At 43.4% G+C, this 71339-nt stretch overlaps 2 protein-coding genes across 7 annotated transcripts in view; both read left to right on the top strand.

Moving 5' to 3' along the window:
• Positions 1 to 15856: 15856 nt before the first annotated feature.
• Positions 15857 to 53375, top strand: TRABD (TraB domain containing). Of its 6 annotated transcripts, none has more exons than XM_065048923.1 (10): positions 15857 to 15889; positions 16700 to 16774; positions 30023 to 30101; positions 32854 to 33020; positions 33945 to 34085; positions 39067 to 39177; positions 40637 to 40776; positions 43070 to 43242; positions 45879 to 45990; positions 48881 to 53375. In XM_065048923.1, exons 1-10 carry the CDS (start codon positions 15872 to 15874, stop codon positions 49056 to 49058), a joined length of 1194 nt encoding a protein of 397 aa, XP_064904995.1. In that variant the 5' UTR covers positions 15857 to 15871; the 3' UTR covers positions 49059 to 53375. The 6 variants fall into 6 exon arrangements, with proteins under 6 accessions (XP_064904995.1, XP_064904996.1, XP_064904999.1 ...); XM_065048924.1 differs by lacking the exon at positions 15857 to 15889 and adding an exon at positions 27794 to 27856 and having other exon boundaries at positions 16625 to 16774; XM_065048926.1 differs by lacking the exons at positions 15857 to 15889; positions 16700 to 16774 and adding exons at positions 17231 to 17254; positions 27794 to 27856.
• A 6628-nt stretch (positions 53376 to 60003) lies between these two features.
• The window catches only part of SELENOO (selenoprotein O), a 15158-nt gene continuing 3822 nt past the window's right edge, over positions 60004 to 71339 (top strand). The window contains exons 1-8 of the mRNA XM_021298382.2: positions 60004 to 60671; positions 62089 to 62292; positions 63204 to 63384; positions 66023 to 66153; positions 66552 to 66832; positions 67182 to 67332; positions 69003 to 69188; positions 70273 to 70429. Coding sequence (XP_021154057.2) covers positions 60088 to 60671; positions 62089 to 62292; positions 63204 to 63384; positions 66023 to 66153; positions 66552 to 66832; positions 67182 to 67332; positions 69003 to 69188; positions 70273 to 70429 — 1875 coding nt within the window. The 5' untranslated portion in view covers positions 60004 to 60087. The remainder of the gene's footprint in view (positions 60672 to 62088; positions 62293 to 63203; positions 63385 to 66022; positions 66154 to 66551; positions 66833 to 67181; positions 67333 to 69002; positions 69189 to 70272; positions 70430 to 71339) is intronic.

The following is a 71339-nucleotide window of genomic DNA, read 5'->3' as shown; positions in this document are numbered from 1 at the left end:
TTTTAAAATGTTTAAATAAAATATTAATTATTACAGTTTCTTTAGTTGGTGGAAGATCTTTAACGTGTGCAGTTTAATGGATCACTGTGCACTGTCAGTCTTTCCCCCCCCACCCCCCACCCTGTAATTCCACATCCTGGAACAACGGTAGTCTCATTCCAATTTCCCCTGATATAACTTGGAGTGAAATTTGGGGGTTTAGTTTGTATATGCAACAGTCACACCAAAAAATCAGGTCAGAGTCCCCTGTTGTTCACATCTTTATTAAACTCCTTTGGGACTGAATTCTAAGGTTTAACTATGTTCCAATGCTAATTTTTGTGTGGAAGTTTGAAAATAACATTTTCTTGGTTTATTTCTGTTACAGAAACATAGAAAGGAGGTGCTTTACTTATCACATTTTAACATAATTGTAAAAGCATGAATATAGCATAATCATCATTGAAACATCATCTGTTCTTTATTAGAGGCCTTAATAATTTCATTAGCTGGAGACTATCATCATTCCCATATTTTACAGTTTACGCATTTTACATTCTCTTCGCTTTTTACAAGTTTAAGCTCTTCATTAGTTACTTAACAGATGAAGTCTGAGCTACTTCCTTTGATTCTCTGATCTTCTCAGAAGATTCCCAGCTCTTCATGTCAAGATGATTTAGGAATTATTATTTCCTTGCTCTAGTACAGTATATTGCATCATATTACCCATTTTAGCACTAAATTGTATGACTGATATCTACAGTGAAGAATTTAAAAAGCTCCTGGCAAAGACAAACTAGAGGTCTGCAGGCATGGAGCTTCCTAACCAATGGCTAAAAGGTGACGGTTTTCACAGCTAACACCTAAGTGGACACTGTTGGGAGGCTCCGAAGGGGCTGTTCCTGAAGCTGTGTCTCCTCTGAATTTGCAAGTCTCTGCTGGCCCGGCAGCTGTCAGTCATGCAGGGGAAAGTCCTTGTGGTCCCTGTAATGGGCTGATCATTGCTGTGTCACCAGCTTCCAACCACCTGTTTCTTCTCTAAGGATTTTACACCTTTTCCTAGAAGTGTTTTTTTTCATTTTGAATCCTTGAACCACCCACATCTCAAAACTACCCACTGCTGTTTTGCCCTTCTCATCTCGCATGACTCTCTGTACTTTCTCAGGACAGAGCAATTTTTTCAGAGGTTTCTCAGAGCTGGTGCTATCAGAACTAGGTGTTGGATGGCAGACAGCTGGAACGTGCAGAAGGACTAGGTCGGCTTCATTGGGCAGTGCTAATGGGAGGCTACAGCCCCTCTTCACCAGTCAAACCTGTGAATACCCCATCTGGATACTGTCTCAGATCTGAAGCCACATTTGGCTTCAACACCAATAAAGAACATTAATAAGAAGTGTTTTCTGCTGCCCTTTCCCTTCCTTACAGAGAAAGCAGGCAAAATAGCTTTAGAACAGGATTGTACAGGTGTCTGGGGATGCACTATGCCAGGTAGGAGCGGTCAAAATATAGGGTATATGGGCAGATCTGTGGCCACCCAGGTTCCTCTAGCATGCGTCAAAGATGAAGGATGGTGCAAAGTGTAGAGAAATCTAAAAGTATATTCATAAAGATGTTTTATGATCTATCATTGCTGTTGTGAAGTATTTGGCGCATAATAACTATTCGTTTCACTGGCAGTTAGGTGCTGAACTTCCTCCAAAAATCATGCTAAGCATTCAGTGTTAGGAGATGTCAGATGATTTCAACATTTGTGCTTTTTTTAACTAGGGTGAAATGAGTATACAGGGCCAAATTCTGCCCATTCTCATAAGCTGTGTCACTGGAACAGTTTGGTTAAGTAAAGGAGGTAGGATTGGGTCCCTTGGGTGCACATGAAGCCATAAAGGATGAAACAGCTTCAGCGTCTGAATCTTCCTAGAATAGCTTAGACTTTATAGATTTTTCAGACATTATAGATTATAGATTTTTCAGACATTAGCAGAATCATAAAATACATCTACATCTTAGTAAGAAAACTGTCACAGAATCTCCTGAAATCCTACTAGTGAACAAATGTTCATGATCCTGTATGTGATATGTGAACCAACAGTTTGATGAAAGAGAAGTGATATTCCTTTACAAAATGTAATGGAAAGACCATAAGAAATGAGGGTTCAGAAGTGCCTAACCCAGTAGTGAGAGCAGCAATACCCGTTATCAAAGAGTGGTTTCAAACATGGGCAGCAAATACAGTGAGATTGACCTTGGAAAATGCAAACTAATATATCTCAGACAAAACTGGTACGTAGTGCCAGGAAGAAATCTGCCAAACAATGTATCTGAAGGATATGTGGGTGATAGCAAATAGGTAATTAGGCAGCACTCTGCAGTACTATTTGGCAAAGAAAAGCAATCTGTTTGAAGCACGAATTTCCCTCTTTCCTTACTGTTTTGGTAGGGACATGTCTTCAGTGTTACATCTCTTCCCTGGTACAGTCAGGATGATTTTAATACAGTTTTCCCTCTCTCTTTTCTGTCATTTTTTTCACCTGAATTTACACATGCAATTCTGAAGAGACTGTTTGCAATCAGTCCATAACAGAGAGAAAAACAATGCAGGGATTCTTCATGGCTTCTCAGGAAAACCAAATCCTTTTGTGGTCCCCAGGCTGTGGCTATTTAAGGTAGCTCTGCCTACAAGACCAAGTGGCAGCACTGGCACAGAGAGCAAGATTGTGTACTTAGGAGCTTTACTGTAAAAATATGGGTAGCAAGAACAGCTTCAAAAAAGCAGTATTCATTTAGGGTTCACAAGTCTGCTTTCCTTAGACACCTGAATGAGATTCTCATGTCATGACTCACAGAGTTACTATAGCTGCCAAAGTACCTGCATTTATTTACCCTGGGGAAAACTAGAACTCCTGTGATGCCACCATAGCATCCTACTGGTGTTACATCAGTGTATTTTTGGTGTTGTAACTATTTACTATTGGTATTTTCTTTTCTGGTGATATACTTAAGAACTTATGCTTTTCTGATATACTTAAGAGTTCTTCCGATGGACAAGATGCCTACTGGGTGGGATTCTTGTTAAGACAAACCAGAAACATTTCTTATGTTGAAGTCTGATTTTGTGGTGCTTTGTCATGTTGAGTGATGTCTTACACCATAAATTCAATTCCATTCAATTCAATAGAACTGTTAATAGGAAAAGCAGTTATTCAGTGTGAGGACATCTATCAAAATCCAATTGAAATTATTTTTATGTAAAGCTGAATGATATTTTTATTCTAAATTGGATCAAATGGAACAGAAGTCATAGTTTTACAGTCTTCCAGTGCTGTGGAGCATGAATCTGATGCAACTCCAGACTGGATGGGAAAAGAAGACGGACATGGAGGAACAGAGAATTTCCTCTTGATCTTCCCATTCACTCTGGAAAGGGAATATGTTAATGTTTCATAACACAACTCCCTCCCAGCTGTAAGTTCCTTCAGGGAAGATGAATAGATTATGAAATACCACGTACCCTTGGCCCTTCACAAACCCTTGATCCGAGAGGAAACGTCGGATAAGCTGCTGCTGCTCCACCAGCGAGGCCGAGGGATTCCTGCAGGACCCAGCCCCCTGCTCCCTGGAACGTACTCCACCAACACTAACAGCACAAGCACTATTTTTTCACACTGAGTTTATTTTAGGAACTCAGGTATACAATCTCTCACATAGATCAGCTACTTTACTATTAATAGCAACAATCAGGGCTCCTTTGGATTAACGATTTACTTCTAATGTGTTTTTTAACCTTAAAATAAGCACAGAGTTTAATTTTAGCTGTAGCTTCCCCATAGCTACTGAGGATAATATGATTCATGCCTTAAGCAAATTTCTCAATGAAAATTCAAGGCACTTTCCAGTAACCCTGCAGAAAAAATACTGTGTGCTGAACATCAGATATGTTTCAACACTAGTATATCCAAATAGCAGGCAGGCTAGATGGGTGGTAAAGATTGCCAAAATCCTATGTCAGAGGAATTAAAGAAGAAGCATGTGTTAAGGCTTTTCATTTTAGGGACAAATGGGAAGACAAGACCAGGTTAAACATCGCCAAATTTTATGTTTTATCTTATAAAAATCTGAGTATATCATTACTAATTCTCAATTTCCACTTGTATTAGAAGCTGAGGGCATTAAGTATTTCACATATTGGAACCTATGTAATGTGTATGCTGACAGCAGTTAAGTGTACTTGGCAGATCATAATTCATATAATATTTGCCTATACTTATCAATATGAATTTCCATATATGAGGGGCATTTCCAAGATCTGCAGTTGCAAAAATCTATTCTGTTTTTCACTTGATTGGTATAATTTTGTATAATATTTGCTGGTTTTGAAAATTAAAGACCTTTTTTCTTTAAAATCTTTCCCCCTCTCATTTTATCTGAAGCAAATATCATTATACTAATCATGTATTAGTTGATCCAAAACAAAATAAATTAGGGTATGCTAGAGAGTCGTGCAACATAGCACAACCACCCCTGTGTCTCCTTGTATCAAAACACTGGAGGCTTCCAGTTCATGGATGCTAATGCAGGATAGTGGTGGGAGAAGACTATTCCTCTATAGATGCGTACAATAGCCCACAATACACCATGTAATCATATTTTGATATATTAACCAATGAATAGTAGACTATTTAGTAATATTGTAAGCATGGCTTTATAGAACAAACATCTATCATTGCTGATTACGTTAAAATTATTATGTACATAGCCTGATAAATAAAAGTGATCAATATGTTGGCTGTAACATGTAAATATCAACATATATCTACCAGCAGTTGTCCTTTGCTTCCAAATGGTGCTTGGCACTAGGTTAGTAGGGAGAAGGAGTATTTGGTTACAAGCCAGCTTTGTGCTTTCTGGGTCCCTAGGTCAGGAATTGGGAAATGTCATAGATAATTGCCACAGCTGAAGCATCTGGGAGAAAAATTGAAAGGAACATATTCCACATGCACCATCTGATTCACATCTGCACATGAATCTTCTTTATCTCTGCCATGTTTCCAGATTTTGACAGATATTGCCATCACAGGTAGAGGACAAGGTGACCATGCACACTCTGTGGACTGGTCAAAGAACACCATGGGGCACAGACTGTTATCCTGGGGTCACAGAAGCCTGTGTCCTTGCTGAGGTGAATGGTTAGGGCATTTCTACAATACAACAACATTATTAGAGCACCTGAGGATTTTCCAGGCCTTGGGGTCCGGATCCGCAGACTTCATGTACTTTAAGGTTACTGGTCTTCAGCTATCTGAGCTGAAATTTTGCAGGGCAGATATTTATCTGAGCCTGAAATACTTTTTTTTTTTTAACTTCCAGCAACAATGGTTCCACAAAAACTGTTCAAAAACAGTTTAGGGTAAAAGACACTATTTTTGTCCTTGAAAAAATGGCATTTCAATCATCCTATAGCACGTCTAGGCTTTGGACTACAGACTTGAAAGCTGGCAAAGGACTAGGAATTATTTTTTCCTCTGATTTTCACATGAAACTGGTTAAATTTGGTAAACTATAAATCTCTGTAACCTTATTTCACACCTCCTCAGACAAGAGTCTGTCTCGAACTGCTGAGTATGGTCCAGGCCAGGTTTTCAGTTTTTTCCCTGAAACCTGTGCTCTCAGTTACTCTCATTCCCTTTGATCAAGTACTGGAACTCTAATTTTCCTGTGCTCTCCATGTTCCTGCTGATGGTACCCAAGCAGGCAAGAAGAAGAAATAGGTGCAAATGCAATGACAGAAGTTTGTCCATAGGACGAAGTTTGGCTTGGTAAAAGGGATGACATGGCAGTAAGTCAAGAGAAAGACCTGGAAAATGGAATTACAAGCCATTTGAACATATTAATCAAAATAAATTGGGTAGGGGCAGGAAATCAGAGGAGATTTGGAAATCAGAGAGGAAGAGAAATTAGATGTGGAGACAGCCACAGCCTCTATGTTCAGAATAGCCTGTCTTCTTCAGGAGATAGTGAGCAGAAACTCAGTTGTGAATAAGTTTATTTTTAATTTATAGTATCAATTTTAAATACTCTGACCAAAAAAAATAATAAAACCTTCAATGTCTCAGTTGGATTACCCCAAATCAGTGCACAGTTCCTCATTGTAAAATTTTATGTCACCTACTTCAACAGGGTATAATGTAGATAGATTAATCCAGATCTGTAAAACAAACCAAAACTAATAAAAGTCACACAAAAATTCTAATATTTAACACTGGAGAAAAGGAGAGTTCTTGGTTTGCGTAAGAAATTAATTCAAAATTTGCAGTGAATCTTAACTCAGTTCTTCCTTTACTCTTGATGAGAGACAAGGACTGTTGCAGTCAACTCAGGGATGACTAATTCTTCTATAAAGTAAAGAATACAGTAATCTATCCTCACAGAATCTTACAGAATCAAAAGACACTTTTTATCTTTGAGCTAAAGAAGGATTTCTGCTATAGAACAATATTTGAATTCTTCCTAAGCAAGCAGATACAGTAGAACACACCCCTAGGCATATAACACTTGATTCTTTACTGTGTGGAAAGGTCACCTATTAAAAGCAAGCCCGAATTTGAGTACAGCAGGGTTGGGCTGATGCAAAGCCAGAGTAAACACAGCAATCAAGACTTGTGAACTTTGATGGGAACTTTATCTTACCTTTCATAATATTTCAAAATACCTAGATGCTATAGTCACTTGCAACATCTCTAATTTGCCCCCTTCACCTGTTCTCTGACAGCTCTGTAGACAACTATTAATACCTCATACAGAATCACAGAATCACAGAATCAACAGGGTTGGAAAAGACCTCAGAGATCATCAAGTCCAACCCTTGATCCAACTCCAGTCCATTTACTAGATCATGGCACTAAGTGCCATGTCCAATCTCAGTTTAAAAACCTCCAGGGACAGCGAGTCCACTACCTCCCTGGGCAGGCCATTCCAATGCCTGACCACTCTCTCTGTAAAGAATTTCTTTCTAATATCCAGCCTAAATTTCCCCTGGCAGAGTTTAAGCCCATGCTCCCTTGTCCTATTGCTAACTGCCTGGGAGAAGAGACCAATCCCCACCTGGCTATAACTTCCCTTCAGGTAGTTATAGAGAGTGATGAGGTCACCTCTAAGCCTCCTCTTCTCTAGACTAAACAACCCCAGCTCCCTCAGCCTCTCCTCATAGGTCTTATGTTCAAGTCCCTTCACCAGTCGTGTTGCTCTTCTCTGGACCCGCTCCAGCACTTCAATGTCTTTCCTGAACTGAGGGGCCCAGAACTGAACACAATACTCCAGGTGTGGCCTCACCAATGCAGAGTACAGGGGAAGGATCACTTCCCTTGTCCTGCTGACCACGCTATTTTTGATACAGGACAGGATACCGTTGGCCTTCTTGGCCACCTGGGCACACTGTTGGCTCATGTTGAGCTTCCTGTCAATTAGTACCCCCAGGTCCCTTTCTGTCTGACTGCTCTCCAGCCACTCTGCACCCAGCCTGTAGCGCTGCAGGGGGTTGTTGTGACCAAAGTGCAGCACCCGGCACTTGGCCTTATTGAACTTCAGCCCACTGGAATCAGCCCATTTTTCCAGTCTATCCAGATCCCTCTGCAGAGCCCTCCTGCCTTCCAGCAGGTCGACACTCCCTCCCAACTTGGTGTCATCAGCAAATTTGCTGATGATGGTCTCAATCCCCTCATCTAAATCGTCAATAAAGATGTTAAACAGGACTGGACCCAACACTGACCCCTGGGGTCACCACTAGTGACTGGCCGCCAACTGGATGCAGCCCCATTCACCAGCACTCTCTGGGCCCGGCCCTCCAGCCAGTTCTTAACCCAGAGTAGAGTACACTTGTCCAAGCCATGGGCTACCAGCTTTTGCAAGAGTGTATTATGGGAGACAGTGTCAAAGGCCTTGCTGAAGTCCAGATAGACCACATCCACGGCTTTCCCCTCATCCACCAGCTGGGTCACCTGATTATAAAAGGAGATCAGGTTGGTCAGACAGGACCTGCCCCTCCTAAACCCATGCTGGCTGGGTCTGATCCCTTGTCCATCCTGAAGGTGCTGTGTGATTCCATTCAGGATGATCTGCTCCATAACCCTGCCAGGCACCGAGGTCAGGCTGACAGGCCTGTAGTTGCCAGGGTCCTTAAGAGAAAAAGACAGTCAGAGTACCCACACGCCACATCTTCCTGCTCAATTATTTTAAAGTACTTAGGAATCAGATTTAGCTAGCAGATCACAGTGCTGTAACACAAATCTGGTCATCGTCACCATCCCCAAGGTGAAGAACTTGACTTTTGATGTGGAATCTCCACATGCATGAAAATAAACTCACAGTTTAAATTGGGTTAAGTTACATTTACAATTCTTTGTAACTATTGTGCCACAAACAGTTCTGATTTGTAATGAGATATGTCAGCAGGATGTTTATCATGCTCTTGGCACCAATATTTACCATCTATGGGCCTGCAAAATCCTCTACCTTGTGTGTCTCGTCTACTTCTTTCACAGCTAACTAGTATTATTTCACAGTCTTCTGCTGATTGCAAGGTTTACTACAAAAGAAAAGGAGGCCAAGGTCAATATGTTTATTAGAACACTTGGAAGACATGGTTGTTAACTCTGCTGTAGCATCTGTGAACATTGCTTTAAAACAGGTTCTTTTGTATGATGCCCAAGACATAGGGATCATACACTTTTATACTGTTGTAGCTTTGTTTTGTTATCCTGAAAAGAGCAGCAAAATTAGGCAGTAACCTGGCTGGGGACAGTTCAGTTTTTCAGATGGAATAATTTTGTTGTAGGGCACAGGTAGCCCTTAAGCAAGTGGTTTAGGAAGTTATTGCTGTCAGTTCAAAGATTCTCATCAGAGACGGAGGGGCAGATTACAAGAGTGCATCTAGGCCACTGTCATGCCAGGTAGGATGGATTTACATAAATCCTCCTAAGTTCATTAGGGGCACTAAATTCTGATTGAGGGGTGGTAACTCTTTAAACCACTCTACCAGGACCACAAGCCCTGGTGCAGGTGGAAGGAAGCTGTCCATCGTGGTCATATGGTAGTTTCCACCTCTTTGTTTTTTCCTAACAGAGTCCTTTTCAAACTTGCTGCCCTTGTCTCCCTAGCAAATTCTCCACTTTCTCAGAAAACATTTGGCTTATGGTGAAATTGCTGTGTCCAGATCACAAGCATGTTTAAGACTACCCTGTTCCACACTTCCAGCTTAAGCTCAAAAAAGCAAACAAGGACCATTTCCCTTTCTCATTGATGTCTCCCTCCTTCTCATCACTCTTACCCTTAGGTGTATGCCCCAGGATTTTCTGCAGAAAATTTGAAGAACAGACACCTCCTCATGTCAAGGTCTATTAGAGGACACAGGCATGCAAACTGACATTCTGACTCAAATCCATGGGAGATAATCGAATACTCCGATATGCAATAAGTGTAACTCTGGATTTTAGGTTCTGATTCTGCTTTGTACAGCTATTCCCTACTATTGAAACACAAACACAAGGTAACAATAAGGCAGGCTACTGGTTTTATTAGCAACATTTTTTTTCAGGAGAAAGGCATTGTGCAGGGACCTTTTAGGTCAAGAACTTTTTCCATCTAATCTATGAAGGCAAAAGCAGCTGGAATTTGTGAATGACAGTATTTCTAGATATTAGTAATAAAGGGATTGTAATATGTGTCAGGCTTGATTTTTTTAAATCAAATGACACTATCAAAGGAAATATGATGTTAACAATACTTATGCTCTTCAGCCTTAGCCCACTTGCAGCAAGGTCCTGGAGCCAGGTCCTATAAACACTGAAGTGTGACAAGAATTTGCCAGACTCTGGTTGTGCAAGCCCTGTCCTTAGGTGAATGTATGTACACATAAGGAGTCTTAGAGCTCATGCAAATCAAGGAGTTGATGAACAGGCAAGTTGATTACAGCACTTTGATTAATTCCCCATATGGACACTGCATGTGGGGAAGCCACTGCACCACCTATACCAGATTAATCTGCTCTTTGCTTTGAACAATCCCCTGGAGATTCTGTGGAGAGCAGGCAGCACCCCTGTCTTTCAATATCCAGCTCAATTTCTTGTAGGACAAGCTGATAGACTTTATATATGCCCCAAGGCTTGTGAGAAGGAAGGAATTTAACAGAAAAGTGTCATTGCTAAACCGGGCTTTTCAATACAACTTTAAACCAAACTTCTGGACCCATCCTTTTGTTCCTTGTGTCCACATGTCACATTGACATCAGAGTGATTTTCAGTACTTCATAATCCAGCCTTTATCTTCAGCTCATTTGTTTATTTGTTTACAGGGATTACACACAAAGTCGCCCATAAAACCATACAGCTTTCAAATCCAAGGCAGACTAATGTGCATTAAGGATTGCAAATTGGCTTTAGCCTCGACTTTTCTGCTCTGAAGTGCTAATCCAGATTGCTATTAGTTGAAGACAGCACTGTGTGATTTAATTGTTCCTGTGTAGGAACAAGACCATATATAATAGCTCCATTTTCTCTCCTTTGTCTTCCAAAGTCTACCAGCATTAGGTTCTGTTGCAGGACTTCTAGTTTCCTCCAGTGAAGAGAAAGATTAATTTGTGCAATCCTAGGCTCCCTCACAGGGGCACATCCCTGGTTTGCCTTCTTTTCCAGCCTTTCCTGTAGAGGAGCACAAGCTCTGATTTGCCTCCTGGGTGATCCTTCTCCCTGGATGAGGAAAGCCCGGAGTGTGCGTCTCATATCTGTCTCACTGTCGCAGCAATGCCATGTTGCTCACTTTGCGTGTCTCCCATGCAAACAATCCCAAAACCAGCCCTGGGCTGACAGAGCTAACAGCTTCTGCTACCCCAGCTGTGTTACAGTGTTGGAGTGCCTGAACATCGCAGAGCACTGTGCTGTGCAGGTCAGCTGCAATCTCCATGGGAGTGTTAGCAATCAAGGACACATAACCACAGGTGTAGTTATATGCGGTGCTTTATTTCAGCGCTGGGAAACCAGGGGTTCGCACCCAAAGCTGGCTTCACAGGTCAGTTTAAGGTACACAGTATTTATACAGTCCATTCACATACATATTCATATATTCATTAAGATACATAACGGTTACTCAGTATTGATTACAGCATCGATTGCAACATCTTGGAACTATTTTGATCATGTGCAATGTCCTCACTCTATGCGTATTTAGGCTAAGATAAAAGCTAGGCTGTTAAGATAAGAGTATACTCGAACACGATATGCTTGAACATCCTCTCAGGGACAGTTTACAAAACTGATTCATCCTTTTAGGAACATTTTGTAAAACTGGTTCGGTTACTAACAGGAGGGGGGAGAGGAAAAGGAAGATACAAAGGAAGAAAAAGGGGGCTGTAGCTCTTTGACCCCCTCTGCCATCAGCACCATCCCCTTCCACACACACGCTACAGGCTGCATGCCTGCCTGGACCCATGCCATGGCCAGCACAGCAGCTGGGGCTGGACCTGGCGTGGCCACCAACACATCACTCATGGCAATCAGCTTCCCACAGAGTTTACCTTCAGCCATTTGTGATGGACTGACTGGAAGCATCATGCAAATATTAAGGGTAAATTGCAAAATTCAGAGGCAGCCAGGTCAGTCTAGTGTGTGGTTTGATTCTTCCGATTTACCAAATCAGCGTTGCTGGAGCCAGTTCTAGCTACGTACAGCATCTCGCAGCCATCAAAGGAGTGCTGAAGGAACAACTCCGAAATCTTCTCGGCACTGCTGTGGGTTGTAGCCTTCAGGAGTAGAAACACTGATGCCATGCAGGGCATTGGGTCTGGCTGGCAACCTTTTGAGATGGCAACCTCCAACCTCTGCCCTGCCTTGGCTGTCTCTGTGTGAATAAGTCCATATCGCTTAGCTTCTGGTCGCAGCACAACTGCGCCACATTGCCTGCAGTTTAGATGATGCTATTTTGGAGCAACGTAAATATACTCCATAATCTTAACCTTAGGGAATAAAGTATATTGGAGCTGGCCCGCAGATGCTTTTCCTGACTGACAACAAAAATGCAGTGAGATTGCAATGCCATAAATCTGTCTCTCTTCCAGGGAAGTCGGTCAAATAAACTCTGCGGGGCTAAGGACTCATTCCCTCTATCTTTCTTCTTCTCATCCGCAGCCTGAAATAGCTGGTGTCCCCGAAAACCACGTAAGGAAAAGAGCGATGAAGCGCTGCGGGGGGTGCTGGGGGAGGGGAGTGCTCCCCGGTGCTGAGCGCAGGACCCCGGCGGCGCTGGCGGCGAGAGGCCGCCAGGGGGCGCCAGAGCTCCGCGGCAGCGCTCCCTTCCGCCGCTGAGGCGGCTCCTCCGCGGGCGCTTCCGGCGCCGCTCCCGCCGCCCCGCACACCGGCGGGCTCCGGCCTGCGCGGCCTCTGCCCGGCTTGCAGCGGTGCCGGTGCTTCCCGCGCCGGCTGCCCCAGCCCGGCGGCACCCAGAGCCGCTCTCCTGGGCGGGGACGCGCGGCCTGTGGGACGCTCCCTCCAGAACCTCGTCTGTGTCAGTGTGACTGGCAGGGTGGCTGCCAGGGAAACCCCTCAGTCACCAGAGGCGACAGCAGCGGCGAGAGAGCGACAGAATCACTTTCATTATCAAAGAAGCATTTTTAAGTTCTTGTTCTTAATAATTCACAGAGAAATCTCTAAAATGAGCCTGGCGGTGGGAACGCAGATGTGGCACGTAGGTCAGGATCAGTCAGTAACCATGACCGAAGGCTGACAGGTTCGTTTCCCGGCCTGTGTTTTCCCCTCCCGGCCCAGCTCGCCCCTGAAACGCTCCGGCCTGTGTCCCCGCGGTCTGTGAGCTCCGGCAGCGCGGCCAGCAGCGGTCACAGCGACACCAGACGTGTGCCGAGGGGTCCCGTGGAACCGGGGAGGCCTCCACCCTGTACAAGCGCGTTTTCCAGGCAATTTGCAGTACTGGCTCCAGCCCGGGGCCTGGCACCCGCCTCCATGGCCCAGAGGCTGGGACTCAGAGAGGAAATCTTAAAACTCACTAGTCTAGAGAAGGCAAAAGGAGATGTGACAGTGTTTTGACAGCTGAAGGCTGCTACAAAGACATGAGAAACTTGTCCTCCAGACCCACAGTGAGGAAGGGAAGAGCTACTGGGCTTGAATGCAAGTGAACAGCAGTTTAGGTTGGACGCTCGAACAACTTTCCTAAAACTCAAGGTTTTTAATGGTAGGGTTGTTTTGGGTGGCATTGGTGAATCCTTTGTTACTGCAAGTTCTTAAGAACCTATTGTGACAGGGACAGGCAAATGCCCATCCAAGAAGCAGCTTGGTGACTTCCCCGGCAATTTGTTCAGGGACTGATTCAAATGTTGCACTAAGTCTCTATTTTCTATGAACACTGAAGACAATTGTGTGACTCTATCTAATTCACCATCATTACTATCAGTTCCTAAAAAGTGTTATGTAAAAAATAAGAAAAAGATAAAGAAAATAGAAGAAGGGATAAAAAGAGGAGGGCAGAAGAGATGGCAGAAAAGAAGGAAGAAGAGCAGGCAGAAGTACACTTAGCTCCCCTCCTTGCTCCTACCCCATCCTGGAAACACCTATACCTAAGAGCAGTGCTGTGTGCATAAGGAACATTTCTAACTGTCTACACAATAAAATGACCTCAGATATTCTATGCAGTGGCTGGCCACTATTCATTGAGGCTCGGTTTAATTAAAAGAAATGTAATGCATTTTAAATCTAGTTGAAGCACTGAAGAAATCCATGAATCAGCTGCCAAGCCCTCTCTTCACTATCAGTGTCTGCCATTCACCTCAAAACAATCCCACATCAATGGTGACATTTAAAGAAAACATACAAAGTATTTAAAAAAATCTGTTAAGAACTGGATTTATGTTGCACTAGGCTACTTAGCAGACACCAGTGACCCATCTTGCAATTGCTAATTAGCAGGGCATTCAATTACTGCAACCCTCTGCAGATATGGATCAGAGCACAATTTGCAGTCGTGCACCCTCCCACAGTAACACCACGGCTGTCAGTGGGAACACTGGCACAGTCCTGGCAAGAGGGTGCCTGCAACGATACCAGCACGTCTGCTGCTGCCAGAGCTGTCAGCCTGGCCCCTTTGGCACCACTGGCCACAGCAATGCCGGTGGCTTGATAAACTTCCTCCTGTTTCAGAGCTCCCTCTCCACTTTTGGAAATGTTGTGTGCCACAGACCAGGCTGAAACAACACAGGCAGAATCTCCGGCTGTGCTGTCTCACATCAGGAGAGACCTGCATCTTACCTTGGTCCTTGTAAAGGCATGTTCAACCACCTCAGCTCTTGCTGAGCTAGCAAACACTACCTGAAGAAACCGTACGCAAAAGCACCAACACTGTTGACATAATCAGGGTGCAGCAGCATGAACTAAAGGGAAAACAGGTGAGCAAACTGCACAGTATTCCCACAAGCAGAGGGCTTGCCAAACAGATCAGATCAGTTAAGCTCTTTCCTGCAGACTAAGGCAGTGCTCCCCAGCTCTGACCAAATTTCATTGAGCCTTTGCAGCTGGAAGCTTGGGAACAGGCTTGTAGTCTATTAAGGGGCTTTTGAGTTTGCAGAAGGCTCCAACAGTCATGTAGCATGGGGAGCTACAGCTCAAAAAATGCTGATCTGTGACTTGAGATGTACCACTTGAATCAAACACATTACACTGCAAATAACCAGGGCTCAAGTGTAGGCCTGGCGCACACTGACAGTTGAGCAAATCAGAATAATAGAGGATAAAATGAATTATTTGCTGCATAAGGGACACTAATGTGATGTAAGATCCAGGCTGCTGAGCAGCGGCACCTCTGTCACATGCTGCTTAGCAAACGCTACACAATGTTATACCTGCTATGCTACAGTCTGGGGTGGATCCAGTGCCATGGAAAGCCTGCAGCTTGGCAAGGCCAATGCCACCCAGAAGATGGGATCAAAAACAGGCTCAGAAGCAGGCAGCAGCTGCATCAAAAAACAGTGACACTTGTACAGGGGTGACATCGGATGCGAAAAAAGCCAGTACCCAAAAGCAGCAACCAACTTGCTCTTGTCCAGTGCACTGTCCCATCTTTCTCAGTGTCCTTCACCCACCAGTTGTGACCAAAATAAAGGTATTTGAAATCAGTGCACAGCACTAGATTAAAATGCCCAAAGTTAACATTTCATCCTAATGTGTCAGACACTGGATGGCTTTCTTTTCCAGAAGTGCAGGTCTGCGTAGCTTATACCTTTACAAGATTATGCGTATTTTGAACATCCATGCAGGAAATGCCTGCTCTGTGCTTTTTCAGCAAGTTGAAACTATTGTTACACCAAATGGGAAGTGAAATTCCCAACTGTCTCAACATGTCTGTACTTGATTTCTACACACCATGTACTTCGAAAGCTCAGCCCAATCCTAAAATAACCCTGGCTAGAATATGTCCATGAAGTAAAATATTTAATAAAATATCTGAAAATGTACCCTCAAATCTGTTCTAGTGAAACTGTATTTAAATAATAAATACATGCCCAGACTAAGCGGGTGTCTTAGCCATACTGTCACTGAACTAAGACCTATCAGAAACAGAACAGTGGAGCAGGAAAAGGGATAGACACAATTTCAGAATATAGTCACTAACTATAATCAACTCGACACCTTTCTTGAAAATAAGTTTTCTCAAGTAATAAAATATTTCTATGTCAGCCTAATAATTTGAAATATCATCAAATGCTGCTTGTGCTTAAACGGGTGGTGCAACATGTATTTTTCAGATTTTGTGGGTGAAACATTAACCATTCTCCAGCAGAAGAGGAAAGGCCCACTGGAAGAGAGGAAGCAAATGTAGGAAAAGCAGCGGTAAGACGCAGGACTGCATGGAGGGGAAGTCACAGGTAAGTTCAGAGATCGACGTAGTTTGGAGTTTGATTTCACCACGACCACGGCGGGTTTTCACACGGAGACCCCGCGCAGTCCCACGTGTCAGAGTGCTGTATTTCCCCTTAAGCCTACACGCATTTCCAAACCGCTTGCAACGGCACCCAGGCGATGGGCACCATGCCAGAGCAAAAGCCTTCCCCTCAGCAGCCACCACAGGCACGGCCGCCTGGAAAGCGCTGCTGGGTTAAAGTCCAGTCCAGTAAAATCCAGACCAACCCAGACCTCCCGCGCCCCCCTGCGCCGAGCTCGGCAGGGCTGGCTCGGGTGGGAGGGAGGTGGCAGCGGCCCCAGCGCTGCTCCAGCTGCCTGGGGAGAAACAGCCGCACAGAGGATGCGACTCGCTCCCCTGCCAGATGGCCCCTGCTCCCGCCGGCATCCCCGCACGCTCCCCATCCCGCCCCGCCGAGCCGCTCCCTGCCCCGGGGCTCCCACAGAGACACCACTGTGCCCCGGGAGGCCCCGTCCCTGGCGCAGACTGAAACGGGCTCTACGAGCCGGCACGGAAACCGGGCCGCACAGCTCCCAGCCCGGGGCGCGGAGCAGCCGCCGGCGGAAGGCAGCCGCGCCGGGGCGGGAAGCAGGCGGACAGCCGCGGCTGCCGGGTCCCGCGGCCCATGCGCCTTCCCGAGCCCCTGGGATCTGTAGTCCGCTGCCCCTCGCCGCCGCGGGGCCCGGAGCGGCGGGGAACTACAAGGCCCAGGCTGCCCAGCGGCGCCGGCCCCGCCCCCGGTATGAATGACTAATGCAGCATGTTGTCCGGCTAGCGTGTCCTGGCGCCTCGGCTCTGCCGCCTCCTCCCGCGGCTCTCCGGACAGCGGTGGGACCTGCCGCCGAGCACGGTAAGTGAGCCAGGCCGTGGGGGGTGGCCGCTTCGTGCCGGGCCGGCGGCGGTGGTGGTGTCGCCGTGTTGGGGCCAAGCCCCGGCGCGGGTGTGTGTGACGGGGGGCGCCGCGTTTCTGCCGGTGCCCCGCGGGTGGGAGGCTGGCTGTGAGCGGCGCTCGCTCCTGCTCCCTCACAGGCCCCCGGCCCTGCCCTTCCAGGTGACAGGCGCGGAGGTCCCCTTGGGCGGGTGGGTGGCCGGGGCGCGGGGCTGGGCGGCCCGCTCCCGCCCTGGAAGCGCTCCTCGGGCCCTGCGCCCGCGGCGGGCGGGCCGAGAGCGCTGCGGACGGCGCCTCAGCCCCGGGGAGGGGCTGTCGGGGCCGGTTCGGCGCTACCCCGCCGGTGACCCCGCGGTGGCCGAGGGGCCCTCTCCGGGCGGGGGCGGGCTCCTCCTCGGCCTCCCAGTGCGGGGGCTGAAGCGTAAATCGCCGCTCCGGACGGTAAGGGGAGGTAGGGAGGCCGCTGCCCGTCCCCTCCACATCGGAATCCTGCGAGGAGGCTGGTCCTGCGGGCCAGCGAACTAGAAGAAAGCACGAAACTTGGGGAAACGCGTCCCTCTGGGGCCGTTTTTGAGGTCCCGGGGCTGTGCGTGGCAGCACCAGCGGCTGCACCTTTCTGTTCACTTGGTTTCTGGCTGATCCTGGCTTGGGGGGTTCATGGAGATGGCAGCGTGGTTTGGGCAGAGCGTTCTGGGCTATCATATATTTTCTCGGTGTTTCGTGATAGGAACTGGGATTTGCCTGAGGGTTTGGTTTGGTCGTGACGGTGAGCTGGAGAGAAGCTAAGACTCTCCGTTTCTTTTTTGTTTTGTTTCTAAACTGCTGTGACTTTTTCAGGTTGTCACCATTGTGCATCACATACGGTAAATTTTGAAATCGGGATTTTGAATTCACCTTTGAAAGCAGTACTAATTAACCTGGGTCTCATGTCCAAGGCATAGCACATGCTTTTCAATTGAGGAAAATAACACATACTGATGATCCTGTACACTGATATCTGTGCAACAAAGGCATTTACTTTTGTAGCTTTCAGAAAAAAAGAGAAAATTTTTGTTTGGCTTAACTTTGCAGAAAGGTGCAACTGTTGAGTAGTTGCTGCTGAGTTGGAAAACTGAGAGGATGGCCTTTAAAAGTTGAGTGCTACTTTGCATGCGTGATGATGTCAGTAGTAATCCCCAGAAATATCAGTGGTGCCTGGAATGGCCTCACTTCTCCCTTTTGTAGGGATGCGTGTCAGTGCACCTACTCTGCTCAGCTTGTTAATGCACATACTTCTTGGAAAGCTAACAGTAAAGCAAAAAAAAAAAAGATAATTAACCCAAAACACAGTTCAGAGCTTTTCCTGCTGTATTTTAGCAGGAAATAGACTTTACACAGTAGGGAAAAAAACACATGTACATGTAATTATCCTAAGCTGAATGAATTTATTAATTGAAAATACTGGGTTATAGCTGTGTCATTGGTTTGTGCCTTGCTCCTTGTGGCTTTCAGTAGACTTTCAAGTTTCAGTAACTTGAGTTGCTGACTGTAAATTTGCGAGCCGTTGCAGTGTCTGGCATTCTTTGTGTCTTAACTGTAGACTCAGCTATTGTTTAATTCAGTGCTAGCAGACTTGTATGTATTTTTTCAGTGCATTCTTTCTTCCATATGGTAAATATGAGGAAATGTTGAAGCTGCTGCCACCACAGCTGTGAATAAGCACAGTGGTATTGGCATCTTATTTGTGTGAGAGTCATCCAATTACTTTTGAAATAGTACTTTTCAGAAATTATCTTTTTCCTTATTTGCTACTCAGGAAAAGTGGAGAAAGAGATTTGGGGCAGTCTTAGATAATGCAAAAATGAGAGCAGGCCGGAGATAAGTGTTTTCCAGCATAACGGGAGGGGTGTGTAACTACAGCTGTCTGAAGGATATCATGGCACGTGCTTTGCCAGCCAGTGCTCCTAGAAAGGAGGGATTCTGCAGCCCTCCTTTTCTTGCGGGGGAAAGTCCACACTGGTTAGCAGCACCAGCTGTCTGTCATAGACAATTTAGTGTCACACTAAATCTTGAGAAGAAATTCTTTTCGTAATGGTTGTTACTAGATAGGTATTTGCAAATAGGTTTCCAGTGTGAATTGTTTCTGAGGTCAGACCTTCAGTTATTGAAGATTTTTGTAAATGGCCGCTAAAATTCGAGATGCCGTGAAGATGTAAGTATGTGGTTCTGCATTTGAATTTAGAGACTGTATAAGTAGGAGTGATTTCCCCACCACACCCTCCCTGCGCAAGATGACTTGGGGGCATAAAACTTTAATATTAACCACAATGTATAGATTTGTATGAAAACGTGCATGTACCCAGTGACAGGTTCTCTTCCTTTCAACTTTTCTTTTTTTTTTCTCCTAAAAAAAAATGTTAGAGGGGCTGTTTTCTGCTGCTGCTTTCCTCCTCCTTAGTTGACATGCTCTGCGATTTGATTGAAAACATGGAAGGATGCAGGGACTTAGCAGCTCCACATAGAAGAATTTAAATGTCCTGATGGCACCACATGTCAAGCTGCAGGAGAGACTGGAGCTCCAGGGGTTGCTGTTTTCCAGTGGCTAAGCCCTGCAGGCTGTCTGCAGAATAACCTTGTCTGTCTGGGTAGTGCAGCATTGCACACATGTATTCAGAGGTCTGTGTCTCTGCAGGAAGGGTGTGCATGCTTGTGAGAGGGAATAAGAGCCTGCACCACAGCTGAACAGCAACAGGAACGCTGCTGAAGTTGAAAAAAAGGTTTCCAGTCACCTGTGCAGTGCATCTGGAGATCCTGATCTTACCTTGGTAGGACATGCATCTCGTGTTGCACAGGTGGGAGCCGTCCTTCAGAGGGATGATCAGAGAGGATAACAAGTAGCAAAGGTGTGTGTGCGAGGAACCAGGATCAACAATTGCTGAGGGGGGTTTTCTCATTTCTTTGGAGAGTAGCAGATAGGAATGGCAATAACTTTTTGAGGGAAGATCTTTTTTTTAACTACTGAGCTTGTCAGGTGCAAGATGCTTCACACATTAAATGAGTGGTGTAACAGCTGGAAGGATGACTTTCCTGGTTAGTGTGTGTCTGCAGTACTGACTGGTTAGTGCTAATGTGGGGTGGGCTCCTCTTGTCTGCAGGCCAGCAGGCTGGAATTAACTTGTTTTCCTGAGCATTTGTCTGTCTTGAAACCTGACCCTTTTTGTCCAGTTCCCTGCCACAGTACGGCTGTGTGTCTTTGGTTGTTACCAGCATGTGGGCCTGTGTCACATAACAGTGGTGTTGGCTTTTGTGATCACCTAATAATTATGAAAAAGAGTAGATCACCTTGTTCCTGGTTACTGTTTGGAGATAAAGATGGAAGGGGCAGGCAGAAGAGCACTGAAAAATAATGTATTTGGCAGTTGGGGAAAATTATTTTGTTATATAAAATGCCAGTTTACTGTTGTAAGGTTTACATTTAGAAGCGTTCATAACAAAATGAATGAATGTGTCTGCCAGTACTCTCAGGACCCGACTTCTGCATATCCCAGCAGGCAGCCATTGACGTGGAATAAATGTGTCTATGCAGTTTAAGAAGACTTCTCCAGCAGTTTTGTGGACCACAGTCAGGTATCTTCCAAGCCACTAGTTAGTTGTCCATGGCAGAACTTCTCCAGCTATCTCCTTTGCTGGCTGCTTGTAGGTAATAAACAGAGAATGGAAAATATGCTTCTTGTAGAACTCCAGAGAAACTGTGCATGCAGCTGATGTGCTCTTTTCCTGTTGCTTTGCTTGGGAGTGTTTTGTAGAGGGTTTCCCAGAATCAGAAGTATCACTTGGTTCGTAGTTTTGAATGACCTGGAGGAAAGGAGATGTGCTCAGTGGATATCTTACCCAAATCTGCTGATCACAGGAGAATCTAATAAAATTATTTTGGTTCCAGATCTTTCCTGAAATCAGATTATTCATATTGGAATAAAATAGAAAAGTGACTTTGGTAGGTGTGTAGGTTCTAAGACGTTTTGAGTTTGAGTGACTGACTAGACTTGGGCTGTATCACTTTGGTCTGTCTGTTCCATATTTCTAAATTTATTTTATTGATTTTATTTCTAAATTTAGTAACCTCTTTACAGCCTCTTAAAACAAAGGATTTTGGCCTGTTCTCAGTTCTACTCTGCATTAGCATCCTCATTCATTGGCCTAGTAGCCCCAGTCAATGTAATAGCAATAATTTCTAAAAGCACAAAACATGTATGGGAATGCTTTCTTGTCTTTTGCTGGTAAAGATTTTCAGTGCATCAGTGTCCCAGGCCAGATACTCTCATGTTCCAACACCTCCTTTCAAACAAAATTAATTTAGTTGTCTGTGACTTTTAGGTTTCAAAGTATGCAAATGCATGTTGGCTCCAGCGTGCAGTTTTAGGCTGCATACATGAGCAAAGTTCATGTTGCAGGAACATCTCATTGATGATCAGGGTAAAAATTTGTGTTTTGAAATTTATGAACTTCTGAGTCATGAGAAACCAGAGCCACAATCTACAACCATCTGTGATCACAGAACCAGTTGCTCATTTAAGTTTCAGAGGCGTGGGTTGTGTCAAAGAGATACATGCAATATATAGAGTAGGTCACCTTGGTGATGGCTTTGAAATGTGTTCCAATTTCTGAATTTGTGGCTGTTGCATTAATTGGCAGTCAGGTTTCAGCTGATGCATCCTTCTGAGTACAAGTCTGTCAACAGAGAAGAGGCACTATTTGCAGCTGATGATTGTAAGCATTTGTAATGTTTCTGTGCATAAGCACAGAAGAAGCCCCATCAGTCTTAAATACTCTGCTTCCTTTGCAGTGGATGGTGCCGTAAGTGGTTTCCCTGCCTTAGTAGGTTAAATGTTAGGTATGGAGGGTACTTGGTTAGGTATTCTAGACAGCAGATGGTAAGTGCAGAGCTTGTCAGGGGGAGAAAAGCTGTGTCTGTGTCTTCTGAAGTACTAATATGCCTCTGCATAAAATAAGTGGCCATGTTAATGGATAGCAGCATTTAAGTGAGATGTACTTATGCAGCGTATAATGTGAATCTGAAGCACGCAGGCTGTAACAGCTGAACCAAATAGCCATTGCTATTGAAACTGCAGATTTAGAGGGGATTAAAGGAACACAGCACACTTAATGCATGTGGATATAAGTAAATTTTTATTGCTGTGTCTCATGCCGAGCAGACAGGGGCTGTGTTCTGTCCAGGGATACTGCTGCTGGAGGGCTGGATCAGGAGACTGTCCATGAAATAGTCATTTGCTTGTGCCCCGTGGTTTAACGCCCAGCGCAGGTTGGTTCTGGCTTGGTTACAGCATGGCCTGTGTGATGTGCACTATATTCTCACTTGGAGAACACCCCCTTTGTTGTTTGATAGGTTGCTTCTGAATTGAATTCTGACCTTAGCCTGCCTCTTGTATTTCCCACAGTGACCAGAGGAACAAGGGTGTTGTTGGCATGTCACTGTGAGGAAGTGCTGTCTCAAGGTGTTTGGGGGATCTTCTTCTGAAAAGCCAATGATTGAACACAAAGGAAAATTCACATTGCAAAACTGCGATGCTTTGAAAGCTCCAGCAGCCTCCTAACTACTTGTTTAGATACCAGAGGTCAGATTTGTAGATGTATTTAACGATTCTTATGCGTCAGTTCCCTATTTGTAAAACAGGGAAGTACATATAATGAGAGGCCGCAGGATTAGTACTTGGAGCACTGAGAGATGTGGATACCTTCTGCAAGGTTAGTGAATACTGTAACTACCTAAAGCAGTAATACATTAATTTAACATTAGCGAGGGGGATCAACATAAAAAATGTTGACTTGCACTTTCAATAAAGGGTGAAACAAGTTGTGGCAGTTTTGTGGCTCCTAGTTTTCTTATTAGTTATCCTGATGTGCGTGCACCTCATAGAATACGGAGCAATTATAAGACTACAAATAAATTTATTTCCCTCTTGCAATGTCAACATGTTGAGGAAAGCAAATGCTCCTTCTGAATTTCTGTAGAGCTCAGAAGGAAGAAAACATTCAATAATAAAAATCTTTTTTTTAAAGAGTAGCTGAGTAGGTTGTTTTTATAGGCAGGAGCATGAGAGATTTTTAAAAAGCTTTCTTATTGTTTTCAGTTGAATCACTGTCTTGAAGGAAGCAAATTTAGATGAGACAATAAAGGAAGAAATTCAGTCCTACTGTAGGAGGATACCGTAATGAACTGCCTGTCAATCATCTGTGTTGTGCTTGAATTTTCTCACTGGACCATATTTTGGTGGCTGTAACTAGCCTTGCTAGAACCCCTGACTTGTGAGCATACCTGTTCTCTTCTTGAGACTGAGAGAGCTAAGAGAGTTTCAGATGCCTAAATACGCAGCTAGAATTGAAACACTTTGGTCAGCTGAGACTACCCAGTATGAAAAATGAGCCGGTGGTTCATGAGCAGACTTCAGGTGAAGAAGAAGCTCTGCTGAAGCTGTTTTATGTTAGGGAAGCTGGAGGACTGATGTGAAATAGTATGGCAGAGAGGTCTTTCTCAACCTGCTTTTGTCAGCCACTGTGCGGGATAAGCATTGCCAGAAGATGTTGCACTTACCTGTGTGCTCCTTTCTAAACTTGTGTTGGGAGGAAGAAAATGACCCCCAAAGTGTAGGGGAAGAACATAGGCTCTTTTCCACAGCACTATTGTCAGTGTGAATGGCTGTCCTGTGTGCTGTCAGGAAAATAAGACCTTAAAAGAAAGTAGTTGCCTATAAGTAAGATGAGTAATGGCTAGATTCCAGGCTTGCAGTTCTTTAGGCAGCCTCAAATTCCAGTTTGGTTGCCTAGGTATCTTAAGAGTTAGAAAAGGGCTTCATTTATTCGTATGTGTATCCATTAAGAACAATATTTAATCATTCAGTGAATGGCAAGCCCTCTAGGACTAGCAAAGGTGAAACAAACACAAGAATTCCACTTGCTGGTGGAAAAAGGTGATTGGATTTGCATAGAACCCAGTCTTGTGGGATCATAAGGAGCCAGGTCAGGCTCCTTCTTCTTTCTTCTGGCTCCAGGAATTTTTGTGGTGGCACTTTGAGCAGGAGGAATGAATCCCAGACCAAGACAGTCTCCCAGCAGATAAGAGAACAGAATTACTTTCTGCTCTGTGATTTTTGAGTGCCTAGAAGCTGCATCTCCCAGTTCGTCTGAAAGAAATGCACTGTCATATCTGAGATTTTCAGTATGATTTATCTCATAAGGGTCTCTTATAGGCCTTTGAAGTAGCTGGAGGAGAGGGATTTGATTGGTTTCATATGTTTGTGCCAAATCCTATGATAATTAGAAAGACTTGAGGTTATGAGACATCGTGGTATATGTTTTATGGGACACAACAAATAATTGTCTGAACAGTTGCTTTTGCCTGTGGCTTAACGACTTGGGGTTGAATTTCTTCCTGCTCCCTGGCAGGTTCTGTCAACCTCCTCTTTTTCACATGCACCACTCCCTTTAATCTTCAGTAATCTTTTTTTTCCATGGAGGAGCACTGCTGTGCACTGTGCCTCTGAATGGCTGTGGGACTCTTGCCTCCCTGCCAAGTTTGTTTAAAATTCACCTGTGGGTTAGAAAGCACAGACGAATATGCTCTGCTGTGTTTCCTGGTCTAATTTATTTATGAAGATGAACTTCAATTAAAAAAAACCTTCAAGGTTGAAAAATCAAGGTCTAAGAAATTTGGGAATGCCTGGATTTAAGTTGCCCAGATGCTTGCCAGGATTTGATCTGAATCAGAACCATTTTTCTCACTGTTGTATGTGGTGGGAGGAAGTGTGTACAGATTCATGTCCTTCAGTTCCTTATCTGTGTAATAGCAAGGTATGTCCAGTCCTCTCTGAGGTTTCAGGATTAATAGTTCAAGTACCATGGGATGTGTATACCTTCTGTGAATATGCAGGTGTACAGGAATGGTAACTTTTCCACATGGATGAGCTGGGTCAGCCTGGAGTCCATGGTATTTGACTGTTTCCTGGAATACACATACTTTTTCCTATGTTGTTGATGAGGATGCTGGCTAGCTGAGTAGCCAGCCTTGTGTGGTGTTGACATGTTTCGTGCCTGTTGTCCCTCACACCAAGGAAGAACTTGCACACGTGCAGATGTGTTTCATGGCAGTTGTCCAGCTGGGGTTTAGTTTGCTGTTGAAAAGCAAGTTGTAAGAGTTTTCTTAATGCTGACAGAATAAACTGAATTCCTGAGCACATTTTAAGGAAAAATAATCTAGAAACAGATCTTCTGTGTGGAATATTTTACCTCCAGTGGACCTTGAGCAGATCTAAGCACCTGAGAACAAGATCTTCTAGAAAAAGTGGTGGCAGACTTGCCTGTCGATGTGGCTGCCCAGCCTCTCATCTGACCATCACGGTATTGTGTGGTGGGTTCCCTCAGAGACTGGAACCCCACTATGGTGGAACTGGGAACCACACTGAGCAGCTTTGCTTTCCCCAAAGGATGTACAGGTCAGATTAAAAAGCAGTGCTAGTTAGCACAAGTGAACTTCAGAGATCTCTATCTCTCTCCAGTACCAGATACATCATTTACTCAGTGGTGAGAACGGGATGAGGTTTTCTAAGATGTCACTTGGTGAAAAAAATCCCTCTGTGCTTCTCTATAGAAGTCTGTTCTTTAACTGAAAGCTGCAGTTCACTGTTTTTAAGAGCACTCCCATAGATAAGAGATGTTTTCAAACCCCAACAGACCTTCAAACAAGCTTGCAATTTTAGTTTGTGTTCACTGGCAGAAAACCACTGTGGTGTTTTACACATAAACCGATTGAGAACCAAGCCCGGAGCTGAGCAGCAGAGTATTGGAACACCTCTGGCTGATGTGTAGTTGGACAGATATTTTCCCAGAGGACAGTGTTTGTTTCAGCATCTGCTTCACACTGTCCCTTAAGTTTTGCTGCCATTATTCCTGCAGCTGTTTGGTTATTTGAGCTTAAAATGCCTTGGTGGGGGGAAAATTGGTTGGTTTTTGATCTGGATCTGCTCTCCAGTCTGGTTTACTGCACAAGTTGACAAACAATTAAACCAATCTAACAGACAGGACAGCGCAAAAGCAGGCACTGGGTTGACTTAAGCCCAGCTCTGGCCAGGCTTTCTGGTGTTGGGTGTCTGTGGGCTGGTGTGTCCCATTCAGGCTGTGGGTCTTGGGGCAGGGCTTTCCTTCTGCTGTGCTTATTTAGAGCCATCCACAGTGTGTGTCAATTGTGGAAACACTGAGGCAGAAAAGATCAGTTCAGCTTCACCTGCCATTTCAGCTTACTCTGACATCCAAGTTTCCTTCACTTGACTCTTTCAAAAGAGGGGAGGCATGGTCATGGTTTTAAAGTATATTATGTACTGTAGCAATAACAGTGGATTGCTTGGGCAATTGTATCTTGCACTGGCTGTGCAGACTTCTCACACGTTTTTAATAAATAGTCTGTTCCTGAACCTCTTGGATTGTTTGTAGTGTGTGTTTTTTGTTCTAACAAGGTATTTTCCTGGCAGCTGGGGAGCTGTGGGTCTGTAGCTGTTGCCTGCCCAGAGCTTGGAGCTCTGTTGGGTTTCATGGGGTTTTTGCCCCAGGAAACGTGCAGGAGCCCGGCTCTTGGCCACCCCCATATTTCTCTTGCCCAGCCTGCAGCCGTGATCTGGTGTTCACTGGCTGACCACTGGTAGTGGAGGGAGGTGTGCCAGCTGTCAGAATTACACTTGCATCCTTCATGCTGCCCGGGCAAATGCTTTTTTTAAATAGAAACATATTTTAAGCAAAGCTAGAAAGCAAAACAACTTGCTTGAAAGCACAGGCTAGAAACCAGGATGCAGAGTGCTGATCAGACTCAAGGAGACTCTGGCATTTGGGGAGGGGGGAGGCAGCTTTACTGCTCTCCAGTCTGATCAAATAAAACACTTGTTTACATGTACTGTCAAACAGGTCAGAGGGAGGTAGCCCATAATGCTATAGTGAAGAATCAGTGCTTTCCTCGAGTGCTTCAATTTTAGTGGGATAGCAGTGGATAGTGGGATAGTGAGAATAAGCAGGATGAGGACTAGACGTGTGTTCAGCAGCTTCCGCAGTCCCCTTAGAGCACATACTGTCGAAGTCAAATCACAGAACTCTGCCAGCTTCAGGAAGAACTTTAGAGCTTGAATGATATGGGTGGAAGAAGGAATTTGAAACTAAGACATGGAAACTATTCACTATGGGCTCGAAAACTCGATTCCCAGGGGTTTTAACACAGGCATGATTTTACCGATGTTCTTTACCCTGGCATATTTGTAAATATATGCATGATAACATGATGCAGATCAGCCAATAATGTGTATGGTCTCTAGTTCAATATTAAGACTGAGACTACTCTCCTGTAACCTTGAAATCCCACAAGTACAGATGATGCCTAAAGTTTGCCTAAAAACTTGTCCTGACATGGTTGGTTTTTACAAGACAGAACCTCCTGATCTAGTTGAGCAAGATTTTTGCTATTGCTGAAACCTTTTTGACAGCCATCCTGTGTCTTCAATTACAATTACTTCGGAGTGATCTGGAGGAAAACAGCTTCTTTCTTTCTTTTTTTTTTCCCCGGAATCTAGGACAGCAAAAAAAAAAGCAAATTCTGGGTTCCCATGACATCTACCCTTGTTTATTAAGATTTTCTCAGTGTGTGTTAGAACAGGACTTTGCTTTGGATTTAGAGCCAACTCAAAAACTGGATTGAGACAGGCTAGTTTTACCATACTCATGTTTTGTGTGTTTTTGTTTTGGTTGGTGGGTTTTGTGTTTTGTTTTGTTTTTAACAGCAGCAGACTTGAAGGGATGGCATTTGTGCATTGTAAGTTTGTTGCTTTTATTACTTCAACTTTTATCAAACACCTCAGCGCTTTTTTTTTTTTCCCCTTAGTGTTCTTAAACAAATATTCTGGGTTATGCCATTAATTTTTAACTCTCTTCCATTCCGTTTACTTCTTGCAGTTCTTGTGTGGTTGGTGAAAATAAGCCTACGCTGCAGGGATGCAAGCGGAGCAACAGCCTGAGGTAGGGCTTGGAGCTGCGGTTTGTTCCTCAGTAGAACTGCAGGGAAGGTCAAGACTGCATAAGCCGGGTTCTTCCACCTGTCCTCAGGGAAGGTCTGCAAAGTCAGGGGGTCAGCGCTGCCTGTGTGAGACCCTTTATAAAACAGAAGGGTGGGGAGCTGAATGATACTTTCTTGCCACATGTAGGTTCTTCTTTTCAGGATCCTTTTCCATCCAATTGCAAAAGCTAAAAGAGTCCTTTGTAGTAATTTGCTTTCAAGTGAGAAAATAGCCTAACCTATGAGCTTACACCTTTAGAGGGGAAAAAAATGTTTTGTGAGTAAATTACACAAATGGATTGTGTGAGAATGATCTCAGTGTGCATAGGTTAAGTACCTTGCCAGATTAAACTGAGGTGTTTTTTTCTACACACTCTATTCCTTTTCTTCTCTTTTCGTGTCCATGTATCTCAAAACCTTTTTCTGGTGTAATAGGTGAAGATCAGGAAAGATACTTTTTCTTACGAGATATAAGAATGTTGGGTACTGTGTCCTGTCAGTTATTTTTTTTTAAAAAAAAAAAGGAACAGCAGACTCTTAATGTGGTGCTTAGTGCTGTTCCCACTGCAATGTTGTAATGTTGTTATGATGACAAAACTAGCATAAGTGACAGGATTAATTCCATATGCTACAGATGGATGTGTTTTTCAAAAATATTTTTGCGACTAGAGTTACGTATGCAAGCAGTAGAGTCAAGCCATATGTTGTGATCAAAAGCTGAGCTGGTGTTAAATTAGATTTGTGAATATAATTGCAATTTGCAGTGTAATTGCAGTTTGCTGTTGTCCATGAACAGACTTCTGCTTTGTAGTGAAATTATGATATGTTGCTGTGAATGTTCTAAACTTTGCACTGTAAAGCTGTTGTACTTTTTGGTCTTACTCCATGAAAGGTATGGTACGTTTTGTCTTACCTTCAATGGGGCCAAGGTAAGACACGCAGGATTTATTATCTGAAATTACTGTTTGGCATAATGGAATACAAGAGGAAATTAATTACTCTTGTTGAAAGCTCTTAACAATTGGATGTGCTTTGTACAGTCCTGTTTTAAATCTTACCAGGTTAAGTACAAAGTAAATAAACCAGTCATTCTAGCCAAAAAGCTGACGTCCTTCAGGAGAGCTTGGCTGCCTGCTTGCTGACTCATTAATACTGCCATTCATTTGGAAGGTACCTGTGTGATGATGGATTCATATCCTGTCTTGTATCTTTTTTGACTTAATGTTGTTCAAGATTCCCATATTCTCCCAGTAATCATACTGATTCAACTTTGACTTAATGTAGTTTCCTAGAGATAGAGACTTATGAATCAGGAAACATCAACTATAAACTATTTTTTGCACTAACTCTGCGTCTCTGGCTTGGATGACTGGGATTGTATGAATTCTATGCATGGGTTTTAAAACTCACCTGTTAGTTAAAAATAAGAAAGATTTTGTTACCCAAAGACCTGCCTCGCATACTTCTAGTGATAATATTTAAAGTCAATCTTTTCAATTACCTCCTGATCCTTCAGAGGACAAAACTATGCAGATGCTTTGTATCCTTTTGACTTTGATTTCTGGTATATGTAAAATCAAAATACACAAACTTTATAAGATTGGAATTGCATATTGTATAATTACCTTACACGTATTCAAACAGAATAAAATACTTGACTCTTCTTGAATGGATATGTGTATAGTTGGGAGTGCTGATTAACTTTGTCAGATTCCTGACAGGCTGGCTGGTAGTTGAGTAAAACACGCCATCTTATAAATGGCAGCGGTATTGTGATAATCAGTGCACGTTTTAGTTTCCAACAGATAAAATGCTATAGTAGTGTTAGACAAATTGGGGGTTTTTTATTCTGGAGTAAGATTTTTCTTTTTTTAACTCCATGTCAGCTATAAATATCTTTCAAAATAGACATTAAATCGTTAGTGTTTTATATATTCTTTCTCATACTTATCCAGCTAGGAGAAAATCAGTTGTAAAACCACAGATGCTTTGAACTGTTGACACTGCTTAAATTATTTACTTGCTTGAATGTTGTATGTAGGTTCAAACTGAGCAAACTCACAAGGGGCAAGATGTATTAAAACATTTCATTATAATTCCCAGCCTCCTTTTGAATTTGTTTCACACAGGCTGCTGCAGACCCAGTGTCGTCCTCCGATGCACCAGAAGATGGCCCAAAGGAAACGTCAAGTGTGTCGCACAATATCTGTATGTTTCTGGTTTGACTGGGGAGGGTGTATCATATTGAAGTATATCAAGTTAAATGTCCAAGCCTTTTTCCTACCTAATAAGGATGTGGCTGTTAGGGCAACAGGGAGATGCAAGTGAGGTCATGTCTGACTTAATCTATTTGTGATTTGTAAAAAGGCCCAGTTGCATAAACCAAATTTGGAAAGAGCAATAACATCAATTGTCAGTTTGCCACTCCCATGCTTTCAAAAGAAAGTAAATGGTTTTTGATTTAATAGATATACTCAGCTATTGTTTTAAGCTGGGCCATTGCTCTCTAAGCCAGAGATGGTTAAGTACATATTGGCTTTGGCATTCTGGCATCTAGTGGTACGATGCTGGATCAGTTGTCCCCGGTGGAATGCCTTTGCCCATGCTAGCGTGATAATGTTTTGATATGAAGGCCAAGCCTGCAGCACGTGGGAATAGCAGTATTTCAGCCAAAACTGTCTTGTGACGTCCAGGAAGAGGATCAGTCCTTACCTTTTAGTGGTAAGGATCAGATAATCACAGCATTTCTTTCTCAGGAGGAGATTAAGATTTGCTTTGTGTTTATTGGTATACCATTGTGATGTTAATGTATATGATGCTCATTTAGAACAACAGGAACATTCAGATTGTGCCTTCTGGCAAATAACAGGCAATGAACCACCTTAGGGCACGTTAGCAGGTAGCAGAAATATTACTATAATGCTGAAGCTGCTGAATAATCCATAGGGACTGCAGCCTTCAGAAATAGCAATCAAAGGATCAAACAGAGCCTTGACTAAAGATACGGGAAAAACATTCAGACCTAAAGAAGCAGATTAATTTTTTTATGTTGCTTTTTTCTTCATATGTGGAAGCTGATTTAATAAAATCATAGCTGCTCCTGAGAATGTTTTCCTTGATTATATCCTTAAATGATAACTGCTGTCATAGCTGCTCCTGAGAATGTTTTCCTTGATTATATCCTTAAATGATAACTGCTGTCATAGCTGCTCCTGAGAATGTTTTCCTTGATTATATCCTTAAATGAAAACTGCTCTACCAGCACAGCACCACGTGTTTTTCTTGACATGAAACATTACTCAGTCCAGTTCTGAATATATGTATGAGATGAAGGCTTGAAAAATTAATAGAAATTAAGTGGTTTAAGGGTTACTGAACATGTAGAAACTGCTTTCAGCTGGGGGAATCTGAGCCATAGATGGCTTTAGGCTAGGAGAGTAATTGGGGAAGGAATTGTGCATACTTTCCTGTTTCTTATGTTCTTCCTCGGATATCCACTTCTGACCATTGTGAGAGTCAGGATATTTGCTTATGTAGCTTTTGTTTTCTCTACTGTGGCTGCTTTTATGATTCTGTGACTGAGAGTGCTACAAATGCACCAGCCTTACCTCTTCTTCCTTTTACAGTCATGTTTTCCCCACCCCATTCTTAGCATCACCACCTGTTTTGGCAGCAATGTGGTCTTAGATCAGACCATACTGATTGCAACACAGCATGTTGTTGGGTATTCACCATGAAGCAGTAGGCTGCTAAAATGCTAAGAAGGATGTTGGAGGGTGGCTTTTGGTTTGGGTTTTGTGTGTTGTTTTTTTTTTGGTTGTGTTTTTGTGTTTTGTTTTGTTTCGGGTTTTTTTACATAAAATCTTGTGAGATAAGTATTTGTGGAACAGATCTGGGGACAGAGCCACACAGTTAAACCAGATTCATAAAACTAATTAATGTATGGTAGGAGGCTGTAATTTATCTGCATCTTTGACATCCTGCCTGGAAACTGTTCACTAACCTTTTTGTTTGTTTGTTTGTTTTTATCCTGGGGTTATGATCCTATTCCAGGCTTCTGGATCACTTGAGACCTCTGTTAACTTGTACAGCAGCTTCCCAGAGAAAGAGAGTTGGTTGGAAACAAAACTCTGCTTTCCTACTTGATGCTTTTTTTTTTTTCCTAAGATATAGTAAAGCTTAAAGATGACTAATTCAAAATTACTATATTTCCCATTTATGTAAAACTGAAGATTCTGTATCTCAGTTAATGAGACTTTCTGGCATTTAACAAGCAGCTGTGATGGAACTGATAGATCTTCTCATCTTCCATGGCAAGCTTGAGATAGATGGGCTAAACTAATGTTGTACCATTTTGGTCTTAAATAGTTTCTTGTTGAAACTAGGGAAGAATGATTTGTTTCCTGACCTGAATACCTCTTAAGGTTTTCAATTTTATACTGATCTCTGGTGTGTTAATCCCAGAAAAGGCTAAGATTGGCAGACACAGGATAACTACAGTAGCAATATGTGCAGCTGACTTTACTAGCATACTCACACCAGTGTACGTGTGTTGCTATCATTTATACAGACAAAATCCCAAAAGAGAAGACTTTTGTTCTAGAATTTTTAAAATGTGATTTGTTTTTTTTTCCCAATTTGGTGTATACATTTTCTAAGTATTCTTTGCTTTTCTGTCCACTGCACCTGCCACACAGCTTCTCTCTTTCCCTTACTGAACTGCGTGGACAGCCTGTCCCAGTGTCCACAGGGTAGGAAACCTGGACTGAGACCCATGCTTGGAGGCATCCTCTCCAGTGGTGGCACTCTCAATGATGTAGCCTCAGAACTGAATGTAAGATTACAGTGGTAAATCAATGGCCTTTTAGCTCTGCTCTGCTGTTTACTGGTGACATTTTTATTTTCCATTTTACTTACATGCACTTTGTAGTCATGTGTGGTTTTCTGTTTTTCTTTATAGCTGATGCAGATGCATTTAAAATTATCCTGGAGATGAAGATGAAGAAGAGGCAGAAAAAGCCTACTTTACCAAGCACTGTGACTGAGCTTGACACCGAGGATGGTTCTAAAGTGTATGTGGTTGGCACAGCCCACTTCAGTGACAGCAGCAAAAAGGATGTAGTGAAGGTAAACACTGAGTGGGAGCCCTTCAGCAGCATGTTTGTAATGTTGTCAACTAAGCATTAAGTACATAGAATGAGTCCAGCCCTCTGACTTGATTCTGTGCTGTTACCTCCAGACTGTTTTCCCTCATTAGCTGTTGGAGGGCTGACAGCGCTGTGGGATGAACTAAGAGGTGGACTTATTCTCTCTTTTTTTTTTCTTTTTTTTAAATGCAATACATCACTCTTCCAACTCAGTTATTTTTACTTGTCGTTAAGATACAGTGCCAGTGTTAAAAAGTAAAAGCCTCGCTAGTAAAGCTTACATTGCCTGTCACTGTACAGCATCACGTCACACTGACAGTGTATTGTGGTTGTTGCACATGTACTGTGATGGGGATGTGCTGAAAAGACATGAAGCCTGGTACAGAAATTGCAGTTTACAGCTTCTCTGTGTATAACCTGGGGTGTATAATACTGGGCTGTAAAACTGTGTTGCCCCAAACTTGGATTCCGTTCTCAAGATGCAAAGAGGTCTGAAGCTCTAGTCAAAGTAGGAACTATTTCATACTGTACTTCACGCAAAGGCTGCAGTTTAGACTGACTTTATTCTCCAGGAGCTCAAGGAGAGGAATCTTATGCCAGAATCATCAACTCTGGTTCTTACAGAGCTTATTCTAACTCAGATTGCACATGCTTGCGGAGTATGGTCAAAAGAACTTTGTGAACGTGAAATATTTAACATCAAGTTTCTCTTTCCCCCAGCTCCCCAGCACAATGTGTTCTCCATCTTCTTGTTCCAAAGCATCACTTTGCTGTCATCTTCCCTGATGTTTTTCTCAATACATAGCTATTTTTTAATGTCCCTTTTTTAACTAAAGTATTGATGATTTGATGCATTTCTGTTTAATCCTTCCTAAACTGCTGTAAATAAATTCATCTTTTTCAGACAATACAAGAAGTGCAGCCCGATGTAGTTGTGGTGGAACTCTGCCAGTACAGAGTTTCTATGTTAAAGATGGATGAAAAGACATTACTAAAAGAAGCCAAAGAAATAAATCTGGAAAAACTTCAACAAGCTATAAAGCAGGTATGAGTCCCACAGTGAGAACTGAAGGTTTGTGTCAAGAGCAATTTGCCAAGTTAAAACCAAAACTAGTGTTCCCACCAGCTGGGAACCTAATACTGCTTACCAAGGTGCGAGTACATTCAGCAGGAATCCTCCTGGGTCTGACAGTTCCTTCCTTTGCAGGGCACAAGTCTAACTATGTAGTTGCAATACTCTGCTAATATATTTAAATATTATTATTATTATTATTATTCGTGCAATCTGTGTCACAACTATTTAGGGAACACCTAATTTTGTTAGTCTGTTGTGATCTGTTTAGTTGCATTCCTTCATCCTTGTGTGTTGCTCTTTCTTTTTAATTATCATCTATTTGTCTGGAGTAGTTTCTAATTGGCAGTAGACCTTGAGGGAGGTTTTGGGGGAAAAAAAATAATGGGCTGAAAAGTGTAAGACTCTGTCAAACTGCCAGATAGTTTTAATTTGAATAGTGTGTGGAATGTGTGTGCAAAACAGGTGTTGTGGTGTATTTTTTCCGTTTCACCCAGTTAGTTTGTATTTAAGTATTATTAAGGTAGGCACGGTGAAACAGTACAAAGCTGACTTAAAAATTACAGGATACTTGGTTAGAATGACAGCATGTGGACATGGCACTTAATGCCATGATCTAGTAAACGGACTGGAGTTGGACCAAGGGTTGGACTCGATGATCTCTGAGGTCTTTTCCAACCCAGTCGATTCTGTGATTCTGTAGTAAAAAGAGTTTCCAGTGCCCAGTTGAATGAACAGATTCATACATTGTTATTTTGGTTGTGTGGCAGTTATATATTGGGATTGTTTTATTTGATGTAATGGGATTGCACCCCTCGTAAGAATATAACCAGTGTCCCCTGCAGAAGCGCTGGCAGCGGCTGCTCAGCTCAAGCCGTGTGTGCGCGCAGCTGTCTCCGGGCAGGCTTTCTGACTCATATGGTTAGGCAATAACGCATCTTTCCTGTTTTCTTTATTTCTGTCCTATCAAAGGAAAGAACATTGCAAAATACTTGCATATTACATGAATTACTGCATCCATTTATTTTAGGTAAGGTGGATTTTTCTGATGCATGTAGCCGAAAGAATGCATGTTCACAACAACCAGCGCAGCGTAGCTGAGGGTCTTCTGACCTCGTAAACAGGCACAGAAGCCTTCTTTTGCTATCAAAGCTAAATGGAACAGTTTTTGCTGTGCTTCCGTGAAGAGGAAAAGGACAATGGAAATAAAATAGCGGGCTTTTTTTCCTCTGTGATGCAAACTTGTGTTGCAATCGGCACTTACTACCAGGTCATGAAGTGATCTTGTGTGCACAGTAGGGAACACACTGTATCTGCTTCAAAACCAGAGAATAATACAGAGATACTTCCTATTATTACTGTTCAGTCTTAGTTGACTTTGTCACTAGGGCTGATGATGATAGTAATAATAACAAAATTTTGACGTTGTGCCTTTTAAATAGTATATTTCTATATACTATATTTCTGTGGTCTCAACAACAACAAAAAAACACACCTTAGCCCTCCCACTTTGGTTCATAGCAGCACAGGTTATATAGGGAAAACCAGGAAAAGCATTCCAGCTGTCTCATTCTAAATTAGGGTCTTCGTTTTTCTGAGAATCAAACCAGTTGGTAAGTTGTTTAGTCATGCTTCAGATGTCCTGTCTTATTGAAATGTGCATTTGGGCCCAAAAGTTACACTAGAAGTCAAAACTGCTTGTAACTTTCATTCTTGAGTACCAAATTAGGAAAATAAAACTGTCTTTTTATAAGTGTATAAATCTTAAGCTGTAAAGTTGTATTTCATTGCTCTTAGCTGAAGTTGGAAGCTGAGCATGGTGTTAATGTGAAGCACTTGCAGCGGGTCACTGGCATTCGCAGTGTATGAAGCAATTGCTGCAGGTTACCAGCAGCCTTCCTTGGGACCCTGCTGGGGTTTGGCAACTATTGGTTGTGTGCAGAGAACTGCCTGTTTGCCATTAAGCAAAGCAGCACAGAGCAGACTGGTATCTGGCTCAAATGCTGATTCCCTGAAGGTGCACAGTAACAGTTGGCTTAAACCAAGCAGGAAAGACAGTTTTTGTTTTATCTTCTCCCTGGGTTCATCTTAACACGGACACAGAAGTGACAGTGCAACAGCCCTGTGGCAGTCTGAACAGGGCTTGATTTTTAGCTGTCATGTCCCCGTGCGGCTGTGATTGCGGGTCCTGGCACACAGGAGCAGTTGAGAAATCTTGTTGTCAGACAAAGTGGGCTGGTGGTGCAAAGTCTTACCTCACCCTCTTTTTTTTTTTTTTAACCTACTGCTTTAGCATGAAGCTCCTTGTGCCAGAATATATTGTAATGATTTTTTTTTTACGCTTCTAACCCGTGAAAGAGTACTTGTATCGCACAGTGTAGTACAGCCCTTGACGTTAGGTAACCTGCAGGATTGTCCTGTTAAATAAAATGGATATAATGTGAATTGGTAGATGAAGGGTGCATCCACATGGACAGGAGCGGGCCAATGTCACTTGCTACCTTCACTTGCACTTTCAACCTCCAGTGTGGTTGCAGTAGCTTCAGGTGGCCAGGCTGTGTTTGCACGGAGGGCTAAAGTACAAATGGTTTGTTTCTGCCCATGGTTCTGCAGTTACTGCTGGGTCTGTGACTTGTTATACTGTCAAAGGGTAACCATAAGGCCCTCCTTCTCAGGCTGTCTTCCCATATGCAGTGTAAGTGTAGCTCTGCTGAGTGTGGTGGAAGATTTATCTGTTCCAGAAGCCCTCTGACAGCTGCTGATAACGGACTCCTGGGAAAAGGCATTAGAACCTGCAGTCATGCTTTGCCTGGGTATTCCTCTGTTTTCCTGTGCTTCTCATTGCCTCCATGCTAGTTGTGATAGAATGTATCTTCCTCAGCCACCCTTTCCCAAACCTCCTGAATATTTGTGTTTAATCTCTTCTCATATGTTTGGAATTTCTTGGCATTTTTTCTTAGTTCAAGTATCTTGTTTTCAAGACAGGAGTCAGCTAAAGATTGTGCAGCAGCACAATTGTGTTTCTATTTTGTTCCTTCCCTGGTAATCCCTCTCATGCTTCTTGCTTCCTGACTGTTATTGAACAACGGGCTGATAAAATTGATATTTCACTTTCTCTCTAATAGAGAGTGCTAATAGCTCTGCATCTCTCTGCCTGTGCCATTACATTTCTTTCTATGTGTGCATTGCTTTGTGTTTATGGCTGTTACATCTAACCTGTGAAATTATTGCCAGCCACTCAGGATTCTCTGTTCTTTCGTAGTCAGCTTTCCTTTCTTACGTTGAATAATCTGATATAGATAATAACCTTTTCCAGTGTTTTGCTCCCTTCATTTTTTTCCCACATTTTGCTCTGTATATCCAGACAGTTTCTGGCTGGCCAGTTGTTGCTGGTTGCTGCTACACATGGCTGCTTGTCACCTTTTATCTCCTTGATGCTGAGCAAATATGGCAGGGACTGAGTTTCATGTGGGTTAAGAGCACAGATAACTCAGACACGTTTCAGAGATGTGTCCCTCTGTTAGGCAGCAGGATGCATCTGTGTAAAATTGCAACTTAAAATACCTCAGTCCTGGAGGAGAGATCAGCTAACAAGTGACCTCAGGCTGCATTATTCTAGTTTTCTTTGTGGACATCTTTTCTGAACTTCAGAAAACCCTTGTCCCCCAAGCTTTTGAACTGGATTTCAAGGATGCTGAAAACCCTTTTTCTCACTGACCTTTTTCTTCCTTGTCTCTCCTCAGGAGTCCAGTGCCCTGTCTTTCTGCTTAGCATATTCATTTGATGACTGCTGTATGTCAGTCAGTCATTTCTACAACCTGCTGTGCTTGCTAGTTTGTAGCATGATGAAGCAGATAATCAATTGCCTTTGAAAACAGCCCCTCTCTCTTGCCACTTATGGTCCTCAGTGACTCTTGAATCCACTTACCTGCAGAAACTGCCTACAGCCTTTGGAGGGGTCACACAACATAAGAGCTGGCACAGGGTGGGTCATTTGAGCATGGCCCTGGGAGCAAAGAATGGAGACAAGGACCTTCCTCTGGTAACTTCAGGCAGTTATATTGAATTGAGCTATCCTGTGTAACCTCATCTTCACTTGTGTGAAACTGATGATACAGCAGGAAATTAACTTTTGGCAAGGGAACGGGAAATGCCTCCTCTGGTGGTGATATTGACTGATACCAAGCTGGAGGAGATGCATAACCAAGGTACAGGTTATGCCTGGGGACAGGTGACACTCAGCCACTGACAAAAGCTAACAGACTATGTGAGGAGGGGCCTTTAGTCTGCTTGTGGGAGTGAGTCATACTCAGGACTGTGAGGTTTTTTTCTAAGGTCTTGTGTGCTGAAGTCATGCAGAGCAATTTCTTGCACAGCGCTGGATTCCCTGTGCTTCCGTGGCTGTTAACCTAATCAGTGCTCAGCCTCGTGTTTCCCAGGATTGTGAAAGTGTTTATGATTAGATCACTAGCTATTTCCCTTCCACTGTCTCTATAACATGGCATTCACTGTATGTTCAATGGAATGTACTCCTGTGGTCCCTTTTTTTGTAACTAGATAGAACAGGAAAAAGTAAATGCACAATGTGAGCCGGTTTATTATTTGGTTATTCAAACACTACTTTATTCCAGCAATATTTATTTATTCCAGTAAATACAGACTGATGAAAGTCTGACTGATCTCCTTTCTTTTCTTAACTCTGCCATACATTTTTGTTGAAAGGGAGAATACTTCAGCTGCACACTGATGTGAAAAGCTACTTCACCACTGATAGAAACTGAAATAAGAGCTATATTGATCAGTGAATTGACTTCCAAAAGGTAGCTTTTAGTGCTGGTTCTTCACTCAGATAGTTAATGGTTTTTCTATGACTGTGAACAGTGCATTCTTCAGAGAAATTCACACAGCTTGTTGATTTTCTTTTCTTTTAATGTTTTTCTCCCCTTTCTACCAGAGTGGAGTCATGTCTGGATTGATGCAAATGCTGCTTCTGAAGGTTTCTGCTCACATCACGGAACAGCTGGGAATGGCCCCAGGAGGAGAATTCAGGGAGGCTTTCAAAGAGGTGTGAACTTGAAATGTTTTTTCTGAGGTCAAATTACTGGCCTTTTGCTCCCAGAGTTGAACTAAATAAAACCAGCTGTTGGTTGCTAGAAAAAAGCACTGTGGACATACTTGTGCTGAAGCCTTTTAAGTAGTAAGAATCATCTTTGGCTTCAAAGTGTACTCCAAAATACAGATGTTTGTAGCCTTAAGTGGCATGAAAGCAACTCCAAAAAGGCTTCAAATGATAAGAGTTTTTCCTGATGATATTTCTCATGGAGTTTGTTTTCATATAATTAATCATTTATTTTGTTCCTCTTAAATAATTGGGTTTGAATTCTGGATATGGATCCCAGCCTCGCTGTTGATGGTGTCAAGGTTTCAGAATGTGAAAAACAACTCTAAAGCATTAATGAGATCTAACACATACATCTAGAAGGATTGTTTGGGAAAGTGAAATATCTGACTAGTCTGTTAGTCCTGTCTGTGCTTCTAACATTCTGTTTTGTACTACTGCCAACTGGGATACTGGGAAGTAAATAGTAGCTGGACTTCTGCTGTGTATCACAGCAGCTCATTTGGGGCTGAGAATACTGAGACACTATTTTCACTGCATGTATCCACCTTATAGAATGTATCTTGCTATTTTTATGAAAGTAAGGTACTAGTAAGGAAATCTGAGATAACATAGCTGTTAAAGAATCTGGAATAATTTGGTGTATTTACCCTTAATTTAAATCCAACAACAACAAAAACCCACAGGGCTTATTTTCCGGAGCATTCCAGACCATAGGGAAATGTTTTGTTTCCTGTGCTAAGTGGGAAATACATACATACATATATATACATACATACATATATATATATACATACATATATGTATATACACACACACACATATATATACACACACACACATATATATACAACAGGTGTGCATAGGAAAGAATTTTCTAGAATTTCCATACTGTGCTAAAATTTGTCAGTGTAAGCTACAGCAAAGTCTCACCTTGCTTTGTCATGTGCTATCTGGCATTGGTTCTTGTTTCATAAGCTCCTCCTTGAATATATTTTACCATGACAAATAGATAGGTTAGTAATCTGGACAAATCCTAGGTAAAAACAAAGTGACCACAGTTGTTTCACCTTAGAATGTATTCAGACTCAGATATTGAGCTCCGTCTGTTCACTGTAAATAATAAGCAAGAGGTTTCTGCTTAGGTAAAAGTAACCTAAAGAGGGTGGCATTGCAACTTAATGTTTTTACTATAATACCTATTGCATCCTGTAGCTGATGTATTCCTTTATGCAGCGGTATTTTAGAGATTTTATTTACTGTAAAGCCAAAATACTTTTTCCATATTGAAGTATGACACTCTTTAAGACACCTTGTATAACACAATAACTCAAACATTCTCTTAATAAGGATGTACTGTGTGCAATGTGAAATGCTGACTACTGATTTGTGTCTTCTCTTTCAGGCCAGTAAAGTACCTTTCTGTAAATTCCATCTTGGAGACCGACCCATCCCTGTTACATTTAAGAGGGCAATTGCTGCACTTTCTTTCTGGCAAAAAGTCAAGCTTGCCTGGGGCCTTTGCTTCTTATCTGACCCAATCAGGTATGAATGAGTATCCCATATGTCTATTGGGGAGAATTGTTCAGTTCTTCAGTTTGATTTTAGTATGAGCTGGAAGCCCTCAGTGTGCAGCCTGATGCAGTGAAACTTCAAGTTAGTGAGAAGGATTAAAATACAAACTATCTAGCCATAATCCAAATTTTTGAAAAGACAGCTGGCTTTCTGATCTTGTTCCAGCTCTTTCTTTGTCATTTCATACATTACTTCCAGGTGAAGTGAAAGATTTGGTGCTGCAGAATTCCTAGAATTCCTAAGCAAAGACTTTTTTAAAACTATTTTTTTATTTTTATGCTGAAAATAAAATCTTTCCTGCTACTGTGTGTGGATATTGTAAGTAGAAGAAAGTAGGGCCTCAGTAAGCTAATTTATACCTCCTTAAGATTTCCAAAGGACTTGGGCCTGCTGCACTGTCACATCTGGATCAGGGCAGCTTGAGAACTGAATCTGCTGTTGGAGCAGATTTTTGAAACAAGGGAAAATGTCTGAAGTCTGTGACCAACCTGTGGACTCTTAATGATTATTCCCTTTATAAAGGGTCATTGTTAGGAACTTTTGCCTTACAGCAGTATTTCTCAGCCAGCTATTCTCTTGCTCAGTTTGGTTTCCCCTGGCCTTCAGTGACATCCCTCTGCCGAATTTGCTTTCTCTTCCCAGAAGCAGGTGTGTGATAACTTGGTTGAACTGGGTGAGAACACGTGCACTGCTGTCCTCCTAAGTTCCACCTGCTCCTACCCAGCTCACAGTGGTGGGAGCTTCCCAGAAATGCGTTCCCTGTGCACGTGATCCTTGAATCTCAGTTCCTCTCAAACCCTATGACCAGAGCTCTGCACAGCTCATTGAGTGATCTGTGGTGTGTTTTTCCAGGCTTTTAAAATTGGGCCAAGGCTCAGACTTTAGTATGGTCAATTAAACCTTCCAGTTTCCAGTTTTAGTATTTACTTAGTTGTCCTTTCCTGTGAATACTTGCTGTTACGTTCATCTGTAAAATGAGTTTGACCCTCTTTAAATCCATTAATTACAGTTCATGCACAAACTACGATTTCTTACTTACTAGTCTAATACCAGCATGAAGCTGTTTGCAGGCTTTTGAGGAGCACTGGAAGATATATTTCTTTGCAACTTCTCTCATTCTTTTATCCATTCTAAAAAAATTTTGGTTTTCAACTGAAATATTAAGATAGTTATGGCATATGCACACTAGCTTCCCACTGAAGTTTGGATGTAACATCTCAGTTGTTGTACAATTGATCTGCTACATTGCGTTTTGTGGTTTTGTTTGTTTTTTTGTGGTTTTTGTTTGTTTGTTTGTTTTAATAATGTGGGACGGGGTTAGAAAAGGAAAGGTGTTCTTAATTGGGAAGTTGTTGGGAGCAGGGGGGCATTGTGCACCCATCCATCAACATGAGATTCTACAGAAAATGGAGTAATAGTTCAGCATCGCATTTTCATCAGTCTGATAGCTTTTCTGTGATCCATCAAAAGCTAACAATGCATTTATCTCTCTTGTTGTCCTTGTTGACATTTGTAATGTCCTTTTGATTGTGGAAATTAAAGAAAGCGTGTTTGGCATAATTCTTCAGTAGGTAGTGATGCAAAACCAAATGATTCTGTTGACACAAACTATGACTGTACCACAGCTGTGGGTGCAAACAAAAGGATAACGGCACTTATGAAAAATATGATAGCTGTGACAGGTTTATTTCCTGCCCTTTTCCTATTCTTCTGTTGAGGGAATTGATAAATAACTTTGCCTTCCCTGCTGAAGACCTGTGATTGACACTAGGAACCTGCAGAACTCTTTCCATCCCCTCAGACTGCACCTTACATTGTGCTTTTTTGTTCCTTAAATAGAGCCTCTGTGCATTCAGCAATCAGATCCGCTTTCTCAGGAGTGTTCTGTGTTGCGTCTTCTAAGCTTATAAATATAGACTGAAAGTGGGGCACCATGATAACTGTTTCCTTTGAAGCCCCAGTGCTTCTGCTCAGCCGAGTTGTCAGCTTTCAAACTTGGAAGGGTGAAAATCCAGTCGCCCTGCTTAAAGACAAGCAACCTCTCTTCTTTCCCTTTCCCTCCCTGCAAAGGCATTGTTGGGTATCCAGTTCTACAGGTTTAGGGAGTTTGTTTTGCTTTTGAAGAGAACTGGGGAAGAACAACTGTAGAGTGTGCATTAATGTGAATAATGTGTATAATACTGAATTGTTTTTATTCATTGGTTTGTCTGTATTGGGCTTTAAAAGCATAACAGATACTGAGAAAACGTAACCTTTCTTTCAGTAAAGATGATGTGGAGAAATGCAAACAGAAGGATTTACTGGAACAGATGATGGCAGAAATGATTGGAGAATTTCCTGATCTTCATCGAACTATCGTCTCGGAACGGGATATTTACTTGACCTACATGCTGAAGCAAGCAGCAAAGCAGATAGAACTACCTCGAGCTTCAGAAAGTAATTGTTTTAAAGTAGATAGTTATAACCAGCAAGGTGTTCTTTGTGTGCTAGTCCAAATTTCAGTTCTTCTCAGGAAATCTGGATGTTCTGTTCTGTTTGTGTGTCACGTAAGATTACAGTGCTTAAAAAATTAAAAAGGGATATTACTCTTCCGTTGCAACCACCTATAGAAGCAAAGATTTTTCTTAGAGCAGCAGGCTCCAAATTATGATTCCTTTCTCATTGTACTGTTTAGAACTGGAAAATACAAATTAGCATGACAGCTTTTCCAAAAGGAGGGCATCTGGTGTGATAGCACAGCACGGGGCAGTCCAGGCTTACGTTGCCTGTTGCACTTCCACCTTGTTACCTCACCAAGCTCGTTATCATCACTAGCTGCTCAGGAACACATTTCTTGCTTGAAACGTGTTACCCTGCACATTTTAGCAAGGTTTAGGCATACAGAATAATCGCATTTCTCTAGCCTTTGGAAGTATTTTGCTGCTGTATGTGATCTGTGTGTCCTTCCTATATGTAAGTATGCTGAGGTTATGGGCCTACCTCTTATATTCTGTCTGAAGATACTGTTTGTAATCACTTCGGTGCAGACCTCTGACACTGCCTTGTGATTGAAAAATTAGCAAGGGGATTACACTTGTGTTCTTCTATCTCCCTTGTCCAATACTACCTCAATGCTGCCTTCATAAAGTTTATTCAAACACACAGTATTCCCTGTTGACTCAGTTGACATGGCTGAAAGAGACACAGATGCATTCAGTTACACGGTTCAAAGAGTGGGCTGAAATTTAGTTTTATTGTGGGTCCTGGCTGGGTCCTGAGCCACGAGAAGAATTGTTTAGCAATGCCTCTGCTCTTTTGTCTTTTTTTTCCCTTTAAATCTACCTCCTTAAAAGCTCAGTCTCTGGATCACTGGTTTAGTGAATGCCTATGAAACTGGAAGGGCTATGAAACTTGTGAAGGACTTAAAATAGAAGATGAGACCATAAAAGACAAGAATGAGCAGGACTAACTGACTGATAGTCATGGGTCTCAGTCTTTTAGTTAACAAGAGACCGTGTCAGAGACAGTTTTGTTTAGAAGCTGTGCATTTATATTATATACATACAATCTGTTCTCTGCATTCATGCTCGCAAAAGGCAAAAAGACAAAAAAACCCGGCAGATTATATACCTATAGCAAAACACAAAATCCTGCCATTCAAATGAACAGAAATTGGGCATCATCACCGTTCTCCAAATCATTTGCTGTTGCAGGGACACAAAAGGGGAAATTCCTGGATACTGTTTGCAGGACTCAAATATACTTCTGGTCTGATATAATCCTAAACTAGGTCTGATTTGTTCCTCATCTTCATCTGACTATTTTACCTGGCTGAACTCTTCCAAAGAACTTGTAAATGAGACTATCCCACTCAGTTTTTTCATTCTATCTTTACTCCACACAAAATATTCAGAGAGAGGGATAAAAGTTTCTTCAGGACTAAGTTTCAGGCAGGGATTTAAACCTTATGGGTGTCATATCTGAATCCTGCCCAGAGCAGAGAGGGACATAGGGGTGCAGGTTGGAGCAGATGTGATGTGCCATGGACAGGCTGTTCTGCTGAGGTGCTGTGCTCTGCCTCTGGAGTTGCAGCTCTGATTTAGAGCAACCCTAGAGAACAGAGAGAAAAGGCAAGGCCAAAGAAACGTTTTTGAAAATGTGTATAATAGTTCTAGCGTTTTCCATACAGTTTTGTTTCATTTGGGGGGGAGGGTGCTTTTCCTTTTTTTTTTTTTAATTTATTTCTGGAAAAATCAGGAGTGGATATTTAAAGCAAAACAGTGGAATTTATTCACATTTCTTACTTATGTATGTATTTATTTATTTATTGTATTTATGAAAGCAGCCTGCTTACTATTACTTAGAAAGTTTTGTGTTAATTATTTTTGCTATGTTGTGGTGCCACTTTTTTCATTGGGGGAGAGATAATCCCCAAACTGTCAGGAACAACATTTAACTTCCATGGGCCACAGTGGAATTTGGATGGTAGCTGGGAGTAAGAGCTGGCACGTGTTGCAGTGGCCAGTGGTGCCTGGCCAGCTGCTGCACACGAATGGTGGGTTTGCTGGTCCTTGCTGAGGCCAGGTCTGTAGCAGGAGACTGAACAGGGGCAGGTGTGGTCTCGAGTGCTGTTCTCCGATTGTTCATTCTTCTTGTTAGCCCAGCTCTCATCACAATTTGGATGTGTGCCAGCTGCCACTGTCCAAAGTGGTGGAGACAGCAAAGACCAAGGCTGTCCCTGATAAGTAGTACAGAAACGCAGCCCATACAGGGAAGGAAATAAATAAATGTAGCTTGCATCTACTGAGCTCCTCACCCAGAGACTGAAATACGAGCCCTGGCCAGGTCTGATTACTAAAATGTTTCCTAAAACTCCGGAAACCATACTGATTTTTTTTTTTTTCCCATACTGTCAACATAAGAGGTAGTGAGATGAGTCTTAACTGTTAGTATGTAACAGAGTTTTAATATCTAGTAGTAAGAGTCTCTATCTTTTGGAAAACTCAATTTTGTAATCTCATACATTATTTACTTAGAGCTTGAAATTAGCTCTTTTACTGATGTGTTCCTTTCTCTACATCTCTCTTTCTCAGCCGAACCTAGAAAATGTATCCCAGCTGTTGTAGTTGGTGTTGTGGGGATGGGTCATGTACCTGGAATTGAAAAGAACTGGAACTCAGACTTAAACATCCAGGAAATAATGAGGTAACAGTCATCTTGTCCTATGTGTTCATGTAACAACTTCTCTTGCTAAAAGACAGCAATAATTGGTTGGTTTGGGGTTTTTTTTGGTTGTTTGTCACAACTTGAAGAAACATTGCTAATGTCATCCCTGCACTGTCAGCTCGCTGACTTGCTCTGCAGTGTTTGCAGATGCTGCTTGCAGCAAAGGAAAAGAAAACATCAAAGGAAAAAAGTAAATAGTTGGATATCAAGGGAAGTAGAGATGAGAAGATGCCCTTGTCTAGAAAGAAAGTTCTTTCATCCACTTTTTAAGGCTTTTAAAATGAGAATTCAAACAAGGGCTGTGGAAGATGATGAAAACAAAACCAGGCTTCTAGTCTAGCTTAGGTAAATATAAACTGTTGGATTCAAAGCTTATGTCAAGACACTGATGGCTCTGGCAAGTTTACTATCACAGTTGCTCATAGCCTATTTTTAACTGTGTACATATATATACATAAGGAATAACATGTTTTAATGTATATAAATAAATGTGGGCTAATTTAAGCCATGTATTTGGTGAACTCTTACCCCAAAGTATCTATTGAAGTATTATACATGTATGTGCTTTGTAAAAGAAGGAATTGAAGAACCAGAATGTTCAGACTGTGTGTGTCCCATACAACCACAAAGTTGAGGACTTAGAAACTTAGGAGGCATTGTAGTACTGGACTGCAGTGGCTTAGGATAATAGAGCCTTTCTAATGTGGGCACTTTAGCTTATCACATCCATTTACTGTTTTGTGTAAGCACCTCAGCTATCTCTTCAAAGGCTCTGAAAAACAGAAAACACTGTGCCTTACCTAAACAGTATATTTAGGCATCTAAAATATGATTTAGAGAGACTTTTGATGTCTGAATCTAAGAATGCAATGTACGTGAGCCCTGCCTAGCCAATTATAAGTCTTTATCAAGGCTAAGCCTCGCCCAAAGTCATAAACTAGATGCCCGTATTCCTCTCTACCCTTGCAAATAACCTGTAAAAGGAGGTTGCCCAAATCCTTATTGTATAGTTAATGTTGGTTGTATCATTGGCATTACAGACCTGAGGAGCCAAAAGCCCGACTATGTGTCTTCAAGTTTACGCAGAGGATATTTTCCATCAAAGTTCAGGCTCTTTGACTTGATTGTCTTTATTGTGCCAGTATTATAACTGAATGGAATGGTTACCAGTATTTTTCATTGGACATTAATACTCCATTACCTTGACTTTCTAAAATAATATGAAGCAAATTATGTTGTTTAATAACATGACTGTCTTTGAGACTCATTTCTCATTAAATTTTTTTACCCCTCGTGCTGTTGCACTGCAGTTGCAGAGCAGCTTTATGGGGGGGAGTTGTGTGGTAGTGATTGTCACCTCTCTAAAGTGAAAAGTTTCAAGACTTTTACAGGTAGTTAGTTAGGCTTTACAAGTTGCAAAGTGATCTTGGAAATCGTGTGGAGAGACATTTCTCAGACTTACAGTTTTTAAGTTCATCCATTGAACCTGATTGAGCAGACCTTACTGTTTGCTTCAGATTGTTATGAATTGATTTTTAAATTGTGTTGAGGGACTGGACTTGAGAAAAAATAGATAAAGAAGCATGTAAAAGGATGCCTTTACCCCCTCCTTTGTTCTATGTGTATTTTTTAACACTCTTCTTGTATATTCCCTTATTACTGTCAAGATTTTGCATATTAACTTTGCCCTAATTTGAGCACATTGCATCTAAACTCAGTCTAGATGTATCCAAATCTCAGCACATCTCATGTGGTTTGAGTGTGCCTACCATGTTTCTGCACTACTGTAACTGATTGCTTTGGAATACATGAGAAACATTTTCTAGATACAAATAAATGAGAACTTGTGGCTTCTTTGAAAGGACCTGCAGAGACCTGTTGGTCCCCTGTGAGAGGACTGAGCTGCGCTGTGAGCGTGTGGTGAAGGTGCAGGGTTACGTGTGGCTGCACCTCCAAAGCCAGCTTTTGTTTGTAGCCAATATTCTTTGCTTGGTACACCAAGTTAATAAGACTGCTTGATAGCAGGGGCAGAACCTGTGTGCCTGTTGTCCTCTGTCCTCCTGGTTCCAGGTGGCCAGTGCAGAGGTTTCCAGGTGGCTCTGTGAAGATCTCAAAGCCAGCAGTACCTGCCAGAACAGACACAGCTTCATGCAAAGCCTCTCTGGTCTGTCTGTTCTGTCCTCAGTGGAGCGCCAGAGGCCCGGAGCACTGCAGGGGCTTGGCTTCCACACACGTGTGCCGGGAGCTGTGGCCGGGCTGGTGAGCCTGCATGGCATCCAGGGGTGTGCCTGCAGAAACACCCCCGAATCCATGCGGGGGCCAGCCTGGCTCCAGACTTACCCCTTCTGGCCACACAGACCTGGCCAGGTCCTGACACGCGTTACCCAGAACACTCAAGCTTTCTTTTCCTCCATTGCCCTGAATAACAGCGAGTTGACCGTGCAAGTGTTGGACTTGGGTTGTGTCCTGTGTTTCTTCTGACTTTTGTCTCTGTGCAGAGATGTGTGTAGGAATATTGTAACCAGTTTGGCAAACAATATTAGCTGGTAATGTTATTCAAGAAGCCTTGATGCTGTCTTTGCTATTTCAATAGGGTGATGGGCAAGTCAGGGTCCATAGCCAGTAAGACTGGCATTGTACATAAGTGGAAAAGGCTTTATTATTATTTGTTGTTATTGTTGTTGTTACTATTTAATTTGGATATAGCCCTTGAACATGAAAGAATAAGTTGTTTGTTCATGACACATCTATTACCTGAGAGTCTCTTGCACTCTTGAGGGCCAAGGGGAGAAAAAATCCTTGTTTTGATTGGAAAACACCTCTTTTCAGCTATGCAGGTGTTAACATTGTTTTGTATCTTTTGCTTCAGTGTGCCTCCTCCATCAGCTTCAAGTAAGATTTTCAAATTTGTCATAAAAGCGACAGTTTTTGGACTGGTGGGATATGGCTGCTACCGAATAGGTCAAAGGACAGTTCAGCTTATTCTCTCGATGCCAGCAGCACAGAGTTATCTTCAGAAGCTGACAGAAATAAGGTCTCAGCATTAACATCGAGTGGAGGCGTGATGTGAAGAAGGTGGCTGAAAAAGGGTGAGAGAGGCAACAAACGTGAACTGGACTGAACAAAGAGTGAGGTGAGGATTCTAGTCGGAGGTGGTTGATGCTGAGCAAAACCAAATTGCTGTATGATAAAAGATTTGAAACTCAAGTTACACCAGCTATGATCTAATGAATAGGTTTGATTCCTGGTAACCGTTTCATGAAACCACACGATTCCAGATTGAGGTAAAAGAAATATGTACGCAAATACATATATTATATATATATATGCATACTATATATATAATATATATTACTGATGATTTAGTACAGACAGCTTGAAGAGTGTATCTTTGACTTCTTTTCCAGAGGAACAGAATGACACAAAGTAACCTAATTGGCTGCATCTGCTCCGAAGTTCAGGGACATTTGTCTTGAGTGATTCTTTGCTTTTTTTCTGTAGGTATAATAATACCTAGTGGTTGTTTCTGGTGCCAGACACTTTTACAAATAATTTAGAAGGACATCTTCTCAATGTGTGTTTTATACTTAAAACATTTAGGCTTTTTTTAAACCTGAGAGCTTTCAAAAAATTTCAGAATTGTACAGGCTGTGATACGTACACTGCTCAAATTTTGTACAAGCCTTACTGAAGAACAGGAATGTCGCCTTTAGATCGCATCCCTTGTTACCACCACCAGTTGAGTTGTCTTTCTCCTGCGTAGAGAAGGTATAGCCACACCATCAGAATGCAATGTGGTTTGTTTCAGATGTTTACAGGACACTCTGTTCCTTTAGATTAGCTTATTTAAAATGTACTATTTAGCCAAATCCTGCTGGATTCAGTATTGTAAATTTAAGAGACTACAACTACTGTACAACTTACTTTTGTTTCTCGGACCTTTCATTACTGGGACAAGAAGTCTGGCATTGATAGTACCTGCCCCTCATTTTTGATACATGAAAATAGTTTATTTATCAATGTAATTTCTCAGTGGATGAATAGTTCAATCTATTTAATAGAAAAGCAGTGTTCAGTTTAGTTTCTCAAACTAGCTTTAGCATTTTATTTGGGTTACTTGCTATTTATACATAGGATTATGGGTACTTGAAACTGCTGTGATTTTTCTTTCTTAATTATCCAGGACAGCCATCCATCATTGATCTATTCCTTTGGTATTTTTTTTAAATCCTAGGTTCATATTTCATAGGAGATTTTTGTACCCTTTATACAGGATTGTCAATGATTGTAAAGTGCCCTCTGCCATCAGCTAGTCCCAGTTCAACAATACAAATAACGGAAATTGTCATATCAAAGTTTTAACCTGATGTATTTGAACGGGAGAGTCCCATTTGCTCCTCAAGCTTATACACAATTGCTCATTCCTTAAAGTGAAGTTTTTATCTATATTAATTACTTTTGAGAATGAAAGATAGGAACCAGTGTGTGAGGCAGGAGGAGGAAAAGGTGATGCTGTGTTTTGTGTTTCTCTGTTTTCAGTTGGTTCGACAAAATGAACAAACTGCTTTTAGTGGGGTGTATTTCCAAAACCTTGTGTTGGAAATGGTCCCATACAGTCTGTTGTTTGCTGAAAGTGTGTACGTGTATCTTCTGTGCAGTGTTGTATTTTCAGTCTTTTTTAACAAAACTAAGGGTGGACTGCTCCTCTCGGTGACGGCATTGCCTTTGCTGGGAGCTGGTCCGTCCACGCAACTGGTGCAAAGGCCTCGCACTTTGAAAGTTTTATGAATCCTGGTGCAGCAAATCATTTAAGTGCATGTTTATCTTTAAACCTTTTAAATCTAACCCGATCCTGCAGAGCTCTTAAGATGATGCTAGGTGCTTTTCTGGATCTAGGCCTTACAGTTGTGCAGGCAATAAACTTCAGCAAATCAGAGTGGCAGCAATTCACACTTCTTGGACACAAAGTGTAGCTGGTAATACAGAATACAGTGGAGGCGGGTCCTTTTATTTTCCATTTATCAGTGCTTAGGAAACCACCAGCCATCTCTAGCAAGAGGAAAAGCAGCATTTGTAAGCAATTTATAGAAGACTAGAGTGACTGCCTGAATTTTGATTCCTGATTTTTTTGTAAAGGTTTAACATGTTGTTTACAACTAAGCAGTCCTATTTGAATAATTCTATTACATTTTATGTATATTTTTAAAGGATGAGAGCAAAAGCTCAAGCTCATTCTTCTCCTGGCTTTACTGACATACCAAAAGATTGTTTTGTTGGTTGGGCTTTTTTTGAGAATTTTTAGCTGGTAGAATTCAATATATTGAAGTTTTGCTTTAAGTTGTCTACAGATTTTTAAGGTATCTGCAGATATTTTAAAAGCTCCGTAGATGTTTGATATCTGTGCTCAGGTAATTTTACACAAAGGAAAACAAATCTAAGGTAAATTTTAGATATGAGCCTTAAACTTGGGTGGGACTAATGCTAAGTGATTGTCATGGAGCGTTCTTGCAGACTTAATGTTTTGTGTTTTTTAGCCAGAAGTGATTGCCGTGTAAGTTGTCTATTATTCAGTTATTCTCTCCAGTTAATACCTTAAGTCTATTTTTCAGTCTTTTTTTGACAAAGCGTATCAGCAGATTCTTCAAGGAGCCTGTTTGTAGATGGAGAATTTGCAGTTGATCTTCCCCCTATTGCAAACTGGCAGATCACGCATGTGCACTGTTCACTCAGTGGCACTGGAGAGCCCGGTGAATTTGCAGAACTAACGATCCTGTCAATCCTTACATGAATGCTGACTGTTGTATATTCAATATGTTGTACTGTTTATGTGGCATAATCAGTGTTTTAGGTCAATTCTCTTCTGTTCTAGTCAATCCTTTCAGTGTTAACAGCTTCCTGTAAAATTTAAATACATGTTGAATTGTCCCAGCCCCACTTCAACATTATGAAGCCATATTGTATATTTTTGGTGACATGTACATCTGTTTTATGCATTTGTACATGTGATGTAAATTTGAAGTACTTTTAACAATGTGTGCCTTTACTCTAAAGTGATTTAAAGTAAACAGCAGTATGTTCTATTATATAAAAAAAATAAAATATTTTAACCACCTTTTCTGTTGAAGGCATTTATTTTCCTTATTAATCAGGATTTTTACTGAGAGCAAACCCTGGTTACCTAGATCTAGTACATGACAATTTCACAACCTAGCACATTCTTCTGGGCAAGAATGGCAGTTGGAGTAAATACCTCCTACTGAGGGGCATCTGAGTGTAATGTTGGAGTAGGGGGACTAGTTTCTCTACCTGCCATGTGTAATCGGTTAAGAGAGGACAGGGTGAGTTTCCCTGCCCTGCACAGGCGGGGGGACAGGCTTCTCAACATGAGTACCTGAATTTGGAGCCCAGAGTTAGGCATGGCAAATGGACTGTGGTGGTGGTGGTGGTGCATTTCTTTTAACTTCTCTCCAGTGCTCAGTCATGTAAGGAGCTGATGGCCTTAGTCCCAGTCCAGCAAAGTGCTCAAACACTGGCCTAGCATCAGGCACAGTCACTTCTGCTTACAGTGCTGTCCTCTGCATGGGAATTAAAGACCCTTTAAGTGAAAAAGGTGTTGAATTAGTGGCAAAAAGAGTTTTTAACCTTTCAAATTTAGCCAGGAAAAACAATATGACCATTACTTTAAAAAAAAGAAGCTATTAATTAACAGACCCTGCGCTCATAGTGGAAATAAGTACATGTCATGCTGTATTCCATATGGATAATGTGATGGCTGAATAGTGTACTGATTGTATACTTTGTCAATCGGGGTCTGTACTTTTCGATTGTACGCGGGTGAAGCAAAGTTTTGCTTGTGCAGTCCTGTTGCCCTTGATTAGGCAAAGTTTCCGCGGTTGCATGTTGAGCTGCGTGTGCAAAGCAGTGCTGGGTGAGCCGCCGAAGTGGAAGAAGAAGAATCTGCAATGCTGTGTTCCTGCGCACGGGACGGGCAGAGCCCCGGATTGCACACACCGCAGGCAGCTGCCGGCTCCCGCAGCGCTGTGTTCACCAGTTCCGTGTGTACTGCTGGCCTAGCTCATGTTTGTAATGTCTCTTCTATACCAAATACTGAACCCAATTTAAAAAATTATTTTTTAAGTGAATAATACTTCCTGGATTTCCACTGGAAGCTGTTTTTTCTGTGTGTTCATTGTAAAACATCTAAAGGGCACTGAGAAATAAATGGGTATTCGAAGTGCCAGGCAGTAGCAGGAGCTACACATGGAAAAGAAACAACATGCTGTCACTTGTGTAACTAAGATACTCATGTTTGTATTTTCCTGTTTTCTTTCTGAAACTGAAATAAACCTTACTTTTAGACTTGTGCTTTGAGATTGATTTCATTGCAAGATTTGGGGGGTTTCAAGCATTTGCGGGAGAAGGGTCACTCCTCTGGCTCTGACTGATGAACAGACTTCAGTGTGGTGCTGAGCCCCTTCACTTGGCTGTGGAAATGTGCACAGAAGACAGCAACTGTAGGACACAAGTGGCTCCAGAGATACAAAGCTGACCCTTCAGGTGAAAAAATGGAACTGCTGTGCATATTCCCACAACAGCATGGAAGGGGATGGGGAACAGCAGAGTCCTGTCCAGTAGGTCCCAGCTAGGGGGTGTCTAATTATGCCCCCCCCTTGCTGCTTGCCGTCCAGCTGCTGCAGGCTTACCAACAGGGAGCAAAGGGAGATTTCTACACTCTGGGGAGACAACAGTGGCAAAGATGGGGCTAGCTTTGTCCGCACCCCCAGAGGGAGAAGGGTGGCAACTCCTTGGGTAGCTCTGTGCTGGGGGCAGCTGCAGTGCCAGGTGAGGAAATGCTGTTGCTTGTTGGATGTTCTCACTGTTGGTTCCTTTAGCACTGTACAGGGAAGCTCTAGTGGTGTGTGTTTGAGGGTTGAAAAGGTGCACGCTACTGCCTTGACGCTTGCCTCATCCAAGGTGCTTGGTGCCAGCGCACCAAGACTGATGCATGAGGGAAAGTGGAAAGAATCAGACTTAATAATACTTTAAAAAAAAATCAAAATAATGAAAAAAAAAGTTATACACTTCTTTCAGTTTCAGAAGGTTGTGTTTCCTCGCAGCTCAGTGACATTCTGTGCTAAAATGTCTGTGCTTTTGGCTACAGAGATGATTCCCAGTGTTGTAGTTTTATTTTGCCTTCTGAGTTAGCTCTAAAATACACGTAATAGCAATAGTTTAGTGCCATCTACTGCCGGCAGATAGTTTACCTGGCATGTCTGGCTTTAAGTGGAGGTGTCTACCAGATCCTGAGGCTATTCTTCAGAGAAGGTAACTGCATACCTCAGAAGGGTTTGGTTTCACTCACCAGTGTGCTACTTGGTATTGACTGAAATGACACAAAACAGGAATATCCCAAATAATTACTGACTTATACTATACACCCCGTTCTCTTTCTTCTTGTGATTGTATTGGTGCTTGAGAGGCAGATTCTTTATGAACTGGCAATAATGTATTAACCTTCACTTACAAAAATTCAGTATCTGCCAAAAAGCATGAGTGTGTTGCCTCTAGGGTACTTTATGGAAAATACAGGATAACATTACTAGAGAAGAATGTCTATATCACACCTTAATTTTACTCTTTTGTAAGAACTGTGGCTTTAAAACAATTGAAATTAGTATGGATTTCTTCACTTGTAACATTTCAAGGATAGACTTAATTTGCCCATCATGTAAGACCCAACCTCAGCAGATCTTTACTCTCATTCTTCTAAAAGTTTAACATAGTTTGGTTTGCTGCATCAAGGGGCTGCTGCTCCTCTAAGGCAGCTGGAGACTCTGTGGGCTTCTCACCCCAATCCACATCTACCATGCCAGCCCTGGCAGGCTCTTGGTGCTGCTCTTCAACATGGGGCAGAGTGGGAAGACTTGGGGAACCCACAGTATCCTTGATAGTTCACAGTGGTTATCAGCAATTTCTGCATGGACTTCTGCCTCTCTGTGTACAGGCAGACCAGGAACAGCGTCCTGGGCATGTGGTGGACAGACCTTGTCCTGCACGTGCTCTCTGGGATGCCCAGGCCCGTTAGGAGAAGGCTTGTGACAAGCAGCACTCCCACAGCATGGAGCATGCTCTGTGCTGAGGTGTGACCCAGACCAGTTACCCACAACATAACTGAGAGACAGTGTTTATTGACTGGTCAGCATGCTATGAGGAAACTAGCAAAACAGAAAAATAATCAATAAACTAAGTACCACACCAGTGATCGAGTTACATTTATGCAAACTGTAAGGCACAGCTATGAAGTTAGGAGCTCTCCATCTCAGACCTAATGAGTCTCACACATGGCCAACCCTCAGTGACAGTTTTGTGAGTCCCAAGGTGCAGGTTCATCTCTGCATGCCACAACATACAGCCAGAGACATGGTGGAGCAAGTCCAGGGGCTATCCCAGGCGATGCCTTCCAGCCTCCCAGGGCCTGAGTCCACAGGTCAGTGTTACTACCAGCTGCTGGCATCCACATTCCTACCATCAGCAGGACCTGTCTGGTCTTCTTTGGTGGGCTTCATACCTCACCCTTCATTCTTCAGCATCAGGGCCCACCTTTTTGCCATCTCTCCACCACAGTTCCTCGCAAATAAACAGCCTGGCCCTGATTACTTCCCCTGCATTGGTCCTGGTTTTGTTACAGCCCCACCCAGCTGTGGTACTTCTGATGCCATTATCCAGGCAGTCACAGCCTCACACTGTTACTGGCAGCCTGGCTCCCCATGGCCCCCCCATGGTTGTCCTGTCAGGTTCAGTTTACCTCCTGCAATTACTTAGGCACAGCTGTTCCACATCAGCCTTGATCCCTGCACCTTATCTGGCAGTTTACATACTGCAGAGCAGCAGCAGACGCACTTGTTTGTCACCACCCGCCAGCACTGCTGGGACCTCAGCTCTGTGGGGCTGTGTGCTCCAGCAGGACCTCCCCGGGTGCTTGTAAACTCAATCCCTTCCGGCTGGAAACCACCACAACTGTGAGGCTAACAATATATCTAAGATGTCCATCTGGGCACATGAGCACATTCTTTCCTTTTTAAACAAGCGAAGCTTATATAGAAGGGTAAAGAACAACACAACTTCTGTCATAACTAATAACAAGTGCAGGATTAAGTACTGCATTGCAGTAGCTTTTGGAAACCAACCCATGGACATGTCATACCAATGATGTACAGGTCACAGATTGTGTCCCCAGTTCTGACAGCTCCTTACTTGCCAAGGTTGTCCTCAGGCTTGCAACTTGTCTGCTCCCTGGTTTCTCATCTCCCTTCTGTGTGCTGTCACACTGCCCAGACACCTCAACCCAGCGAGGCCTCTCAGCTCCCAGACAGACATCATTAGTCACTCAGTCTGGGACAAATTCTGCTTTTGAGAACAGGCAAATGAACATTCACCACCAGCAGACGTAATGCCACATCTTGAGTCTTCTCCTGGAGTCACAGAGGTCACATTATCCTCCCACTCTCCCATTCCAGGTGAGGTGACATATACAAAGCCTGCACTGTTACCAAACACCACCCATGTTCCCACATTGACTTGCTCCACCAATGTGTGACAATATCCTCCTGGGGTCCACAACTGACTGTACAGAACCAGTTTCATTCAGTTGTCCATTTGCAACAGCAGTTGGCGAAGCTTCCCTTGGGATCTTTTTGTTGTACCATCCATGAGAACAGAGCAAATCCAACTGAAAAAACTGTTTTAAGAGCTAACAATTGAGCTCGAGATGCTATTGAATTTATTCCCTTATATTTTTGTTTTTTAACTTGGCAGTTGCTTTTACCACATCCCACCACATTTGGTTATCCCAGGTAGTTTTCATTACTGTTGCATCAAACAACAGCCTGAAGTTTGTTACCCATTAACCTTGCATACAATTAAAAATAGATGCAATTTTCACAGACTGAATCACAGAATTGTGGAGGTTGGAAGTGACCTCTAGAGTGAAATCACCTGGTCCAAGCAGGGTCATCTAGACACAGTTGTCCAGGACTGTCTCCAGACAGCTTTTGAGTATCTCCAAGGATGGAGACCTTCCAGTCATTAGAGAGGCACAACCCACATACATACTGGTCACACTCTGGATGTATTCTAGAATAGTTGATGCCTTGTATAGAAATTTCCCATCTTACAGGATTAACATGGATATAGTTCTACAGGGCTTGTGGATGGTGTGATTTTAGTTTTGGATATTCTCAGTGGCCAAAACTAAATCTGCACCACCCCAACAATTAAGAGCACATCAGGCAATACAGCTGTGTCCCCCTATTATTGCACTGGTTGCAAAGATACCACTTGTACCCCACACAACTTCTATGGCTGACCCATATTGGAATCCAAGCTAAATATCCATTTTATTACTTCCATCTTTTTGTCTAGTTCATGTTCTCTTACAGGTGAAGTCAGTTAATACAAGCACCTACAAACCTTGTTCAACCTCTTGAAGGGTCCCACATAATCCATTTGCCACTGCTCAAGCAGTGCCCACTCCCAGGGGTCAAAGGCATAACCCAACATGAATTTACAATTCACAGAATGGTTTGGGTTGGAAGGGACCTTTAAAGATCATCTAGTCCACCCCCTAGGGTTGCAAGTGGCTTCCACCATCCACATACTCCACACCCCCGGACTTCTACAGAAACTGTGAAAATAGGGATTTTAAATCCCAATCTATTAAGCTTTTGTTGCACCCCCTGAGCCTCCTTGTGACCCTTCTGTGCTTTGGTAGCATACGGGTACTGGGAAGAGGAGGCCTGTGGCTAGAACTACCTCATACTCTTAGTTTACTACCTAGTTTCTGTTTTACTTTTAGACCAGCACTCACTCACTTGGGGACTCCTGTGCTCACTTCACTTTGAGGCAGCAGCACAAGTTCTCCCTTGGACAGATCTACCTTGAACAGAGATGCAAAATTCATTCCCAAAATGTTTGCACCACCCTTTTACCAGAATTATCCACCCATCCAGTTTATCTTCCCCTGCCCACAACTGCATTCCTACTGCTTTTCCCCTTCCCACTCCCAATATGCAGGAGTGACTCTGATAACCTAATAATGTTGTCTCTGATCCCATAGCAATTAAGAATGTAACTTCCCACCCACTGCCCTTGAGCAGACATTGCACCTCCACACAGCCCCTTCTCCCCGCACACCAGGTCAGTGCTGTGGAGGTTAACCCCACTGACACCAGGGGTTGGGACTCCTAATCTTTAAGGTCCCCTAAGGGTGGGTACAGCTTTCTCTTTGGGATAGGAGATGATATATTCATCTGTTTCAGTTTTTCCCAAATCTCATCGTGGCCCAACCCCTTTTCCTGAAGGATTTTCTTCATTTTGGCAAGCAAAACTCTAGTGGGCTGACTATCTAGCTCTTCTTCATTCACCCCCTGGTTTATTAAGTATCTCCAAATCGTCCCTCTAGGAATGTACTTCCTTCCCTTTGCCCCTGCCCTGTCCTTCACCACCCCTTTCCCCTCGGCCCCCATAAGGGTCCCCATGTTCTCTAAGGTAGCCATGCATTCGCTGAGGGGGCGGCCAATTAAAGTAGACCCCAGGCTGATGAAAAACCCCTTGTGCAGCTCAGGGGCACGGCAGGCCAGCACCCCCACATCCCCCTGCTCCACATTCACCCCAAAGATGTCAAAGTCGGGGGTCACTGGTTTCTCCCTTTGCTTTAACACCCGGAGTAAGACATTCCCACACAGGTAGGCTGCCGCCTCCTGGACATCTCTCCAGGGTGCCCCCTCCATGTTGTCTCTGAGAGGCTCATACTCCCCCAAGTTTCTGATCACCAGCCTTAAGATCTCTCCCCCCACGGTCTCCCCGGCAGGCAGGGCTCTGATGATCGCCCCCACCTTGGGCCAGGGCAGCCCGATGGCCATCACCACCTGTTTCGCCGCCTCGATCGTGAAGGGAGCGCACTGCTCCAAGGTCCAAATGCGGTTCACCCACACAGGCCACCCCTCCTTGCCTTTCCTCCAAACCTTCTCTTTCCCGGACACATCCCCCGCTCCCTGGCCCGTCTCTCCCTCCGCCGGCTTCGCTTTCCTGGTGCCCGCAACACCCGCCCCTGGCACCGGCGGCTCCTCCTGCGCCTCCAAACTCCAGCCGTCCCCATCCCACGCCTCCGGATCCCAGTCCGCCTTACTGAGAGCCGCCACCTTCCTCTGGTCCAAACCCTTCCCCAGGGACAGCAGGGTGCCCAGGCACTGCACTTTCCTTCTCAGCCGGGCGTTCTCGGCCGCCTCAGCCCTCAGCTCTTCCCTCAGCTTGTGCAGCTGCTCTGTCTGCTGCCTGAGCAGCGAGCTGTCGCACCGCAGCGCCAGCGCCTCCTTGCGAGCCGCCTGCAGGCTGTTCTGCAGGCTCTGGATGCACCGCTCCTTCTCCTCCACCGCCGCCTGCAAGACCTGCGCCAGGTCGAACAGCAGCCACTGCAGGGCCGAGCACTTCTTCTCCCCCTTGGGATGGAACACGGATACGTAATTCAGCCACTGCTTCTCCGCAGCTTTCAGCGTGGGGTCCTGCTCCACCACCTTGTAGTCCCACGGGTCTCCCCCGTGCTCCAGCATGGCCTGCACCAGCGCACCCCGCTCCTCCTGCCGCACCGCGCTCTCCGGCTCCTCTTTCTCCTTTGACTTCCCTCCTCTCGTCAGCCAGGACATCTTCACGCCGGCCAGCTCGGGGTGAGCCGGCAGAGCCCCGACCAAACCCACGCCTGCCGCCCCCCGGGGCTCTCCCCGCTTCCGACCCGGCGCCCGAGGCGCAGCCCAGGCAAACGGACGGTCCGCTGACTACGGAACGCGACACCAGGGCACCGGCAAAGCGGCAGCGCCCCCCGCTGGCTGCACCCCGCTGCCCCTCGCTGCCTCCGACCCGGTCGGGCTGGGCCCCCGCGGCACCAGGGTTTCTCTTCCCCACGCGCTGCCGGCCCCAGCGCCCCGCCCCCAGCGGGACCCGGCCCCGCCCCTCGCGGGGTGTGAGCGGGGCGTCCCGGTGGGCGGGGCTGTGTGGCCGTCGCCCCGCCCCTTGGGCAGGCCCATGGCCGCCGTGCTGCGCAGCGGCCGCCGCTTTCCGCTGGTGCTGCCGGCGCGGCCGCGCTGCTGGGGCCGGCTGGGCTCGCTGGGCTCCGCCATGCAGCAGCCCGCCGCTCTCCCGGCGCGGCCGGGCAGCCCCGAGGGCGGCTCGCAGGCGGGCGGCGGGGGCTGGCGCTGGCTGAGCGCTCTGCGCTTCGACAACCTGGCGCTGCGCTCGCTGCCGGTGGACGCCTCCGAGGCCAGCGGGCCGCGGGCCGTGCCCGGCGCCTGCTTCTGCCGGGTGCGGCCCAGCCCGCTGCAGAACCCGCGGCTGGTGGCCATGTCGCTGCCGGCGCTGGCGCTGCTGGGGCTGGACGCGCCCGTGGGCGATCGGGAGGCGGCGGAGGCCGAGGCGGCGTTGTACTTCAGCGGGAACCGGCTGCTGGCGGGCTCGGAGCCCGCGGCGCACTGCTACTGCGGACACCAGTTCGGCAGCTTCGCGGGGCAGCTGGGCGACGGCGCCGCCATGTACCTGGGCGAGGTGCTGGGCCCGCGGGGCGAGCGCTGGGAGATCCAGCTCAAGGGCGCCGGGCTCACCCCCTTCTCCCGGTAAGGCCTGGCCTGGGAGCGCGGGGAGGGACGGTGCCGGGGTCACCCGGCGCAGCCCGGTCTCGGAGGAGCCGGTGCGGGGGCGGTTGGTCCGGGGATCACCTTCCCCGCCTGCTGTTGCATTAACGAGGCACTTTCCAGCGCGTCTTGTGCTGAGGATCCTCCCCTAAAACATCTCGTGAACAGGGGGTGTCAAAGTCCTGTTCACCGTTCGGCCCTTTGAAGGCAGCCGCGAGGCTGAGGTGTCCCCCGGTGAACAGGACTTTGACACCTCTGGCTTAAACCCCCGTGTTGGTTTTTTTCCCTATCCTCGCTGCAGCAAGCGCAATGCATAAATGCCAAACCTGAAGGTGGCCACGTTTTCCTCTGGAAAGCAAGACCATAATTGCAGTCTCCTTCAGTTGGTACGTCGCTTCAGTCCCTGGTTGTCCTCCTGTGAGGTTTTTCCCCCCTTGGGAGGACGCAGACCATGGTGGAAGCGGGGCAGCACTAAGCAGTAGGGTTAGGCTTATGGTTGGGGTCTGACCTGACTGCTCACTGCCACATTGCCATGTGGCTTTTCCTCCATCCTTCCTGGCTGTGGGAAGGAGTGGTGGGAAAGCCCCAGAAATGGAATGCTGACCTAATCACTGCAAGAGATCTTCATTAATCAGTTTAGCCTGCACTGGTTTAAGTCATTTTCCCACTTTCATTTCCTATATTTTCTGTTCCATCTGTCCAGGCTCAATAACACCTTAGTTTCGTGCATATGGTGCTCTGAAGGCCTTCTTCAGGTCTGTGAAGGTTAAGGAAACCACAGTGAAAATCCCAGATGCTGTGGCTGGTGTTCTAAGTCTGCCCTGGGCAGCTGTCTTTGTCTGTGGCCTCTGAAGTGCAGTCAGTGGGGGCTGAGAGCCACCCACACCTGTTCTTTTTACTTGATATCTATTAAATAAGCTAGTTTGCTATTTGCTGTCCAGGTATTTTTTTTAATGCAACTGCCTTGTATGCCCTTATTTAACACCACATTTCTAGATTACTTACCCAGAAAGATCCAAAATAGTATTCTTTTTCAAGAAGCATAATAGTAGCCATTTTATCAAGAGGAAATTAATGACTCATCATGTAATAAAGTACCTATAATTGTCCACAATCTTTGAAAGACTCTACTGTGTCAATAAATACAACAGAGTTAATGATTACAAGTGAAGGTTTGTTTTCTTCTGTTATATGTGGTCATCATTGCAAGTGTGTTGTATCTGTCTGGAGCTTTAACAGAAGTTTGAAAGTCTGGCTTTTGTTCTCCAATCTGCCAGTGCTTTGCTGTGTGGCTGCGGTCCGAGCTTGTCACTTCTAGGCTGTTGTTTCTCCAGTGCTGGATGGAGATGGCAGTTCCTGGCCTTACAGCCTCAAAACTCTCTGTGTCTTCTTACTGCAGACAAGCTGATGGTCGGAAGGTCCTGCGGTCGAGCATACGGGAGTTCCTGTGCAGCGAGGCCATGTTTCACCTGGGAATACCAACAACGAGGGCTGGAACATGCGTGACGTCTGACTCAAAAGTCATCCGTGACATATTTTATGATGGGAATCCAAAAAACGAAAGGTGTACGGTTGTTCTGAGAATAGCTTCTACGTTCATAAGGTAGAATTCTACTTTGGGATTTTTTTTTTTCTTTTAAAACCAAGCACAGCAGTCTTCTAAAATACTATTCTAAGTGTATTTTCATAACAGCACCATTTGTGTATTTCTCGTTCTGGAGGCTTGGAACTCTTTTGCTGGGCTGAAGAAGGTGCTTTTCTTGTCCAGCACATGGGATGAGCTGGTGTCTTTACACCCAGACAGACAAACACCAAGGATGCTAGCCTAGTAGAAAGAAGAACTAAGTTCTGCACACCTCAGGAGAGTTTTTTCACGTTTATGCCTGCACAGAATAGATGCTTTTATTGATGTTGGTAGCAGTGTGGTGGATTATAGCTCTACGCTTAATTGGAAAACTTCTCTAATGTACTGCTGTCAAAGTTTGGGTGTACTTTCCCTGCCTGAGAATTGTATGAGGTTCCCTCTCTGCCACAGAACACTAGGAGTTTCAGGCAGCTGCATTGCTCCTTGTAAGGTAATAGAATATTAGAGGAAGTTGAGGCCTAAAAAATATCTGTGTGCATGTATATATATACCTGGAAAATCTATCTTACATGCTTGATGTACAGTCTAGTATTTTTAAAAAGTCCTGTTCCTGTATATTTCCTCAGGATAAGAATTTTTCTGTAGTAGTTCTAAGCAACTTTAATGAGCTGGTCTTCAGTACTGGCTGGCGTCTTGATGTGTCGGTTTAGTTACACGCAGATTTATGTGCTTCCTTGTGTTGAGTCACCGAGTCTTGCCAAGTCCAGTGTAGGAATCTTGGGGGTGTTTTCTCTCTGTTAGCTGAAGGGTTGGTGTTAAACTCGAGATGATGTGGTGTTACTGCAGAAATAGTAAATGTTTTTACTACTATCAAATGAAGTTAATAGTATCAGATAATACTAAAACATGTTTTTATCATTTTAAAACAGATTTGGTTCTTTTGAAATTTTTAAACCTCCTGATGAATACACAGGACGCAAGGGTCCCAGTGTTAACCGAAATGATATTCGAATACAGATGCTTGATTATGTGATCAGCACTTTCTATCCAGAAATCCAGGAGGCTTATTCAGACAACAGTGTTCAGAGGAATGCTGCTTTCTTCAAAGAGGTAAGAAAGATCAGATTCTCTTCATTAATCCATAGTGGTCCTCTTTAGCAACTTCATCTGCAAGCGCAGATGACTGAAGTCAGTTAATACTTTGTATCATCTAATTGCCTGAAATATTTTTTTCTTTGGAGAAAACAGTCTTAATAGAACTCATTAATGAAAGTAATGTTGATATTGATCAAACCAATGAAAGCAGTTTAACATTTTTAATAGTAAATCATTATTTCTCTGCTCTGGGGGATATTCCCAGTACTTGTCTCCCTTTGCCAGGAGTGTCTTATGCTGTGAGGGTGAATTCTGGTCCCAGCTCTCAGGTGATGAGCTGACAGTAACCTTGAGAGGTGTCCCTGCCCCAGGGGAGATCCTGGCATGCAGCCCACTGCTGTGCAGGAACGCTCAGCAGGGCCTGGGCTGCCCACTGTTCATGGAGTAAGATGATTGCTTCCCACTAGTATTTATGTACCAGCTGCAGATGTTAGTTTCTTCAAAATTTGACTTGAGTCGGACATTGACCAGCACTGCGGTTCTGTGGGCACCCTTGCTGTTGTGTTGTTGTCTGTTTCCCCTGAATCCACTTTGAGCTGGACATGGCCATCGTGACCAGACGCATCCATCACAACCAGCACTGGTGGTTATCGCTTGAGCAGGGTTACGGGGTAAGGTTGAGGAAGAGGGGAGGGAACATGCTGCCACACTAGTCCTGCCTCTTTCTGCTTTTGGCTGCTTTTCCTGGCCCAGTTACTACTGTTTTCCTCCCCCATGCTGGCACACTTTCCTCGTTGCCCCAGCCTGCCTTGGTTGGTTGGTTTCTTGTGCTCCTCCAGCCTGTACCTGTCCACACTCCGAGCCTGCACTAGTGTTGTCTCTTCATGTTTTCTCCTTAGTGGAGACTTTCTGTACCTGTCTCCATCTGAACAGCACCCCAGTCTCTTACCTAATTTGAGAAAAATGTCCATCTTTTTGACAATGGGGAAGTGCTGTCAGCTCAGCTCTTGTGTGTTTGTCTTTCTTTTTGTACTGTGGAAGAAATGGAGGAAAAATGTACGAGTGGTTGTATTTGACAGCACTGTCTAGAAAGGAGACACTATTGTCTGTACCTTCTTAAATAATTTGTAGGTGTCATTTAAATTAAAATGACCACGTCCTTGAGATAAGTTTCCTATTCATATATACGCATACTTGTTTTCTAGTATGGCTAGCAGAGGAAAAATGTGATCAAAAGAAATAAAGGTCAAAGTGAGTGCAAAGTTGTCTCTCTACAATCGATGTTCCCATCTTTGAATGGCACCCAAGCTTTAATTGCTTTCAGGTGTTCTCATTAGTGGGATTTGTTTTTTACCAGAGCACTGACAGCGGGTTATACATTCGTACGAAGACATCCAGCAGTCATGAGTTGCCCTAAGGCTGCTGTGCTTTCATCCCAGCTCTGCTGGCCTGGATTTGTTTATTTTTAAGCTTTCCCATCTTCCTGGCACAGAGCTGTCGTGCAGGGTGTGTCTTGTCTCCTCCCTTGCTGGTTATGGTCTGTCAGAAACCAGTTTTGCACATGCGTAGCTAGTTGGAGTGCCTTTGCTGTTAACTAGCTTGGTTTTTAAACCTTAATAAGACGCACTTACACTGCAGCTGGACAGAACATTTGCTTTAAATTTCTGTACACTGATGGCTATTTGGGGAGATGAGCGATTTTAGCTATGAAAATAGTTTGATTTAAAAGTTGTAGCTAATGACTACCTAAAATTTTTATTTACAACAATTCAGTAAAGTAGTTATAGATACCCATGTTTATTTAAACACCAGGTTAGCTTCCTGGATTTTAGATTTAATGAGGCATATATAGTTGTAGTTGACAGGTGGGCTAATTAATTAAACAACTAGAACTATTTTAAAATATTACACTATTTATTCGAATACTAGGGCACATGCGGTGATTACCATCAAGGATTCCACAACAGTAACTCTCAGGCAGCTGAAAAACTCTGATGAAACTTGCATTTGGTGAAGAATTGCATTTAAATAAAATTTTCATTCTTGGAGTAGTTTTACTTAACCTTGTAGCTTTTTTTCCCCACTCTAAACATATTGAGGGAAGTGCTTATCAGTGCTGAAACTTCTTAGCAGGGGATAATTTTTTGTGTAAACCACTAACCTTCCTGTAAATCACTCTTACATACCAGGTAAACAAAAAGACTAATTTTACATTAGGCTTTGTTGCATATAGTTAGTTTGTTTCTTAGACTTTGCTTAGGCTTTCTCCTGCCTGTAGTTAAAGGGTCTTTAAAATTAGTAGTAAGCAAAATAATATATTTGCATCATGTGTGGAATAGTAGGCAAGTCTGTTGTCAGTTTACCTTATTTCAGTGTTCTGTCTCCAGTACGTTTTGAAGGTGCCTGGTTGACTTGCAAGTCAAGTATGGAAGGAAAGAAGCAGCAGCAAACAGAAACGGGAGGCTGAGAAACAGAGCAGTTAGTAACAGGAGGAGAGGGGCAAGCTGTCCTTAAGATACGTGTGTGTACAGCACTGCCAGAATCTGCTTCCATCAGAGCCCTAGAAAGATCAGTTCAGACTAGGGAATGCTTGGGAATACATGGATGTGTTGGAAATACATTGTGTTGAAAAGTGAAAAAAAATCTCTTTCAGATAACAAAACGGACGGCGAGATTGGTTGCGGAATGGCAATGTGTTGGGTTTTGCCATGGCGTGCTGAATACAGATAATATGAGCATAGTTGGACTAACCATCGACTACGGCCCTTTTGGTTTTATGGACAGGTCAGTGTGGCGTAACTTTTTAAAATGTGCATGTGCTTGCTCTGTGGAACAATCCTGATGTTCACAATTGCTTTAATATTTTATTACTAAAGCAGATTTATGAACCCTTTATATGACAGCGTAGATTAACTTCTAGTTGTCCTGTGATTCTTCTTTTCAACTTCTTTTTAACTGTATTCACAACATCTCTAACTGTTAGACTGTTCTTGTAGCCTGTGGCGTTTCTCAGTGTTTGAGAGGGCAGGAAAATAATAAGGTAACATTGGGAAAAGATTCAAGGAGTGTTCCCTTTCAAATTTTTTAGTTTTCCTAGAGGACACTAAAAAAATAAAAATAATACTTCTCACGGTATTGGTATCCAGCTAACTAGAAGAATGCTAACTATTTCTTCATTGTAGATATGACCCTGAGCACATTTGCAATGGTTCTGATAACACAGGGCGCTACGCTTACAACAAGCAGCCAGAGATTTGCAAGTGGAACCTGGGGAAGCTCGCTGAAGCTCTGGTTCCAGAGCTGCCCTTGGAAATCAGTGAACTCATCCTGGAAGAGGAATACGATGCAGAATTTGAGAAACATTATTTGCAGAAGATGAGGAAGAAACTAGGCCTAATCCAGCTGGAATTAGAAGAAGATAGTAAGCTGGTGGCTGAGCTGCTTGAAGCCATGCATCTCACAGGTCGGTGAGGAGCACAGCGGGTTATTATTTAATAGCCCATCAGTATCTTACAGTCAAACCATAATGGAGTTTTTATCTTGACTTTACAAGAAAGCGGCCTCATGCAAGTACATTGTCATCTGAGGGAAGAACAAAAGTCTGAACAATAATTCCCTTTGTGTGAACCCTGGGGCAGTTGTTGCCTGGACGGAGCGCTCCCCATCTCACACCTGCACCCTCACTGAGGGGGCAGGTTATTTGCTATTCAGAGGTGACCTGTGCTGCTGTGGGAAAGGGTTTGGAAGAAAATGTGGGGCCTGTTTTCTTGCTGATTTGTTATTCACATTACTCATATTGTTTACTTTTTCAGGTGGAGACTTCACAAATATTTTCTACTTGCTAAGTTCATTCTCAGTACACTCTGATCCTTCAAAATTGGAAGATTTCTTAGAAAAGGTTACAAGTCAGTGTGCTTCTCTGGAAGAACTGAAAGTTGCTTTCAAACCACAGATGGATCCAAGGTAATGCTCTACTTAAATGCTTTTGGGCCATGCTTTTAGTTTCATGATAACAGTAGTGAACTCTGCATGCTGTGTAATATTTGACTAAATTTGGAAATTCCACTGCTAAGTAGATGCATCGTGATCTATAGCAGTGGCAATTCTTGTATGTTTTGTGCTTGGTGAATGCTCAGCAGCAACTCGCAGCAGTTGGCTCTTGGGCTAAAGTTGTCTGAGCTTTTGTTTGGTTCTTGTTTATTTTTTCCCCCACTGTCACTGCTGACTAAGGCAATGAGAGCACTGGATAGTGAAGTGATACTGAAATATTTTGTAGAAGAAATGGATTTACCATGTTCTGCCACTGTGCTGTTAGCAAATAATCACCATGTTCTGAAATAAGTGTAACCTAAGTGCATGCTTTGGGCTCTCAAAACTTTGCGGTGCCACCCACGTCCCATTTGATGGGTTATGTTCTGCAGCTCAGCTGCTCTGGGCATGGAAAAATGCTCAGGTTTGTTCAACAGCTGCTTATAACCGTCAGTGCAGCAGTTTTTCATTTTTTGGAGCAGTGGAAAACAGGGAGTGACTGTGACCCATGAATTCATCATTTTTATTTTTCCTAGCATCTTCCCAGATGAGGAAGAAATTAAAGTGGGGATATTTTGGGTAGAGTGTCAAAGTGCTTCATGAAGGCAACGAACCTACCAAGTTCTTCAGCCTTTTTTGTGTGTTGATATCACAATTAACTTACAGAAAGCAGAGAGCTGAGAAGATGGGCTGGTGTGAAACTTGTTCATACAAGTTTGGTGTTATGCCAAGATGGTTGGATGTAGTAATTTATAATTTTGGAGATCTTGCTGGTTATTTAAGTTTTAGTGACAATGCACTAAAATGAGAGGGAACTGAATTAAGCTGGTAGATACTGCTTGTTTAATTGAGTTGCAGGTTTCAGCTACTTTGAAATTGTAAATGGCTATCAGGCAATATGAAGCTGACTCGTGACAGATGAGACTTTTTTTTAACATTACTTTCAGGCTTAGAGGAACATGAAAAGTAGCTATAAATCATCACTATATGGATGTAAAGCTTTGGAGGGCCATAGTACTGTGTTAAAGTGAGTACTTAACTGATTTTTGTCACAGCACTTGGATATCATAGGGCTGGGTGTGTTAGATGTGTAAATCAGATTTGCATAGTATTTTTGAGTTCATATCTACAAAGCACCTGGCTTATCTCTGCTTATTAAAAGTAGGAAAATGTAATCTGATATAATTAAAACAGTTATTTGTTTTGCTGCCAGGGAAAAAGTTTATTTTCTTCTTTCTTTGTAAATGCATTCAGAGAAGGAAGTAAAAACACTTGGTGTGTTTCGTTATTCTACAACTCAACACTCTTAGCGTTTTTATTTTACATTTTGCTCTGGTGCAGTTATTAATCGAAGAAAAATAAAAGTTGGCTAGCATGGTATCGAAAATAAGGTGAAGCTATTGTACAGCACCAGCTAACATAATCAAATGTAAAAAGATACAATCTTAATCAATCTTGCACCAAAACAACCTGGATATTGTTAAGAATTTACTACCACAAAGCAGTTCTCATGCTGTGAATGTTTTCTTACCTACTTTACAGTTCACAAAGATGGATCTTGACAGGCAGCTCATCCTTAATGTGTTTGTTTCTCTTGTTCCCAGACAACTGTCAATGATGCTGATGTTGGCTCAGTCCAATCCTCAGCTGTTTGCATTAATTGGAACAAAAGATAGTATAAATAAAGAATTAGAACGCATTGAACAGTTCTCTAAACTGCAGCAGTTAACAGCAGATGATTTACTAAGCAGAAATAAAAGACACTGGAAAGAATGGCTGGAGAAATACAGGTAAGGTTTCCTCAGTATTCAGAGCAGTATATTTGTTCTGCATTTCATTTGAGAAGAGTGTGCCAGTCTCACGAAAGACACCCTGTCCCAAAGCATATGGGCTGGGAGGGATGTGAGGGACATGCAACTCAAAATATTAACCGCTCCAGGACCACTGTCTGGGTTGCTGTGAGAGTTCAAGGGCATCTGTGTCTTTTGTTTACTAGATTTGGGGAGGGATGGGGGTATAGAAATCACCTCTCATCAAATCTATTCTTAAAACTGCTTTAAGAATGTTGATGTTGATTCTGGCAGATACTAATTTCAGTTGTGAGCTAAGTGCTCCCTAACTGGAGTTGACTGCTCTCTAAGTATTTTATCCTTTTACTTTTTGTTTCTGAAGCAAAACAATCTATGCATTAACACAGAAAGCAAGCAGAAGTATTCTCAAAGAGTAACTGTAAAAGAAGTCACAGCCAGAAAAAAATGTCCAGACTATGCCAGCAGGCATAACTAAAAATCTTAAAATCCCAGTGTTAGCAGGAGATTTTCTTTAAGGAAAACCCCTTAGTAGAGCATTAGATGTTTGTGCTGCATGGTCAGGACTCCTTTCCCTCACCTGGCTGCCTGTGGTCTTGTTCTCCAGCAGGACTGAGATTTTTAGCAAGTGTTCCTGCTAATGGGTAGATCAAACTGCCTCAGCTGTGTTGTATCCCTTTGATCAGAACACCAGAAGCTTTAGCCAATAAACAAGCACAGAAATACTTAAACCAAGTTCTGAATGTGAAAGCTTTTGCAGAGCAGTGCAGAACAGCCCATGCACCGCTGTGCTTGGGGGGGTGTCTCTTAATCTGACTTTTCAGAGAATGTGCAAGGTGTGCCACTTCTTCAAGCCTCCTCAGGACCTGCTGATGGTCTGTAGTGCTGCTTTTGAAGGAGGTGGTGTTTCGTAATCTGTTGTTAATGCTGGATTTTATAAATGGAGAGGACTATAGATGATGAAATATTAAGAACTGCAAACTACAGATATCAGGGCAAGGAAATGGGTCAACTTTTACTTGTAGATCTTGCACCAAACCGGTTGCTTTTACTTGCTTGATTTCAGAGTCCGTTTGCAAAAAGAAATTGAAAGCGTTAGTGATGCTGATGCCTGGAATGCTGATCGTGTGAAGGTCATGAATTCAAACAATCCAAAATATATATTGAGAAATTATATTGCCCAGAATGCCATAGAAGCAGCTGAAAATGGGGATTTCTCAGAGGTATGCTACTACTGCTTAACTTCTCTCTAGGTTTGTGTGGATGTGTAGTGGTGCTCTTGATGACTGACATTGTGCCAGGTGAGATTCATTCTGGCATCACAGGTAGCTAGGGGACTGGGAGTTTGCTGTTCAGAAGGTCTGGATTGGTTTTGAGGGAGCTGTGGTTTCAATGACTGCAGAACAAAGAAAGGAATTGAAAATCAGAGTGTGAACAGCATTCGTAGGCTGATCCCAGGACAAGGCGCTCACCCCTGCTTCTGCTCTCTTCTGTATGGTGTCTGCTGTGGGAGACAGTAGGGGGTGAATGTATAGAATCGTAAATGTCAACTAGTCCAACCCCCTGGAATAAGTAGGGACATCTTGAACCAGGTCACATTGCTCAGAGCCCCATCCAGCTGGGCCTTGAACATTTCCAGGGATGAGGCATCCACAGCTTCTCTGTTCAACCTGTTCTAGTGTCTCACCACCCTCACCATAAAAAAGTTTCTTCCTTATGTCAAGTATAAATCTCCCCTCTCTTATGTTAAAACCATTACTCCTTGTCCTATTGTAACAGGCACTGCTGAAAAGTCTGCCCCTATCTTTCTTATAGGCTCCCTTTAAGCACTGGAAAGCTTCTATAAGGTCTCCCTGGAGCCTTCTCTTCTCCAGGCTGAACAACCCCAGCTTTCCCAGCCTGTCCCTATAGGAGAGGTGCTCCAGCTTTATGGTCATTTTTGGTGACCCTCTCCAATAGGTCCACATCTGTCTTCATTCTTGTTCCTTGCTGTGCTCTTATCTTTTAAAAGTCGTGGCTTTCACCTGGTGAGTTCAGCATGTGGATTGTAACATCCAGAATATGGGAAAATTAATTTATTCTGAGAAATTACATAAGACCTTGTATTTGAGACTTTTAGTTTATTTGAGGTTG

Source organism: Columba livia, chromosome 1 (genome assembly GCF_036013475.1).
Source record: "Columba livia isolate bColLiv1 breed racing homer chromosome 1, bColLiv1.pat.W.v2, whole genome shotgun sequence".
NCBI classification, from domain to species: Eukaryota; Metazoa; Chordata; class Aves; order Columbiformes; family Columbidae; genus Columba; species Columba livia.
The sequence above is the reverse complement of the archived record's forward strand: the minus strand, read 5'-3'. Positions and strand labels throughout refer to the sequence as shown.

Excerpts from the sequence above, each read along its gene's own strand:
- TRABD (XM_065048923.1), top strand. Across the intron at positions 30,102-32,853 it reads AAGTGTGTCGCACAATATCT|CTGATGCAGATGCATTTAAA; the intron begins GTATGTTTCTGG and ends TTTTCTTTATAG. Across the intron at positions 34,086-39,066 it reads TTCAACAAGCTATAAAGCAG|AGTGGAGTCATGTCTGGATT; the intron begins GTATGAGTCCCA and ends CCTTTCTACCAG.